Here is a 68407-nt window from a genome sequence, read left to right on the forward strand (position 1 = left end):
AAAAATGTAATTCAAGGGTTTCAAATATTCTAAGAAACCAAGAAATCTTTAGATCTTTAGGTATGTTTACTGTAAAACAAGACAAAATACTGTTTAAGATAATGTTTAAATGGCAAGGGTCAAGGACAGCTGAGTAATATTTTACATCACATTGATCAATAAATAAATCTAATTGATTGATTGATTGATTGATTGATTGATTGATTGGTTAAAGACCTAACTAATTTCTAATTAGACACTTCGAACGCTCAGCATTGGTAAAGTGTTGGTGCATTTAATGCCATGCAACTTCATTAAACAAAGCTAACAACACTAAAATCATTTTTGCTTAGTTAGATAATAATTAAAATGACAACCATACTTACAAGTATAGCATTTTAGGAAATATATACAATTCATACAATCCTAATATAATGTGGGAAATTCACTAGGTGTAGAACAAAATTAAAACGGTGAGTCCAGGACAGTGTTCCAGGTTGTCCACTTTGATGACCAAGTGTCAGATTATAAATAGTTAATCAGCCTCCACTGAACTGGTGCATGCCATTTACTTAAATGATTCAAATTAAAAAATGAAATAAATAAAAGGTACATTTTAAAGAGTCAGTTTCATCATCAGAAACCCTGAAGCTTGAAGTATAATTTTTTTCACAGACTGGGTGAGCACCAGGCAGTGATATATACCAGAATGCCCTTCAAAACAACATCAAAGTGGAGCATGCCATTCCAAAAGCCTTCTTTTTGAAATCTTCACAGATCTATGCGCTTTCTCGGTTTTATATACATCAGACAACACAGTTTATATTTGAAAAAGGGGCAATGTGACAATAAACAGTGAGGCAACACTAGACAAATCTGAAAATTCAAGCCGTCGACCACTGTATATTGAAGAGGTAATTTTTTCAAAACAAAAGGAGCATGTTTGGGTCTAAGCTGCAGGACGCCTGGGGTTGTTGAATTGCTCCCCCTTTGATCTTGCCAGTCTTCTTTATGCTATCTGCTACTGCAAAAGCTACTTAAAATCACTCCCAAATGCTTTTACTTTTAAACAAAGTGCTATTTTCAGAGAGATCTCAGAAAAGTTCCAACTGGCCAGGTGTTTCGAATGATAACATCCGACCAATATCTGCAATCCATGGCTCAGCTCGACCCAACCTACGCCCGGTATAAAGCCCTGTCCCTGATCCAATTCATTGACTGAGAATTGTGTCACAGGTTCCAGTTCAAGTAGGTAAGGTGTTTCTCTAAAAACATGATCCCTATATTTTTCTCAGTTGCCCTGAGTTTTACATGAGGAAATTAAACTTTTCAGAGACAAGAATTGGCTCTCTGAAAGAATGCTAATTTATAATATAACAGGGTTATATGGTCATAACCCTACCTACATTTTCTCCCACCTATGTTCCCCAAAACCAACCCTCTGTGAAAAATGCTCTTCTTTTTATAAATATACAATGTCAGCAACTGACTATAAGCAGCGATGAGGGAGCAGCCAGACAGAATCAGCCATAATTTGACCGCGTGCACGCTCCCTCGATTAAATTTAGTAGAAAGATGTGAATCGGAAACACGTTCCTGTCCTGTGTGGCTTAAGTCGGCATTGTCCCTTCATGGGCATCGAAATCCTTTTAAGAGAGAGGCTCTCGCTAAGAGTACTGTAAAATTAGCATTATGTGGTATGCCAGACAGAACAGTAAGTGCGTAATGCAAGCAGTGTCGAGGTAATCAGGTCTAATTGCCAGATTTAGGCTCTGGCGAGCGCCAGACTGAAAGTGTAGTGCAAAAGAAAGCGCTAGAGTTAAAGAAAAGTTTTGATACAGTAAAGTAAAAAAAAAAATGTTCAACATCACAAACATGCATCCCTGAATGACTAATCTTAAGCTTCATTTTTTAAAAATGGACATGTCTAATTTTTAGTCTTTTTCAATGGTGTGAATATAAAAGGAGGAAACTACAAAGAGTTGAAAGCAATTATTTTACCTGTTAATAGAAAAACGTGCCTAGGATCGATCCCTGGTGTTCCAATTCCACTTGAAATAAATTAGTTTTAAAGATCATGACTTATTTCATAAACCTATCAATCAGAGGAGATAAATTCATTTTTGAAGGGTCAATTTTCCAACCTTGCACATAACCCTTGAAACCCCGCTTCTCATTTCTCAAAATGGCATGCCGTCCAAAACGCATGAGCACTAATGGCGCAGCACGCAAAGTTCAGATGAAGGGGGCAAACAAAGGGTTAATCTGTTCACTTTTTTTTTATAAAATGTCTCTCTGTCGATACTCTCTTATGGCTTTAGTACGCATTTGTTGCTTTATGTTGTAAAAAACTTCAGCAAATGCTTGCAGTGCCAATGCGACCAGTGATAACAGCCAATTTGTTTCCTATCCCCAGTTATCAGGCTTAAATCCTCCCATGAATCCCTGCAGTTGTGCTCACCCAGATACTGCAAGTATAAATTGGCACAATTAAAGCCCCATTCTCAATTCCAAATCATTTTAGTTTTTTTTTTGTGTGTCTGTCAGAATCTAAAACGTTTTCCATTTTATGAGGTGTTCTGTGTAATCTACTCGGCTTTGTCTCCTGTCCCCTGCAAGACATCCACTTGCGTTGCGATGGGTGTGGTGGTGGGCGTCGACATGGATTCAGTTTCGGCAGTGATCCCAGAGTCCTGCCCCTCTGCCCTCATCATCAGTTTAAGCTTTTTCTTTGGTGGGTTCTTCAGGGTGCCCATCCTCTCTTTCACCTTGTACTCCAAGGTACTGTGGGGAATACCGTAGATGTTCTGCGCCTTCGAAACGCTCATCTTCCCACCCATCACCACAGCAATGGCTTCTTCTAGAATCTCAGTGTTGTACTGCCGATACCGCCCCCTTTTCTTTCGGGGTTGCTTGGAGCCAGTCGGGTCTGCCTCTGGATCTGATGTCGGGTACTGAGGTCCCAAAGTTGGCTGTTCAAGGTCTGCACCCCAGTACTCGCCCACGGCTCCCCCATCGAGTAGGCCTCCCAAAGCAGCTCTGCGACTCTGCTTTGGTAAGATGGCCCTCAGCCTCCTACTGAGCGCGTTTTCTGAATGCACATTAGCCAAAGCTATAGAGCTGTAACCGTAGAGATCCGATGCATTCCCATGGGAGTCCCAAGACAGATCCATGCCTCTGACTTGCGGGATCTTCAAGTCCACTGGAGGGGAATGCCCAGGTTCTTTCTTTACCATGATGGAACCGGTGTCATGGGACTTTGTACCCTTGGTAAACACGCCTTGGTTCTCCTGGAAAAGAGGCAGGTCATTTAGGTCACTGCTAACTTGTTTGAGCTTCAGGAGGCCATCTAGATGGGATTTCCCCCATATCCCATCGCGGGAAAGAAGGGACGGGGCTTGGCTATTGAGGAGACCCGTGGACTCTAGGCTAGCCAAAGAAAGAGGTTGGCCAAGGAGGCGATGTTTCTGGTTCAGGAGTTCCTCTTTTATGAGGAGCGAGCGGGCCAAGGGTGGCTTGAGGGGCCCAGAACCAATAAAGTTCTCCCTTATTCCATCATGCAAGCTTCTCGGTGGCAAGCCATCCTCATCATCAACATCTCGATAGTTGTGATCAGCTCTCTGGGAACGCCTAATTTATGGAAAGATAAAATGTTTAGACGTGGTTTGCAATTGGAAGGAAATCTTGCACTTCAGGCTTGTAAAAGAAAGGGACAATTACTTTGTCTGCTAGAAAGTGAATAGGGCACTTTCCATGAAAAAGTTATGCTTTGGTGAAACAAATACCATGTTTTTATGTGTGTAAGAGAACTAATAGATCACTGGATTTTATCCAACTTTATCCAACAATGAATTTTAGAATTTTCACACAAACTGATGAATTTATAAACAACTATAGTAAAAATCATTTACAATGATTAACTTATTTTAATCACCATAAGCTTTTATTCCCTAACAATTTGCGATCAACCCTATTACCATGTGACTTCTCCTAATTACAGAATGGTGACACATAAAGGCCTTTTCACACTGAGCGCAAAAAAGTAAAATGAATATTGGACTTGATGACGGACTGAAATAAAACAACAGATACCAATGGATGCTTCCAAATAGACCTTGAACATTCGTGCACCAAAAATGCAAATCCTTTTTTTTTTTTTACCAGTCCAACAAGGGCCGTACAATAACATTTGAGCATTACAACACATGACCAAAGCAAACGCTGTTACCCAAAAGGTCTATGCGGTGGTGCTAAAATCGATTGTATTGCGCACGAGCATAAAAACACTGACATAGAGGACTTTCAGAGTGAGAGTGAGTTGAAGGGGTCATATACCTTTCTCTTTGGAGTGTTACAAGCTCTTGGTGCATAAAACTCTAGGTGCAACTGTAAAGTAGCAAAGACTAAAGTCTCAAATCCAAAGAGATATTCTTTATAAAAGTTAAGAGTCAACCACGTCTTTCTAAAACGGCTCATTCTAACGATCTAATGATGGAAGATTTGCATAATGCCGCCCAATTATTCAAGCAAAGAAAGAAGACAATTCAAACGCGAGTTTTGAGCAGTGTAGAGTAGTGCTTGTTGTTAGTCATTTCTCCGATCATAAATGCAGACATGGTTTCATGTTTAGAACAATGAGCTTTGTAAAAATCCACACGTTTCAGAAATGCGGGGCATAGAGGAGAAACAATAATGTACATTATGTGGAAAATAATGTGTTTTTTTTAACATAAACTGCATAAACCCATTTCATTACACCAGATACACAAAATAATGTTCTTTTTAACAACGTAATATGACCCCTTTAACTTTCTAGGTCTTCTGTATTAAAAAAAACTTGAGTGAACCATTTTTCTACACATAAAATATCAAAGCAAATAGACATTATTATGACGATATATAATTTCTGTATGTTTTTGTATGCAGCTCATGGTATTTTTATAACAATAAATTATGTTAATGACAGATTTTAAGCAGTGTAGCATTATTAAACATACAAAGAGTGCATGTCTGCCTATTACAGAATCAAAAGTCAACTATAAAAGTTATTACATGCACTCAATGATGGTTTAAAATGAGTTTTAAGCAAATACATTAAATACATTTTCAAGTGTAGCTTAATGCTAACCGTACCTCGATTTATATTTTAGGCTGTACTCTTGTACACATTATAGATAGTTTGTGTTTCTGGTGTAGAACCAAACTTTACTTATCTCAATTTAATATTGTATATTCAGCAGCAGACAAAGTTAAATCCATATACGAGATACATATCTGAGAAAAAAATGCATTTCTGGTCGCGCCAACTAGCGTGCAGGTGTGAGTAAGCAGAAGGCGATCAATGGTTTTGCGCTCAAAGTAAAAGCACCATTCGTCTGTGATCCGCCTCACTTTTACACATCGCGCTCAGTGTGAAATGGCCTTAAGACGTTGACTGATTTGATCAAGCTCAATCATTCAACCATTAACAAAGTTTCAAGTAATCAAGTTTTCTTCAATTTATAGAAAATAACCCTTACGAAAATTAACAATGGTTTTACTACAAATAAAACCAAAAAACCATGGTTACTACAGTTAAACCATGGTAACCACAAATTAACCATGGTTTTGCTATATTAACCATAGTTAACCATGGTATTTGTAGTAAATCTGTGGTTATACAAATGGTAGTCAACACGCCAAAAAACCATGGGTTACTACAGTTTTACTATAATAAAACCATGGTTATTTTTCGTAAGGGAAGTTTTTCAACGTTCCAGTTGATAAACGTTTTGAATGGGTAACAGGTTAGCAAATTTAGATTAGATTAATCTGTCACTGAAGTAGAGGGTTTAACTAGTTTGCGATCAAATATTCAGTGACAGATTAATTGACCAATTCTAGCCCTTTTCATTTAATCCATTTTGTCTTTTAAATTACATATATTTTACATATGTTTCATGTTTATTGCTAGAAGATAAAATTACACAAATAAGGTTTTTAAGGGTATTTATACTTTCACAAATGTTTCAAACAGGGTTAAAGACACTGCAAAGCAAATATAAAATGAACAGAAAATAAAACCTCTCATGCAACATTTAATTTGACCCACCTTAGGCTTAGTGTTAACATTTTACAAAGTTAAACACCTACCATTTGTTTTATTTTTAAAGTTTTGTACCATATTTGTATAAAGTTTAATAGACGGTCATTCACAGTACCATTTTGTATCTTTCGGAGAAAAAAAAAGTATAATTAAAATATATGTACCTCTCCTGAGGAGATGATTGTATGTACCTCAGTTCACTTATCCTAAAGTGTCTTATTACGGAAAAGAAGGACACTGACTATCTAGGCTGGAAATTGGTGGTCCCACAAGGGGTTGTCCTTAAACTCTCTCTGAAACTGTTCTCTGATAACACTTCATGTAGATTACTCTGGCTCACCTGTTCCTTCAAAAATCAGCTAAATTATTCAATTTGGTTCATGGTCATGCTTCAAATAAAGCTTATTACTGTAAAAACCGCGTACACACCATTCTGTACCATATTTATACAAAGTTCAATCTATAGAGGCATTTTTTTTACTTATATATATATATATATATATATATATATATATATATATATATATATATATATATATATATATATCCAACTAACAATTATTTTACCCTAAAAGAGTTGTTATCATTTTAAGGACACCAGTTACCTTTGCATTATATAGTTTAGGTTAAAATCCTTAATGTAAAATTCTTCAAAATTGTTTCTAAATTGTTTCTCCAGGGCCCATTTTGTGAGCTACAATCAACAAAAGTGAAACACAAAATAACATCCAGTAACGGGACTTAAGACTCATTTATAAGGCCACCGATTCACCGTTACAGGCACCGTTACAGAAACTATGTGTTTGAGCACAATCAGACCTAAATGGAAAGCTGTAATATTTTAACACTTGGAGAAAAAAAGAAAAAAAAAACTTCTTACCCCTTAACTGTGGGCATGATTGAAAAACCATGAGAGCTTTTCATTGAGACACTACCATGACTGTGGTTCTTCTTAGTTGAGAGGTCAAGGACTCCATCTGTAAATAAAAACATCATATTCTAAGACCAAACTAAGGAAAATCAATCAACCAAACTGAATCGCACAGTCTAGTTTTCTTTTAGCCGTGTTGATCAAACTTTCTTTTCTTGATATTTTAAACTACTGAACACTTGGCAGTTCTCTCTTTACAAGGTTCTGGTTTGCGTGCTTATATAATCAATATGACTAATAATTACGATGATGATTATTACTAAATAAAAATATTAAACAAAATAAGAAATATTTCATAAAAAATGTAAAAATATAGTATTTAAAAAACATATAGGATAATTCAAAAACGATAATAATACATTGCACAGTGTCCTATTAATATGCTGGTGGCCTATTATGAAAAAAATATGTTAATGTTTTTAATATGAAAACCTAGCCTCCTATACATCTCATTTATGCATTTAGGGGGAAAAAAACTATTGGACTACATTTTGAAAAACACCAGAGAAAAACTTATGGTTTACTTCAAATTCTTTAGAGAGAATTATATATATATATATATATTTAATTTGACCCGAAACAGGGTGGAGTGAGCATTATGGAGCACTATAAACTCGCTATTTATGTTTCATTCATGCTCCTATTCATACTTTTAATAGCTTAGTTTTGGGCAAATCAAAGGTCCAATCTTTTGATTCTTTTCAGCATCTCAGATCTTCTTAAACACTTATTCAACAATTAATTTGCTTCCCTTGAAAATGTCCATGCTTTTTTTAAGAACAAAAAATATTTGATGGTAAATTGCCGTTTATTATTATTTATTGACATTTCTGTGAACACAGATAAAAAATATTTGATGTTTTTCATGTTAATAATGTTAGTGGAAAACATTCTTTGATCATTTCTAACTGAAACTAAAACATAGCTATAAGAAAATGGTAAAAAAAAAAAAATTCAGAGTCTGAATGCACTGTATGTCACTTTAGATAAAAGTGTCTGCTAAAATGCATAAATGTAAATGTAGGTAAAATATGCCTATATGATAACTTGTTTTTAACATATCTTGAATTAAGTTTTCCAGAAAATAAATTTGCTTCTGAAATGTGTTGAGGATGTTTATTTTAGACCCAAATATGGGATTAAAGCCGTATCTGACCTTGTTCTCTGGGTTCGGTCTCTGGTTTCCTGACAGTGAGGTCCAGTGGGGAGTCCTGGTCTGCCATGAGAAGCTTGCTGAGGACGGGGTTCTGTGCGGAGGCAGCGGCGCCGGTGCCAGGGGAGGAGGCGTCCGGCTCCAGCGAGGGCGCTTTCGGCAGGCTTTGGTCCTTGGTGCCGTTGGGCTGGGACTGGGGTTGGGGTACGTCCTGAGTTGAGCTGGTTTTTGAGGTATATTCGGCAGCAAACTGTCGGATCATCCGCTGCATGATCTCACGAGCCACTAGAGGAATGTGGGGCTCTGTAAATCTGGGGAGGTCTGCTGGGGGAACATAAATATACTACTTGATTTTTGAAGACAGAGGGAAATATTAAAAAAGTATATCCTTCAGTGATATTTCCTGCCCACACTTTACACCACTGCTATTTTAATATAACTGAGATATTATTATAGTTTGATCAATTTGTATTCGTTTTTAATATTCGTGATTAATTTCAGTTTTAGCCGTATATTAGCTTTTTTTTCATTTTTTTATGTATATCAATGAATTTTTATTTCCGTTTTCAAGTCACACAAAGTTTTCAAATTGTATTTTAAGTAACAATTTTTCTTTTAGAGGTTTTAGCATTCGTCAACTATATATAATAAGCCTGCTTCACATACTTTTGAACAAATCTCACGTATTTTGCAGTATTGTTATTGACCAGGCAGGTGAACATGTTACGATAAGTTCATATTTGATTAAACGCACCTCTTGTCAATTTTTCACTTATATGAATTTTATATCTTATAAACACCGCATCATCAAACGATTGAAACGTGCCTTTGTTATCAAATCAAAGCCACTGTAATTGGCAGAAAAGCCTTTGAAAACATTTCCTTCAGGTCAGTAAAGTCCTGCAGACTTCCAAAAAGGAAACGCTGTTTCCTAAATTTGTTTAGAGTAAAAAAACATTAATATGCACGGCCAGGAAGAGAAAAAGAAGACTAAAAACACTCGGACATCCATATGCATATGCTGTGTGCATAATCTGTGTGTTAAAAAATGGATTTAAGGTCTAAGGTCTTTTAGTAATTGTCATTTCATAACTATTTTATTTTAAAAAGGATGTCAATTTAATTCACCACTTTAATTGCCTTTGTTTAAAACGAAAAAAGGAAGAAAGATACAAATATGCTGATTCTTCTGCTAAAAAAAGTATCTTCACTTTATCAATGAGTTTGGTTTGGGCTTCTGTAAAGTACAATATAATGCAGCTCTTACCCTTTCTATAGAAGACAACATTGAGGAAATCCTCTGCTTGCTTCTCAAGTTTGTTAATGTTGGACTGCTCCTGTTTGAAGCTGTCCGCTTCTGATAAAACTTGGCTATTCAAACCAACCAAATTTTCCTGGAGAGAAGAAAATAAAATAAAAGACTAAAATTAATTTAAAAAAAATCTAAATCAGACCTATATGAAAATTCATGTACATTTGAGAATCATACTTTACATATTACAAAGTCCGATATTGTACCAATGTACTTATCCGATTATTAGCCTGTAATATTGTGAATACAAAAGCTGTTCAGTGTCAAAGAGAGAATAACAAGGTTTGTTGTAAAGAAAATCCCCAAGGCAGATGACTGACAGTGTTGTAGCTCATCTGAAGATGTGTTGTCAAGTCAGAGCTTAACAAAAACTTAAGTTATAATAATAATTACCTGTCATTTGACTGATAAACACTGAAAGCATTAATGAACATCTCCTATTTTTTTCTTCCAACCCCAATGATCATGATACTACACACATCTTTAAAGTACTGCGTGGTTGAAAACGTTCAATGACTCAGTGTGATATGTGGAATTGCTAATGCATTGTTTGTGGAAACATATAGATAGGAAAATAAGAGTCAGATTAATTACCTTCACTTTTTCACGTCTTAAGCAGCAAAAGAGACAATTTTCATTAAACGACCAATCTGACACACCCTCCGGCTCACAATCTGCAAGAGAAAATAAATCGTATTAGTGCTGTTCTTTTATAAACAAACACTAAATACACTTTGCAACATGTTGGCCAATTACTAACAATAATGCATTTTCAGTAGCATCCCAAATAATATTTTGGGTCACATACTTTTTTTTTTTTTATTAAAATATTACAAAACAATAGAAATATATAGAAAGAAGCTTTCCTCTTTTTGAGAAAGCTTCAGAAATACATCTTCCGCTGGTTGCTTTTGAGTTTGATTTGAGTTTGAAAAACTCTTAATGCAAATTGCAATACAAGTGAACTTCTCATTTCAGTGCATACTTTCAACTTTCGTTATTCAGAATTTAGCAAGTCAGTTGTTTTATTCAGGGCTGACACATATTTTTATGTCAACTGATTAAAAAATATTAATTTAAATAACCCACATTTTAAAATGTGCTGAAAAAAGCCCTTAAAGAAAGACCTAGTCAAATGTATTGGTGACGCCGACAGGAGTCATGTGCATGATCTTCTTGAGCACAAGAAATTTAATTACAAAGGTTTTTTGGTGTTAAGAGACCTTGACTACCATAAGTTGGCCTTGGGGGAAATTTAAAGTGATAAACCTTGACCCCATATACGACCCTTTTAAATGTTTGTCTTTGTTATGATCTTGGACAGACTATATTTCCAACACTGTGTCTGATCATAGCCGCTAGCTAACAATCACATGACAAGGACATTTTGTTTATTTTTAGGAGTTGCTGTCTGTTGACCGATTGACTGCGAAATAACCCGTTCGTGACTGCTCCATGTATTTGACATGTAAAAATGTCTTATATGCATCAATTTGTTATTTTCATAATAAATAAATTAAAATACAGAACAGGCAATTTTAAAAAAGACAAAATACTGACTATAAAAAGAAATGTGACATGTTACAGTACAAGCAATTAGATGATCGCTTATTATCAAAGAAAATTAATACCTACAACTAACCTAACTTGAGCAACTTCTAAAGTTCATTAACACTTCCACCTGAAAAGCCATTCAATTGGTTGTTGTGTGAATTTTAGGTTAATGTTTTTGCAAGTATTTCTCTAACAATAAACAATTACCAACACAACACGTTTTTTTCACTGTGTGAAGGTTTAATTTGCCAATCAAGAGATGCACAAAGAGCAAAGCTATGTTTATATTTAGTTTGATTTATGTGATTTTGATAGTTCAAGCTCACGAATGTTTCTTCTGAGTGAGCAGTTAATTGTATATACCTTCAGAGAAAGGCAATTTAAACATTTTCTGATTGAACTGCTAATGTACAATTAGATCGATTATATTTTATGAATGAATTTACAAAATGACTCAAGGGCTTAGAACAGAGCCCTGCAGTACCCCAGAACAAAAACAGAAACCTGGTGTTTTTCATCTTAAAAAAACAAACAAAAAACAACTCACATATAATGACGCGATAGATTTGAAAATATATATTTTCTAAACTATATTTAAGTTAACAATTATAATTAATATTAGATTGTTGTAAGGATATGCAACAGAACAATGTGGTTAAAAAGCATGAAAGATAATATCTGCAATAAAAGCCGGCTACTTTTTTCTCTCTAAGGCTACTTTTAAAGCTAGCACTGTACATTCCTTAAACACAATAACATTGTTTTTGTTTTTTACTTTTTCATATTTTGGCAAAATTACATATTTAATGGAAATTTTGAAAACGACTATAATTTAAAATATAGTTTTAGATATATGTAGTAAATCATGTTTTTCATGGATTTTCAATATTTAAAATATAAGGTCATAAACCATAACATCTAAACAAGAAATGTTAAAAAATAATATGCATCAAATATATTTAGACTATAATTAAAAGTTAACTGCCAAAAAATTATTCTAATCTAAACGTAATCATCAATATAATCTTCACATCCATCGTATGCAGTGTAACACTGACCTTGAAAGAGGGTAAGATCTTTTACGAGTCCTGGTCCAAGCAGCCCCTCCAAAATGCTTTCGAACCCTGTGAAGCAGACAAAGGTATATTCTCATTAGCTCTGTGCAAGGTCTATAAGTACAAATCACACGTCCACCCACGTCCACCCCCACACGTGCACAAACTGCTTTCAATTTTCTGAACTAAATCAATGCTTTGCTGATTTAATACTGCCACTCAATTTAATTAACTGTAAATACTGGCTCAACTGCATAGTTGCATGAATACACCCAAAATAATCTATTAAAATGGGAAACAAAAAAAAAAAAAGTATTATTCTGTGTAAACATTTTATAGTAGTGATTCAAGGAAATCTTGGAAAGGAATCAAATGCAATTTAGTCATCTTAATGCCAATTTGTAGATTTCTGTAATTTTGGTGCTTTAAAAGGGGAACAAATTAAAGACACAATCTTTTTGAGAGCTTTACCTTGCTATAGCTAATGCAAAACACATTGCAATCTCCTAATTAAATAAAAAGAAGAGCTAAGTAATCCACATAGATTTATAATGGCAGTCATCACAATAAAAAATAATAAGCATGAAAAAAACACAAATTTTGTGCTATCTGTTGTCTAAACCAAATGCTTAAATTTGAATGGATCATAGTTTTCTCAGGTTGTTTCATCCAAATCTTTACAGCTCGTTCAATATCGTCCTTAGTTATGCTGTTGCAATGATTAAGAAGAACATGATCACAAGTTTTGATCCTTCAGGAGATGGCTGTCTTTCTGACAGAATCACAAACCACCAGGCTTGGTTAGTGTGATTCACTATTCATCAGCTGTTCCCGCTGCAGTTTGCTTATAAAGCATGCATTCCAAATTATTGCCGGCTACAAAGGAGGCTTTGAAAACAAAAATGAGCACTTCAAAATGTTCCAACATTCCAGTTCATTAAAATCACTGCATTACTGCTAAAACTGCAGCAGTTTTCAAGCTCTAGTGGATAATTGCATCTGGGTACACAATGACTGAGTAATGTACATAAAATGAAAAGATATTTGTGATAAAGCACAATATTACGTTAGACAATAAAAAATAAGGAAATCATACTCTTCTAAAAATCCATAAAACCCTCATTAAATTCATTTGAATTTATAAGTGATACTGAGTTTTGTATTAAATGCTTGTGTCATTGTGAAATTCAGTGCTTGTTCATATTAACATTATCTTTTATATTGATTCATTTTAATTTTACAAAAATGTTACGAAATTTCTGTTTGGTATTTTTATTTAACATATGTTTTATTTTTATTGGACAAACTAATGAACAATGCAAAATCTTTATTGAAGATAAAGAAAGACTGTAAATGTTATATTATGCTTAAATCTGCTAAAAGGTTTTTTTTTTTGTTTTTTTTTCAACCTTCAGGATTTGTGCCTAAAAGCTAACACACAATGACTTCAAAATTCCAAATTTGATTCCATGGGATGTTTAACATGGTAAAAATTGTTGGTAAATAAATAAATAAATAATAATTGAGGTAAAAAAAAAAAAAAAACTTTACAAATGCCACATAAAATAGAATAAAAATAAAATATAAGCCTCTCCAAGTAGAAAGTTTGGTTTGCGGGTTATTAATTATTCTGTTAATTATCATCTGTAACATGTTTTCATAAGTCGTGGTGTAATATTCAATACGAAATGCACTAGTGCAAGAGGCTTGTTGGAGGAGAACTGTGTGGGATATTGCTACAAAAGAGTGTCTCATTCAACACAAACAAAACTAACATTCATTCACTACAAAACTCCAAATCACCAAGACCAAATAAAGAATGCAGTGAATACATACACATTCAACTGAACAATCATGGTAAGAAAAGGTCCCATGGTGAGTTCCATGAACGTACAGAAACAAGACAATAAATTCAACACCAGGGAGGGTCACGTCAGCAGCTTGTTTTTAACTTCCTAGTGACCATTAATAGTCTATACATAGTGTAGTGTATGTATGAATAATTTACTTTCACTGGGCAACAAGCACCCATGAATCTAACCAGCAGATAAGATCGATATATCGTACAGAGTCTGAGTACTGCAGATGGTTGAAGGACACTATTTCCAAGCAAGCTTCCCACACAAACTGTTCAATATAAAATGTAATTAAATCTAACCTAACAAACTGAATATGTTTAATCTATATTTAGGACAGATTCTTAAGAAGGTTCGGCTACTTTAAAAACATAATCATACTTTTACTTCTAATGCAGAAATTTGCCTAAACATAATTAAATTGGAGTGCTTTGCTTATGTTTCTATTTCCATGAAATACATTAAGTTTTTTTAAACAGTAGCATCATGCTATGTTCTTGTCTTGTTCATATATAAGAAAAATGAAAGAAAATGAGAATGAGAATGCCACAAACTGGATGTGATGTCTCTAAGCAAAGAATGATATTTGGCATTAGCATTTATTTTATAGATGGCGTGTCGATTTAGAGATTTTCACACATTGGACAGAGTACCGAACCCTGAGGCACACCACTTGACATTTGGCCCCTTTAAAATGAATTTGGATATTAACTGCTTCAGAATTATTATGACAATGTTTTTCTAATATTTTTTGATTAATGCATGTTGCTATAGTGTTATACAGTTTTTTTATGTTGTTTTATTTTAAATCAAATTGGTTGCTAATTTAGTCTTAACATTTTTACTTTCCTAAAGGCTTAAACTGTTCATCATGTCTTTCGGACTTCTTCAGTAACATTTTAAGGAACTAAGCACCACCCAAGAGATCAATATCATCTTACATAAAGACTAGAAAAAAAGAGCTTTCTCCCTCTGGGGCGTAAAATGCCTTCATTAAAATGAGCATATTGGAGATGGTGCATGCTTTCTTCCCCATGGTTTATCTTAACCCTAAATTAAGCCAACGCCCTGCCCCCAATCCTTCTTACATGGGAGGCAGAAAGGGGGTTGGGGCTGTTCTGGAGGGGAAATCTGTGTCAAATACAGCCATCTTAATCTGGTAGAGCCAATCCATTAGACGGATGCTACTAAACTGCTTTGCCAAAGGGAGCCTTTGAGAGTTTTCAAGAACAAACCAATGAACAAATTGACCAAAATAATGAATATAATTTACTAAAACACACCTACTTCAATACACACACACACACACACACACACACACACAGTTTCTATAGCAACATTTCTGATCGCCCTTTATCCAGCCCGAAGCAGTTCAAAAGACAAAAAAAAAAAGACACTCCAAAAAATGTTACCAACCCTTCACCCACCCTTACCCTCATTCTTCAGTCCATTGTTGTATTTAAAGAGTAGTTTCTCCACATTTCAACTGCATTTATCCAATTTCACACCGAGCATATTCAAATTGTAGAGGGGTGAAAGAAACTGGGTCATTTCTCTTTGTTTGGTTAAGGAGTTAACTCACAAAAAAAGTATCTGAGAAAGCAATCCTAATCTGTGAAGAATCTGCCATTGTGATCCTGATGGCTATTCTTTAAATATAGAAGAAAAAAAAACAGCAACATTTTTTTCTGATAATTCTCTGTCAGGAAGCTGAAGGCTGAAATTCAATGTGGCGGCATGCAGGAGTCATGCTGTGCAGTTCAACAGTCCTGTTGGGGCCAATGATTTATTCAGTGCACCATGTGCCAAAAGCAGAACGTCTAATTAATTATCCAATTATTTAATTATCCAACTGAAGTGCCACTGAAATGATTAGGAATTCAATTGTTAAGCTCAGGCTTGAAATCTTTTATTATGTTTTTAAATAAAAACATTTGAAATGAGATTTTAATGTGCTGCCTCCAATATTAGCTCAGCAAGAAATATGGCTAGAATAATACGGAGTTTAATAATGTTTAATATGCCTTTCAATACATTTAACAAAATGCATATCTAAATAATGTAAAGTGAAATGCACGCTGAAAATGTCAAAGACGTCAAAGTAGTACATACCTGAAGTACTTTATAAGTAAGCAAATAATAAATCCCTTCCCAAAAAGCTCAAATAGCTTGAAGATTTGAGGTATTACTCATGTCTGTGATATAAAAACACTAAAATATTTATTTAGTGTTGGGATTTTTTCAAACAAGCTCAAGAAAATGTCGCTAGACCAAATCTGATGTGAGAGTAAGGAATTCAAATTATTACATGCTGTCTATAATGTAAGTATGACTAACAAAAGTTTAAATAATATTTTAATTTTATTTAAGCAAGTATTGCATGAGCTATAATTGGTTTGGGGCTGTAACAAATCATAAAAGATTCATTATTCAATCAAATCTGTTCTAAATGTACACTTAAAATCAATTTTAAAAGTAATTTGACATCCATTTTCACATTTTTACTAACATAATTTAAATTCATAGATCATTATCTTCAACTCTAGATGCAGTGCCACTTTGTCTCAATGTATTCAAATGCTTACATGTTTTATTCAGTGTCTAAGATGCTCGTATTGTTAGTGGAGTAGAGAAGATGTTGAGGTTATAGAGATTGCCTTTAAGATTTGACTGCTTTTACTGCAGCCGGAAAGATTCACCCTTGAGAAAGTAGAGAGTAGATGAATGCTCTCTAGGAAGCATTTCTTCTCTTGTCTCAGTCCCCTGCAAGGGACGGCTTACACAGACTCTACAAACGAATGTTGAATGAATAGAGCGGATGTCGCCTGTGACTGCTGTTGGTGACAATGTGATATCTATAGACTGAAGTTCTCTATTCTGTGAACTTCTACTGAAAGTGCTTAATAGGTTTCCTACGCTTCAAGTCACACGTTCTGCCAGATTCAATACAATTCAGTTGCAAATAAACTGTAAACACAGATACAAAAGCGTAGCTCACAGCTGACTGTGTCAAGTGCTTTGAACGTTTCTTAAAGAAAGAAAAAAAGGAAAACAAAATAACAAACACATAGTAGTAGAAATAAAGTGAAGAAAATGTGTCAACGAATTTAAAACATACAAATATCTTTTTTTTAATGTTTGGCATTCTTACAACGAGAAAGTAAAAAAAGAGGCTTTTTTAAAGCACAAATAGCATATCCTTTGCGCTTTTAAACATTGAGAAGTGAAGGGAAGCGATATTTTTAATGCAAAATGTTGCAAGCTGGATTCGAACCTTCAGTGTCCGCATGAGCATCATATCTTTGCTACATCTCCAAGTAAAAGCCTTTTTTCTTCATTCAAGGCTTCTAACTACCAATGGCAGAAGTGTAAATAAAAGAGTGGCACATCACCTGTGTGTGATTAGTGGTATAAATAAGCATACGCTATTGCCATTTTGAATGCCTTTATGATTTAATGCCCTCTATCCGTGCATTCCAAACATAGACATCAAACTAATTAATTTGAAGGACTGCAGAAAAAGCTAATTATGAGGTCGCAAGGTGCACATATTTTATTATTAAAGAGAGAACAGAAAAAGAAAGCTTGTAGCGGCAGACCGGCTTCTCTCAGACGTGTGCTTCCTAACCTCGGGGCGTAAAAAGAAGGTTTGCACGTTGCTTAGTGACACTGGGCGAGATCGCTATACTTCTCTTAATTAACCTTCTCTCCATCCATTTGTCTCCTGCCGCCTGTCAGTCATTTAATGGACTATATATATAACATGTTTGGTGTGCAATTGAAAAGTTGCTTTAAAAAAAACTCAGCTCGTCTGGCTTTTGATTTCTAAAGGACACATGTAGAATAAAAGGAGGGGGGGGGGGGTCCAATCAAGAAAGCGACCCCCATCACCCATTTCATAAGGGTCTTTTTTTGGAGATGAATAACTAATTATGCTCCTCAAATGATGTGGCGTAGCATCTGCTGAAGTTACGAAGGTATTTATAACATGGTGGTCATACCTATCTACTGCAGATGCATTAGATCAAGTGTGGAAGGTTAAACGGGAGAATTACTGCTAAAATGGTTTTATATTTTTTATCCACAGTGTATCACGATTAGAAAATGACTGATGAGTTTTTTTTTATGTAGATATTCAGAGATCTGGATGGCAGATGGCCAATGTAATAATGGTTTTATGAATATAATACAGTTTAAATTATTGCAAATTAGATGTACACTCGTCTAATGCAATTCAGTGAGTTCGACTAATTGATTTAAACTTTTCTTAACTACAAATATAATATATATTTGATACTTTAATTGGTGCTTTAATTAGCTTGCTGGGTTTTCTGTTTTTGAAGACAGCAACAAGAACACATTTGATCACGGTCAAGTGAACCTGAAACTGGACTAATTGTTTTGAGCTTCCAATTAATTAGTCAATTAAAGACCAACTAACTAGCTGGTTTCGAAAATTTGCACATCCCAACTCAGAAATAGCCAAATATCCAAACTATCCATTGGAATACAGTTAACTGGATCTCAAGAATCTCAAAATGGTCAAATAACGGTTAATAACACAGAAGTTAATAAAATTAATAATACTAATAGACAATGCTTAAGTGCAAATGAGCGAAAAATATTATGCCCAATGCTGTACTCTATCTTGGCTCAGTTACATAAATAAAAAACGTAAGCACTGCATTTATTTGCATATAGTGTTAATTAAAGTGACAAAAATAAGATGTTGAGATTTCTATGTTAGACAGCTCTCTGTTTTTGAAGACAACAACTAGAATGAACTAGATCACAGTCAAGTGAACCGTAACTGGACTAATTATTCAGGACTTTGTATCGATTAGTCAACTAGTAACTCAGAAACCCTCACTAACATCCCGACTCAAAATCAGCAAAAAGTCCAAACTATCCATTGGAATCAACTAGTACACTTATCAGGGAAGAATCTCAAAATGGTCCAACAGAGGGCTAGGCATTATGCATTATATATATTAATATTAATTAATTATCGCGAATTCGCGATAAACTTTTTATCGTCATTTCTTTCAAGTTTAAAGGCATATTTCTGCTTCTAAGATTTTAAATACTCTTTATGGTCAGAACGTGACAAACAATTCACATTTTTGAATTCTTTAAAATTTTCCAGTTATTTTTCTTTTACAAAATAAATGACTTGATAAAATGTTATAATGAGTGACATTGCTTCAAATCCAGAAAGAGGTTTGTTTTGCCTAAATTTGATGACTTATCTTCAGTACAGTTGCAGTGCAGGCTGTAACATTAATATTTTAAAAAATAGTCTCTTGGAAATGCACATTTGAGTTAGGATGCAGATGTAAATTAAAGTGTATTATCAAATAAAAAAAATTACAATTGTAACAGACATTTTTTTATGGTGAAATGTAATTATTCGAACAGTTTTATTAATCACAGTTTAAACCACACATATAGCACCTCAATACCATGGTAAACATTTTACTAGCCTATATGGTTTCTATCTATTTGTATGAAAAAACTGTAATATAAATGCAAAAACACTATAGCTTTATCTAAAAAAATCCTGTAATTGCATTCCATTATTCCTTTAATACATTCATATGTCTACATTAATAATATAATAAACTATTAGGCCTACACATTTCAGCCATAATACCATGTTAGTGTTACTACAGTAAAGTCTACGATTTGTAAATTAAAAAGTCTTCTGGCTGTTTCATCTGGCTTTATACTAGTTTAAATCACTTGTGTCACTTGTGTTGTTTGCTGAATTTATGATGGATCTGACTGAGATTAATCAGCAAGTAAACGCATCTGCTTTAGTGAATTGGTGCTGTGCAGCTGTTTGAACTTTCAAATGAGTAGTGCTGTTTTGTTCCACCTTTAGCACATAAACATTATTAACATTTAGCAAAGTCTTATTATTGTTTTATGAAGGAACAATCTTTTGTGATAATATAGTTATCTCTTTATCACCCACACCTATGGTCAAATAATGGCCAACAACAAGAAATTATTATTAATAATAATAATTATAGCTGCAAGCAGCATTTATGAGGGTTCAAGCGTATTAAGACCTTCCTGTCATCTATGGTGTTAGGGTCTAGGCTGACACGAAAGCATTCAAGATTCATAGGCTTTTGAGTACATTTGGAGATGGCTATTTTCTTAATGATCCCATTATGGCTATCCAAATGGTAAAGTTGAACAGTTTTAGATAATTATTGACCTAAAATCTAGATAATTGAGAATAGATAACAGGACCTCAATGCAAAGTTATAGAGAATAAGGAAATACAGTCATCTGGTGACAGATTTCTTTCAGAATTCACACATGAGTGATAGAGGCAAGAGTCAAACAGGCCCACCAAGTTTTGTTTTGATCAGCTTCTGTTAACCTGGTCTAACAGGTTCTTAAATTTCATGGGCCAATGGCACCCATGTTTTTTGAGAGACGTGAAGGTCCTCATAAACATTCATGGCACTTTCGACCAAGACACTGCATGCCAATGTTCCAAGTTGATCGGACTAAAGATTGCGTAGTTATTTTTCTCCCCTGTAATGGAGCCATCAAGTGGACAATTACTTTACCATCATGGCAACTTGAACAAGGACAGTGCATGCCAATTTTAAAGTCAATCAGACTAACTTTTGTGTAGATGTAGTGGTTTTCATGTTTTTTTCATATTACAGTGCCACCAAATGGCCTAAAGCAAATTATTATATTTTTTTCTTACTGTGACTTCGGACTGAGCATCTACACGTGTACCATGTTTGGTGAAAATATCTCATTGCAAGAGATATAACCATTTTAGTAAAAGGCAACTTCTACATCAAACGTTCTTGCGTTCTGTTGCGAACCTTAATCACCAATCAAATTTTTTTTTATATCTTTTTGCCATTAATGTTTCTAGATGATGCATATCAAATTTTGAACAAATTGCACAAATGGCCTATTAGGAGTTGTATGAGAAAAGTATCTATGAGAAAAGTAGATTTTTCAAATAATCGCAAATGTTTAATGAACAATTTGATTGACAGCAGTGGTTGTTGAGGCAAAGTTGTTCAGAATGAGGAGATTCAACATATGATATGAATATTGTGTGTATGAGTGATAGGTTGCGTGATATATAGGGTCTAAAACACGATTGCGCCACCCAGCGGCCATTTTATTTCAAACTTCGCACAGAGCTCTAGGGCCATGAGTCAAATAAGCCCACAGAGTTTCGTCCCCATCGGTCTCCGTAAACCTGGTCTAAGAGGTGCTCAAAATTTATAGGCAGATGTCAGCCATGTTTTTCGAGATACACGAATGACATAATAAATGATTAAGGGAACTTAGACAAAGCCAATTTTGCCAATTTTCAAGTCATTTGGACTAATAGTTGCGCAGTTATAGCTGTTTTTGTGTTTTTTTCGTATTATAGTGCCATCAAGTAGTAAATCTCCGCAATTGTTTTTGCATGACCACAGAATGAACTCATACATAAGTTTGACAAGTTTGGTGAAAATATCTAATTTCGTTTAAGAGTTATAACCATTTAAGTGAAAGTGGCCCTGCCTATTTCAAACGTTTCAAATTCAAAATGGCCAAAAACAATTAATGGCTGAAATAAAATCAGATGTCTTGAACCAAGGATTGCAATGATATAAGACAACTGAGTCTACGACAAACTGTCTAGGTGTTATGAGCAGTTTCACGTTGTTGATCGCTTTATCGCCCCCTATTTGCCAATTGGGGTCATACTTTGTCAGGCTTTCCCAAAATTGAGACCTACCATCTGGCCAGGTTTCCAGTATCTAGGCCTTACGGTTTAGTCTGCATGATCAGTTTTACGGCAGAATAATAGTAATAAAAATAATAATAATATAAATCCTAACAATAACAATAAGGTTTCACGCTACGCACTTAAACCCCTAATAATAATCATCATCATCATAATAAACTATAAAATATAATAAACTAGGTCCAACTGATCCAAAAATATCACACCTATTGCCGTATCCTACCTTTTGCTCAATTTAGTAAATAAATATTGCAAAGACCGAGAAACAGCTAGAACGAACTAGATCTCTGTTGGGTGATCCTGAAATTTGACTGATTAATCAGGCCCTCCTATCGATTAGTCAACTAGTCACTAAGGAGCCCCCAATAACTTGTCTATTTTTTTCTTTTTGAACATCACAACTCAAATTCTGAGAAATATCGAAAGCAATCAATTGGAATCGACCAATCAGGCACGGATCTGAAAACTGTTAAAGTGCAGTCAATAACACATTTATAATAGTCCCAACTGATCCAGAAATATCATGCCCATTGTCCAAAAATATCATAGCCTATCTTGGCTCGATTATGAAATAAAAAAGACTGTTGCATTAGTTTGCATATTTCGATCAACAAAAGTGACAAATGTGAACTAAAAATACTAAACCCAAAGTATGTATCAAAGCAATAGCAGAATTTAGACAACAAATATAATTTGACACTCTAGAGACAAAAAAACTGCAATCTAAATTAAGGATAAAGGTAAATAAATAAATATTATAAAAAAAAAAATTGGCAATCCTTTGTTTGGACCTAGTAAGAAAAACACGAAAAAAATCATAATGATAAAAATTTGGAATGTCTTTAATCTTTAAAGAGGAGATAAAAGCAGACATTGCCTTCATCCAGTTAATTTTGTCCTATTACCTGAAAGACTTTGCTTTTCAAACAACATAAAAACCTAGAAACAATTGTATGAACGTTCTAGCAGCAAGGTACAAGGGCAGTGCGTGAAATACTGAGAAAACCCAATAGACAACACACTCAAGTGCTTCCTGCATCCACTATTTTATTTCCCCTTGTCCGATTCCAGCAAGAACATTGCAAGTGCTATTTGGAGAAGAGGTTAAACAATGTCATTCTTGACCTAGATTGTGTTTGAATCAGAATGTGGGAAAAACTCAAACCTGCAGCCATGCAACGAGGGAAGGGCCAATCACATTTAACCCATCAGGACATCAGCCTTCCACGACAGGACCTTTTAGGTCGCCAAGCCCCAATTGCAGGGAATGTACATCTCGTACATGCACCATTTGTCATGAAAGGAACTGTTGGCCATGAAAGGCCATTTTAAGCTTTTGATGGTGGTGATTAGTGTCAAAAGCAATGTTTACTTGGCCATTAAGGACCAAATGTGCAGCATTAGGTTAAAGTAGACGTCTGGATTTAAGTCTGCTGTAAAGTGTTCCAAAAAAATCTAATGTGATATAGAATAAAGAAACTTTTTTTTTGCCAGTACTTCATTTCAAAAAGCAAATTTTTTTTTTTTTTAAAGCAGAATACACAGTAAATTTTCCATAATGCTTCATCTTTGCTAGCCGCTCTGCATTAGTGTGTCACGACCAATGGTTTATTTTCAGGGCTGGCACATATGAAACTGATGTAGTGATCTTAAAGTAAACCCACAGAACATCTGCAGAGCAATTAAAAATATATTTGTCTTTGAGATAATTATTTTTTTATTAAAAACTACATATATATATTTTTTTTTCATAGCCTAAGGTTAGTCTGAGGATGAAAGCACTCTACAAAAAGGCTTGGCCTTCGTCGTGCTTGTCTGTGTAGTACTGTACATTGCCATTGTTCTGCACCTGAACCTTGGATCAATAATATTTTTCTTTCTGTCTGTTTATCTATTAAGAGTTGAAGGATATAACAAAAGTGCCTATTTTTCTGTTTTTACAACGTATGTAGACAATTATTTAAACTATGCAGTAAATGCTTCCAAGTATATTCAGCAACTGAAATGAAACTAGGTTTCTTTTCCCACAAAGTTATTTCCCAAAAATAATTGCAAGAATTGTACTTAATCATTCTCAATAATATGTACCAATACAGCAATACATATTGTTTTTAAAATATATATATTTTTAGAACCAATCAAATCCCTCTAAAGGTATAGTTTACCAAAAATAATGTTGTTCCAAACTTTTTTTCTTCGGTGAAACACAAAGACATTCAGCAGAAGATGTTCTTTTCCATACAATGAAAGTAAATAGTGATCATTTTGGTTGTACGGTAAGTAAAAGAGCAGCTCAGAGTTGTTGCGCTACGGTCGGCCCAAGTTCGAATCCCGGCTCAAATACATTTCCTTCTCACTCTCCCACTTTACTTCCTGTCAGCTCTGATCTGTCCTATCATAATAAAGGCAAACATGCCAATAATAATAATAATAATAAATCGTTCTAAAAGAGTGGCTTGGACATTCTGTTAAATAACTCCTGAGTTTCAAAAAGCGAGCAACTAATCATCAAATTTTCTTATTTGGGTGAGCCATACCTTTCATAAAGACATCAGAGAACATGCATCAATTGTACGCCACTGTAATAATTCAACAATACACGAGTGAAAGGAAAACTTCATCTCTCCAGACAAAACACAATGCTGGCGATACGATACTCCATTCAAAAGCACTCTTTCCCACAAAACAATCCGTCTGGTGAGTCTTCCAGATCCCTACCCTGACAAATCCAACATCTCAATCAAAAATGAAACGAAAAATATCCTATTTTAACTAATATATCAAACTCTATTGTTTTGTGTTCCTCATATCATTTATGAGTAGAGATTTTATAAGGTTTAAATACAAAACTTCATACCTGCTATATCTGCTCAATTGTTATTCTAAGCTATATGGTTTCTAATGAGATTTAATCTATCTTTGGAATAGGTTCAAACACAGACAAAAAGTAATAACTTGGCTGGAGAGATAACAATTGTTATGCGTTTCCACTAAATGACTTTGATGGCCTAATGCAGAAAAAATGAAACAAACCCTAAGCATTAGAAACTATTTAAATGAACACTTTCTTAATAATTCAGGATTTTCCAAATAATAGTAAATAGTTAATTCTACTTTTGTAACAATAGTCTTACATTGGGACTCACAATTAATCTCATTTAATAGCACAAAGACCCTAAAGACAATAGTCCACGGATCACCAGAGTATAAACGCATCTCTAGACGGGAGGGGGCTGTGTAATTGATATGAGATTTCAGCAGAGTGCTCCTATCATATGATTTCACATGCATTCCTGCTAAACAAAAGAAATCATTCGCACGGTGACTGAGATGTTAGAACGACACCAACATATAGCTGAAGGATGGGCTAACTTGAGCTAATCGGCTTCAGCTGACCCTCAGATGGCTGTGCTTTTTCAGTGGGCTTTTACTGTACAGAAGGTCTAACATCTAAAGTATAGCATGCAAATTAAAGCACTGTTAGTGAATCACACAGATGACAAAAAAATAAAAGAAATAAATCTTAATAATTGGAGTAGTCAACCATTGCAAGGCGCCCCAATCATAAACCAAAAAGATATGGAGATTACACTGAGAAAAGAAAATCAATTAAATGGATTAATCAAAAATATTAACCTCACTGAACCTTTACAAAACTAATTATTACTTAAATACAGGGTTTATTTATGGGGTAACATCTAGATAAAATATTACTAAAACTGTATTCAAAATTAATATTTAAGTCAAATATAAAACCAATCAAATAATTGCAAAAAGAAAGCCTATTGTGAAAAACATGCTACACTTGAACCTATCTTTGTATAGCACATTTAATTTGCTTATCTCCACATTATAAGTGTTTCAGGTGTTTCATTCAGGTGATGCTACAAATGTTTTTTATTTTATTTAGGAATTGTAGCAGCATAAACATTAAAACTTGAAAACTAGGCCAAAGCTTTTAATTCATTTGCCACCAATACTCAAAAAAATCTGCATCAGCATTCCCTAAAACATCTGCTGCATTAGGCAGCAAAAATAATTTAAAAAACCCTTCAAACCCCCACCTCAGGCGGCTTTTTAGGGCATTCGACTTTGAGCGCATAATCTAAACCCATTCTGAACATGGCTTTAATGGAAAACAACCACAGAGTTTCACATGAGAGGCAGACGAATAATGGCGAGGCATATGGCAGATTTTGACACATTTAGATCTGCAGGGATTGGTTTAGGCATACATGAACTACAGCACAGAAAGATTAAGAGTCAAATTTGAGCTTATCTTGTCTTTACAGTTACTGTATATCAAAAAGAAACACTCCCAAAGTTCTTGCGCAACAGCCTGTTAAAGAACGTTTCACTTCATCGAATCAAAGGTCTCACTCACCTGGAATCTTTTGGGAATTTAGGAAGCAAACATAAGTTGAGAGAACGAATATTATACTAAGAAATGTACCCAAAATTCAGTGTTCTCGACAGTAAAACCTTATCCTTACAACCTTACAATCAAACATCCACAATTAGAGCTTGTCATAATTGCGATATAGTACGGATCTGGTACGATTTAATCTAGATGTCCTTCGACAGAATGAGAATCCCTGGGGTTTAAAAGGAAAAAATAATGGAGGCAGACTTCCCAGATGTCAAAATACTTAGGCACAGAAGCCTAGCGTATTTAAGATGTGAAAAATCCAGCGGAAAACCAAAAGTATTATCTCTGTGGGAGTATAATGCTACTATTTTTAAAGTAGTTTAGCATAACCCTGACAGCTTAAACATGAAAGTGGTGGAAAGCAAAGATGTAAGCTTTAGATAAACGCTAAAATCAAGAGAAATTAACATTTTAGTCCCTTAAACAAAAACAAAAAGTTTTTTTTTTTCCAAATGTGCAAACAAAACCTGAGCTTCATTTGGCGGAAATCTGATAAATAAATAATTTAGTTCATTTCAAGTGTAATGCATCCTAACAGCTGCTGTATATCTCAGTGTTTCTTTCGATATTTCACATAAAATATGAAGTAAAATACATGATACGGTAAAAAAAACATTTATTTCATTAACTATTAAATAATTTAATCAAATATTCTATGCAGCATGTCTTCCCCCCCGTACTGTAGACACACGCAGCTGAAAAATATCCATACATAATTCAGATGACAGTATTTTTTTATCAATTTAATATGCTGTTGATTTTCAGTGGTTTTCAAAAAGAATGCAACTCGAATCAATGCCCCTTCTCGCAGCCTACATGCCAATTATAACGGCTGGAAACTGTCGTCAAATAGCTCCAGACGCTTCTTTAACAACCTCTTCACTTGGGGGTGGATGTTCAAGAGCTGCTAGAAGCGCTTTACGGCCAAGATAGAAAACAATAAAGGTAAAGTCGCTTTCGATACGCACCAAAAAGGTTCTCAAACCACCAAAACCAAAATGCATGATTATGAACCATGCATCGTATTTCTGAGAAGAACTACAAGAACTTCTAAAAGCGCTGGGATATCAAATATAGATAAGAAGGTAACCAAACTGGGAGTGATAAATGTCAAAGGAATATCCGAAATAGCCCTGAGATGTTGCAAGAATCATAATTGGTCATGAGATTGTTGCTGATCTTTGATGAAACGAGAGGAAAGGCAAATGCATAGGGGAGCTTTCGAAGAGAGCGAGGGGGAGGTAGATGATGACTAGAGATAAAAATAAAAAGTGACATTTTTCCTGATGGTAATGGTTCTCACAGCAAGCAGCTTTGACCTTCAGTTTTGTCTGAATTTGTGACACTCTCTCATGCATGACACCAAATGTGTGGTGACAAATTCACACAGAAAGAGTCGGAAAAGCCAGGGTTCGGTTGGGTTTTGAATAAATTTGTCTGATTAAAACAGCGACATCTCACCACAATGATTTATGTAACCAACTGAAAGCTCCACACACATTTTCAAACTATGTTTTATGTATTTAGACGTGCCAAGGCTAGATATAAAGACCACTTCAAGAGTTAAACTGAAATTACAGATCACCTAATACATCAAATCCTATTCTCAAATCTCATTCAGCCAAACCTCGAGCCACTGATAAACAGAAATAATTCAATTCAAATACATATACTGTTACTTCTAGTGAATGAAAATAAAATGGCCAATGCTCTTCATCATAAAATTTATTTGAATAAAATCAGTTGATGAGTGTTGGTACTGTTTGTCAATTATTAATTTACATTTATGAATTGTAAATATTAACATGCTGCTCTCGTATCCGTGCAAAGCTAACTAAGAGTTACCTACAGATGAACAAACATGCAAAGCTAGCTGTACTAGCAAACATAATAGTCCATGTAACATTACAGAGGATGATTTAGTAACAGACAACAAAAAATGACAAAATATGATACCATTGATGGCCCAAATTCAGCATCAAACTGACCGGTTTGCAGATGGAAAAATAAATGAAAAATCTTCTTTGCAACTTCTAGCAATGCTGGCTTTCAAGGAGAGTTGGTTAACAACAGTTTAGAATTTGGAACTTTGACCCTTTGAAAGTTTGAGGAAATGATTTATGATGCTCCCTAAAGCGTTATCAGCAGAGCGCCAATGTAAATTCGTCTCATGAAGGTGTGAATCAACTTTTACATACTTCTAGATTTCATAAGTATGGAGGGAGACAGAGACTTCGGTCATTTTTTTTTACGTCAGAAAAAACATGCTAAGCTCTCATTATGGATTCACTGGAGACTTTCAGTAGACTAAACCCAAATTATTTAGCCTGCATTTCCTCGAAGCATGCCTAGAATTAATCTCTTGTGATGGACAGAATATCTGCATGGCATGAGATACAAGCAATAATATAATATTATCACCGTGGGAATCTTGTTAAAGGCTCTCTTTCAAATATCTTTACTATTTCAGCACAAAACAGCAATGAATCCACCCATCATCACATCAGTGCCTTCAAACTTCCTGGAACAGGCCTTTTGGTAAAAAAAATAGGAGCTTTTCCTCATAGTATGAGAAAAACTAAGCCGTTTTCACTGATATACCCCTAATATCTGATAACAATATACATCCTGGTCTTTTTAAATATATCAGTTTGTCATATCTGATATGATATATGGATTCATATTCAATATCTGACATTAATGCAGCATTAGACAGACTCAGTTTTGGTTGATAGAAAGAGTGACCAACATTTACTCAAAAGCTGCAGTTAACAGATGCCAAAAGCCAAGGGTTTTCTTTCTGACATTAAAAGGGGGATTACCACAAATCTAGGGTTTGAAAACGAGGAAACCTCGAGGTTAAGACTCAATAATCTCCCAATAACATCAGATACGGCGATTTAAAGGGATTAAACAAAGCTAATGAAACATTTAACGGGGGAGGGGCGGGAAACCAAAGGTTTCTGTCATATTTTTTGGAAATGAGAACCAAAAATGAATACATAACAAATAGAAACGGGACTCAATGTTTACCCAAACCAAATATTGTTGATATTTACACGACATTTTGGCTACACTGGCACGTCTCGTTCTTGGACTGCCTTTCTGCTTCAAAGCGAGCAATCGATTAACGAAAAAAAAAAGAAAAAAATCTAAACAAACTCAAATACCGGCGCACATATTCTACAGAAACCTTCTGATTAAGATCAAAGGGGTTAAATTAACACGTTCAGTGTAATAATAATCTGGCCTTGACAAGGCCGCGATAACAACTAAGCAATATGCGCAGTGTCATTTTCTTTGTCAACCCCCACCTTCCCCTAAAATACAAAATTATTTTCTGACATTTCCCCATTGCAGCAATGCGCGCTCCCCCAGCACCGATGATTTGAGGGAAGGGAGGGCACGCGCGCGGTGGGGCGGGGACGCGCACAGCCCTCCCCCCCAAATAATACAGTAGCCTACAATAAAGCAGGGAGCGCGCACTCTGGCAAAACGGATACCGGTGATTGGTCAGTGCACAATTCCCTCTGTACACGTAACACGCCCTGCTTACAATAAATAAACATCGCCTAAATTTCCTCAAAAAAATATATGCAACTTAAAGAAAGGGCGTTGGGCCAAAACAACAGCTTTTATGCAGTCAAATAAAAACGCAAATGTACATTATTTATCAAACAACAGCCGCGCAACTAAACTCATAACTGCGATTATTTTTTATAAGGTCCAGCGGCTATTAAAAAAAAAAAGGCAATGGGTTTTCGCCGGTCCCCACACCGAATAAACACACTGAATCAACACGCGAAGCCCAGCTAGACAATTCTGCATGTTAGGTGAAGCGAGCTTACCTACACAGTGAATGAGTTTATGCCTCCACGAGTCAAGCTCCTGCCGAAAGCCGCGCCTCTCGATCGTGCATTGCTGCCTTCTGCACAGACTCGCCATTTTCTACCGGCCCCTCCCGCGGGCGCGCGCCTCACACCGGGAGCTCCCGGGGCCCGCGTCATCGGCCCCCTCTCCTCTCCCTCCGTGTCTCTTCTGTGCTGCAGCACTTTTCTGACATATGCCTCCCGCATCCGAATCATGTTCAGCCTATAACTGAAGCTCCAAAGAATTTAAAACATGTACCTGTGTGTGTTAATAATACAGTAAGTTTTATTTGTGTCCCATAACAGAAAAGCCACGTTCACAACAAGAATGAAAACTATAAAGACAACTAGCCAGGACCACAAAACAGGGTCATAAAGGTTTATGCATCAAATGAAAGCGGAATAAATAAGCTTTCCGTTGATGTATGGTTTATTAGGATCGGACAATATTTAGCCAAGATACAACTATCTGAAAATCTGGAATCTGGGGTTGCAAAATAATAAAATAATAAATAAATAAATAAAAAGATGGAGAAAATCGCATTTAAATCCAAATTAATTAATTAAAAAATATTGATATGTTTTACAAAATATCTTCATGGAACATGATCTTGATTTAATATCCTAATAATTTTTGTCATAAAAGAAAAATAATTTTGATCCATACCGTGTATTGTTAGCTATTGCTACAAATTACCTGTGCTACTTATGACTGCTTTTGTGCTCCAGGCTCACATATAATGACCACAGCATGCCTTAAATAATTTTGTATTTTTTTTAAATGACTTAATTATTATAGCAATAATAATAGTGTTTATGATAATAATACTACATCTATAAAAAATACATTCCAAATATTTTAATAATATACTAGTATTAATAATTTTGTGTCCCATTACAGAAATATTACAAAATGCACTGAACTATAATAAAGATATCGACATTAGCGTCCAAAACCGGCGAACGATATGTTTGTTATAAACGCACGCTCGTCTGCTTGTTACAGCGGATTCTGATTGTCTGTCAATGATTTTATCGTTCGTCACCTGGAATAACGGACAAACGCTTAGCCAATCAGGTGTCACTCGGACAAACGCTCAGCCAATCAGGTATCACTCGGACAAACGCTCAGCCAATCAGGTGGCACTTTGAAAAAACCGCGAGTGGAGATTCTGTGAGGGAATTGCTTACTTTCGGCTTTAGCCGTGCTATAAACCAGCACTTCTGTCCCTCACAATACCGCTGACAATCTAAAAGTTACAGTACGGTTGACGGTAAGCTTTTTGTTAAGTGGAAATGAAGTAACTGACTGCTTTTATTGTACTGGCAGCGGTGCTTTCAATGGGTTACTGTGGTAGCGACTGAGTCAGTTGTTATATAGGATGACAAAGAAAAAGAAAGGCAAATGAATAAAACATAAATGGATTATAAATTCCTCGCTACTTGAGAACAGTGAACTGCATTTTTCCTCTAAACGGTATGTCAGTATAAAAGTTAATGTAATCGTTTGCATGCCTTTTCCTTTGTGTGAGTGTGTGTGAGGGAGAATGTGATGATTAGTTGAATGTCCAAGATGTTCTTTTCCATACAACAGAAGAAGCCAGAATAAGGGATATCAAACTATAAAAGCACAGTAAAAGGAAAAATGTGTGAAACGATACACTTTTAAGATCTAAAGGAAAGCTTCGAAAGTATTCAGATGGGGTAAAAGTGGGGTAAAAGGTGGAAATGTGGTGTAAGTTACATCTGTTTCAGTCCAAAAAGGAAATAATAATAATAATCTAAAAATGCAAGTAGCTTTAACGGGGTCATGAGATGGATTTCTTTTATTATTATTTAAATATGTTCCTTGAGGTTTACTTATAATATTAACCAAGGTTTTGTTTTTTGTTTTTTTGCAAAAAAAGTGGAAAAAGGATTCTTTTCAACCCCTGTGTTTAAAACAACCTGTTTTAAGGGATGTGTCCTTTAAGGCTTGTCTGCAATTGTCCACTGTTATGTTTGACTAAAGTCATTGTACAGAAAACGGTATCAGCGCCCCCTCACTATTACATTTGAGTGTTTTTTACAACATGATCAAAATGAAACGTTCATTTTCAGACAAAGCATTATGAAATCATTTACTTACGGTTTGTGAACTCTCCATGCCACTCTGCCTCGTTTACAAAATAAAACACTCCGATCTTCTGACATGATCCGGGATGCCATTAAATATAATCTACTTCTTCCTTATGCTTGGATCCTTCTGATATCTGGACAAAGATGCGAACGAGCAGTTTAAACTAAATACATCAAAACGAACGTCCTTTCATGCCATGTGTCCTGGTCGCCGTGATTTTGCCAAGTAGGACATGTTCCAGGATCAACAAAAGATGTTGATCCTGCATCAACATTACTGTCCAAAAATATAGAATAAACTCAGTCTCTACCCCTAAACCTAACCCTACCCATATTTTATTCCTAAAATCAGTGGGAAATGATACCTGATTAACAATGGTGTAGAAGCACCAAACCCTGATCATTAGCCTAAAACAGATATTTCCCGATAAGTTATCCCTTCATTCTGATTGGTTGATTCGAATGTTGTTCCAGGATCAACAAAGATGTTGATCCAGGAACATGTTGTACTTGGTGAAATCACAGTCACCATTGACTGTCAACAGACTCAAACCTGTAGACTGAGTCAGAAAGTGAATGCACATCTACTGTATCCAGAGAAGATAGCGGCAGTGATTGTCATTTCTATTTGCTTTCATCTCACTCACGTTCAGCGCGATTAAGTGACTGAGTGCCAGTGGGTGGGGCCTATGGTTTGAAGATGACTGGGCCCATGCCCAGGCTTCATCACTTTGCCTCTCACGTCATGACTTCAATATTTTGATATGTAGTCCTCTCCATACTCTCCAAAAACCTGCGTAACTTCTTTTCTAAGAAACCTGAGTTTATCAAAGTTAAACTCAGAAAAGTACAACCTTAAAGGTCAGGAAAAAAGCTTTGCTTCCAACTTGTTTTGCCATTGCAAAACCTTCTTGGTTACTATTGCTTTTGCAAATTGACTCAAATAAAAATGAATAAATAAACAAGCAGTTTATTGCATTTATACACTGTATCAGCACTTCATCTACAAATACATTTACCTGAAATAAGGATTACTGAACTTTTGTCCCAAGCTCCAGTTCTCCACTTTTTATATAATAAAAAACATTAAATAAAATATCTCAGATTTTGAACTCGAGTAGTCTGCAAATAAGCACCGATATGCAACAAGCAAGAACAAAATAAAACGTATTAACTGAAAATGCTTTGAATGAGCTACACCTCCCTTTTTGGTGTTAACAATAAGATCCTTTACTTTTTCCTGCATAGATGACTATTAAATGGAAATAAGACAATAGACGAAAAAAAGATAGAGAGATTAAATAGTGCTTGAAGTGAATTCAGACTTTACAATTAACTACAGAAATGTGAAAAATGTGCTTTCACAAAGTCAGGGTCAAGATAGTAGTTGGAACAAAAATATATTTGTTTTTGGATTAAATGAAAGTTCTGTTGATACTAAAGATCGTATCACAGAGTCTTCTCGATCTTCAGGGACAGTTAAACGCACACAAACAGAGGCGCTATATGTACCAGGGCACCCTCAAGGTCTTCTTTGCAGTATGGTACGAACAAAAGGCATCAGTCCCAGAGGGAAAGACAAAGCAGTCACTCACAACTGATTACACTATTTTGGTAATGGCACGGTAAACCGTAACAGAAACAGTTTTGTTGCGTTTACTGTATGTATGGAACAATGCAATCTGACCTGTTGATGGTGTGCGTCTTTTTTTCTTTTTTTTTAATGAGTGTCATTGACTTGTATGACCTTTGGTGAGACATTTCTGAACATTTAACATTTAAGTCTCCAAGAAATGCCTGTTAAATAACCCCGCCGCTCAACTTGCACACAAGGCCAGCATGTCTTAACTCTCTCACTGCCTAATTCGTTCCTTAGCCTCGTCTCATGCATACCGCTTTAAAGCGTTTAGGGATAATCTGATGTTCAAATACCAGAGTAGTGGGGGAGGGGCTTCTTTGGAGATTGGGAGCACAGTATGGGTGTTAAAGGGACCAATGCAGAAAGATTAGGCATTGATGTAATGTAAGCCGTGTACGTTTTCAGTAAACCTTGCTAGATTTGTTTAGGCTAAATAGTGTTTCCTGAACTGAATTCAGTTACTGAATTTCCAGCACGATGCCAAAACAAATTATATTTCACTTGCTATGAGGTTGCAGTCTGAATTCAATAAGCTATACTATTTCAGCTTTTCTACTTCAAATTTCCTTTTTCATTCATTGTTTTTAATCTTGACTTTTTTTATTATTATTATTAATTTGCAAAATTTACTAAGTGAAAATGATTTCAAATTCTTTTAAGTATGCACTAAATCTGGGGCTTTCTGTGCTTTTCTGGATCTACTGGACGGTTTTACTGAATTGCTCTGTAAATTACTCAGTTATTTACTCAGATATTTACAAAAGTTTCATGAATGAGGGCTAGTGAATGAGCTGTCTTCACACAAAAACTAACATATATTGTAGATGCAACCAGTTTCACTTTTCAAAAAAAGGGGGGGGGGAAGACTTTTCACTTGTACTTAATGATTTGGTCAAAGACCAATTGTTTGACTCAGTTTTAAGTAAATTAGGCACATATTCAAAACCTTACACTTTTTTTTCACATCTTACATTAATTTGTTATAAATTGCACTTAAAAAAATTATAATTTTGTTAAGTGTATAGTTAATTCAATAAAGTAATAAGGGCTATTTCTGAAGTATATATTATTCACCACAAAAAATAGCTTGGTTGCACCTCAGTAATCATGGCAATGATATTGCAGATGTTTTCTTATTAAATCATCTAACAAAGAATGACACATTTCTCCTGATCACAGACAAAACCTCAGTTTCCAAACTTGAAAAAATACATGTTCAACAATTAATTTAAGTACCTGCAGAACTAATATATTCCAAGAAAAAGTGTGGGTTATAGTAATTAGCTGAACAGCAGGAGACTTATTAACTTAAATTCAATAAAAGAAACAGACCTTGGTCTCTGCGCGGCTAATTGCTGAAATAAAACCTCCTTGGATTTTCTTGATGAAATAATTGTGCCTGCTTTTGTATTTATTACAAAAGTTACACAGAAGCTGTACAGAACAAACAAATAATTAACGACAAATCAAACTAAACATTATTGAATATTGTTGGGGTTTTTGAATGCAACTGGGTAGCAATTTTGCATATGTTAGTTTGTAGAAATTATTATTTGAAACCATCATAACCTCAGAATGAAGTACTTTATAAAAAAAAATAAAAAAAAAAGCAAATTTACATGCCGATGAATACAATGAGACAGATCCTGCGAGTAAAAGCTACACCCGAAAGTGGGTTCTCAAAAATTATTGGGTCACTTGCAAATTCCTGCTCTTCACATCCGAACATCAAAGCTACTGATTGACACAAAATCCACACAATACCAGCTAATTATAAATAAGTCCTAATTATTTGGCAACTGTCACTTGGTATTGGCTTGATGTCGAGCACGGCACAGATTGTGCTCTCTGTAAAAAAACAAAAACAAAAGAAAAATCATAAAATTTGGTAACCAAATTAGTTTTTCAGTGTTTTGTCAATGTGTACAACAACAAAATGTTATTGTTTTAATTATGTAAAGTAATCCACTCTCATTTTCTCTGTTTCTGCCAAACAAAATGTCTGTTATACAAAAAAAAAAGAGCAAACTATATTTTCTACAACTGAAGGCTATGCCCTTTTCCCCACTCCCCTACAAAATCTCCTGGCTCAGAAAGCCTGAGAATAGGTAGCTCTGTAAGAGCCGACAGATGGGGAGCCTAATTTAGTAAACCATTAGCTGGCAAAAAAGCAATAGCTCCCTTCCTCCACACCGAGGCCTGAGGATCCTCAAGCTGTTTGTGAACTTACATATGGAATATCTGGGCACTTTTATGCATTTTCTGAGCTGAATATCAGCAAAATTCTGCTGAATCGATTTAAATAGAAAATTCTGAAGGCATGCGTCAATTTCCAGTGAAAAACCAATGTCATTTAGAGTCTGTGATTTGAGTATAAATGAAAGACGTGACAGCTGAGCAGAATTCAACTTTATGTAAATGTAGGGGCTATCAGTTGGAGAGCAGACAGTGATATAATTGTATACAGTAGTCAAGTAGGAACGCCTACTAAAGACAAACAGTACTTCAACCTTGAATGGCAAAAAAACTAACAAAAAAAATCCCAATATGAAGAGTGAAGTTGCCTGCATTGATAAAAATTTAGCAAATTAGCATATTAGAATGATTTCTGAAGGATCATGTGACACACACTGTAAAAAATGACTGTGATTTTAACGGTAAAAAACTGTGAAAATGCTACAGTACAAACCTGTTTACTGGTTAACGGTAATGTCCTGTAAACTTTACAGGGAAAAACCGTAAACTTACGTTCCCAGAATTCTCTGCGTTGCATTTCAAATTTTGTTTGCATTTGATGTTTTTTCTTTGAAATAACTATGTTTCTCCTTAATTTTTTCTCATCTGTTATGTTTATTAGGTTTGTATGTTACATAAAATGTTGTTAAATTAATGTTTATTGCATATTTCAGTTTAATGAGTCTCACCATGATGGTGTTTAATGCTTGTGTGAATGAGACCATGCAACTTCTATATATCTTATTATTTAAAAGCTGCTTGTGATGGGCTTTGTTTCACCACGTGACTCTCTCATCACCACCTGCTTTTGGTGGTTACCAGTGTAATACGAAGGTACAAAATAGATTTCAGTGCTTCAATAAGTTCGAATATAAATATTATATCAATTAAATTATGGTATTAAACTGTAAATATAAAGTAAAACCGTTAAACCTACAACAGTGTAACTATTTTTTACGGTATAAAACTGTTAAACCAAAAAATTGTTTTTTCCTAAAGTTAATACTTTTTATTTTACAGTAAATCATTGACTCAAGCACCAGATTTAACCGTAGAAACAACAATGACAATGGCTGCCAACCGTAAAAGAAAAAAATGTTTTACCCGTAACTTTACGGTGGAATTCTGGCAACCCCAGCTGCCAGCGTTTTACCGTAGAATCTACGTTTTTTTTTTTACAGTGCAGAATACTGGAGTAATGATGCTGGAAATTCAGTTTTGCATCAGAGCCATTGAGTTTTTGATTAAATAAATGAGGCCAGTGTGAGCATTATTGACTTCTCTCTCTCTCTCTCTCTATTTGTGTATACAGTATATTGATTTTTTTTAATTATTAGGTCTCTAGAAGCCCCCTCCTAAACTGTCTTCCTGTCCCTCTTATCTGACGCACTCTTTCAGTGGTCATGGTAACCCTTGTGCTGGAAAAAACGAGATTCCCCAAGCCCTACCTGTACCATACCTCTGGCAACAGCAAATACACTCTCAAGAAAGCTTCTCCAGTGCATGAGAATGGAGCCTAATGAGCTTATGAGTTCAATCAGGTGTGTTAGATTAGGGAGATATCCAAAATATGCAGTGCTGCAGCCGCTATGAACAGTGCTGGAACCATATTACATACACGTGTGTGAGACACAATTTGTAATATCTGTTTGTAATAATACACTCTTAAAAATAAAAGTTATTCATTGTCATCAACAGTTCCATTAAGAATCTTTATCATCCATGTGGAACCTTTACATTCGACAGAAGGTTCTATTTCACACAAAAAAGTTCTTTCCAGTTTTTCTTTGGGGAACCAAAAATGGTTCTTCTATGGCTTTGAGAATATAAAAATGTATGTATTAAACCAAATGATTTAATCATTTAACTTTTGCTTTCTTTTACCAAAATCTTATACTTTTGATTATTATTATTTTTTAAATTCAAAATAGACACCATTAACAATACTCATTCCAGGAATATACATCCAGCATTTTTTTGTACCATACATCTACAAGAAACAACATCACAATCATCATGACCTGTCGTCTCACCCAGCAGCATGATCACAAATAAAAGCATCTTTAAGAGAACTGACATTTTGTGGCAAAAAAAGAGAGACTCTTAATGTATTTGAGCCCTTTGCCTTCTTTTGGAGAGCGACCTCTGAGAAATAATGGTCCTTGTTTTTTTCTTTAACTGCAGGCTTTTTGTAAGCAATTTATAAAGAAAGGCACAATGGTTTTGAGCTGTAGTAAGTAAATATTGCAAATATTGTAGAAGAATGTTTTTATTATAGCTTCAAAGAGCAGGTGCGCTGGAAATGGTCTACTGAGAAGTTATTTAGAACATCTTTTAGAGAAACACAAGACTTCATAATATTAAACATGCTCTATTCATAATAAACACAGTATTCATATATATATATATATATATATATAATTATTATTCTTTAAAGGTCTATTGTGCAGATTAATTACACTTATTAGAAAGTGAAAGTGAAAGTGACGTGACATTCAGCCAAGTATGGTGACCCATACTCAGAATTTGTGCTCTGCATTTAACCCATCCGAAGTGCACACACACAGAGTAGTGAACACACACACACACACACACTGTGAACACACACCCGGAGCAGTGGGCAGCCATTTATGCTGCGGCGCCTGGGGAGCAGTTGGCAAAATACAATAGTAAGTCATTTAAAGTAATGGTATTTCAATGATATGTTTTGTCTCTTAATGGTGTGGATAAATATACTTCTGCGAGTGAGCACATAATGGGAGTGAATCACATACAGTAGCTCATTTAAGAAGTCGCCTGATGCTCATATGCTTTTCTGAGGCTGGTGCTCTTTTACATCTTCCTATCATCACAAAACTTGCGTTGGGTTGTGTTTAAAATGGACTTTAACCCACTCGCCTGCTCTGTTGACACATGGATGTTGCAGTCGCCATAATTTGCATCACCTTACGATGCTGCAGCATGTGAAGTGCTGCAACTGTATAGCTGTTTCCAAAGCATTGGGTCTGTTGCCATGGCAAAATATTGAAATTTTCAGCACTGTTCTGCCTTTATCTGACATTCAAATAGTTATGAGATATATTCTTTGTTCAGGGACTGAACATGTGTATTGCCTGTTTTTATCTTTATTATTATTTTGTCATTTATTGACATTATTTTAATAGATTAAAACAATGGTGTGTTTTCTTGATTGATACATATTTTATTTTTCCCTTCCGTGTTGAGTTCAAGTTCTCTGGTAGCTGATTTGATCAGAATATGAGTGGAGAGCGGAGCTGGATGATTTTGCCTTGAGCAAGGAGTGTTTCTATGGGTTATTTTTTAAGACTCTCGCTCCAAACTCACTTCAAAAGCACTCCATCACTATAACATTCAAATACCCGAAGTGTCTGCATTAATTCACCATTTGTTAAAATTTGTTTGTTGTTAAAACCATTAGTAGTCTGAAAGTAAGTTGCAATTTGTGAAATACCATTGAAAAGGCATTGGTCAGAAATACTGAATGTGTGCTGAAATTAATGACGTGCAAATAACAAGAGCAGGAGTTTGCACCAGAGGAACATTTTCACAGCTTCCAACTGTTGGTGGGAGTGTGCGCTTTTTGGCGTGTTCACACCTCAAGAATTATTTTAGTTATAGGAACACTTTTTGGTGGGACTAAATTGGCTCCTTCTAACCCAGTACAACAGGAACCACCAGTGACATAAGTGTATGAGTGGCTGAATGTATGACATGTTAAAACACTGGTTCCCACTGATTTCAAAAAGCCGCGTAAACGCAGTTTACATACTCCATGAACCAACTCCACAAACATGGAAAATAGCGAAATATGGACCAACACTGAAGTCCAGGCACTTCTACATCCTCCAGTTGTTGTATGCCATGCTTAAATGATAGCGATGTGAATCCAACTTGAGGACAGATTTAGTTTTGATGGACCACCCTGGTGGCTTGTTACTATATATGCGTGTGCCTATAACTCCCTGTAATATCAAAAAAAGGGCACTATACACCACTGAATTGTAATAATTATACAATCATAATATATATTAGCCTACTATGCTCATTGGGACACAGATTTGTGTTTTAAAATCATGGGTTTGTTCACACTGCAAGCAAATGTGGACCAAATCCATTTTTTCCTGCTCATATGTGACTTGGATCTGTTTTTGTCATGACAGTGTGAACAGCACAAACCACATGGAATCTGATCCTTTCAATTCTGATTTGTGCCCCGTCCAAATCTGTTACTAAATCCTATACAGGTCAGTTTTGCAATGCGAATTCATGCAACTTCTTCGACATTCCTGCGCTCATAGGATACACTTCAAAGATTGTACAAGTCAGTAGCAAAAGCTAGTCGGTGGAAGTGTGAGGTGTCAGAATTCATTACAGTGACAACTCTATATACTGTACAAGCAAAACATAAGGGCTCGCATCATAAAAGTTTCAAAACATTCTTTTGTCACATCCTTGTCTTTATTTTTCATATCGCCTGTGCAGTTGCGTTTGGCTTTTGCAGCAGATCACACTATAAATAAATACATAATCGCTTCATGTCCTCCGTGTTTACTTGCGCATGACGGCACGCTGCTCAGGTGTTGCCAAGTGCACAGTTTTCCCATGAATTGGTCTACCTTTTCACTGTTGCCGTGGTTTGTTTTTCAACTCTGTGTGAAAAGTGTCCCCACTAATGCGATATTTACCCCTGGAACAAGATTGGACTAGTTTTAAGAAGCAAATGGGGCAGATTTTGTTCTGAAAACCTGGCAACTCTGTTGCAACAGAGAATGGATACATTGTAGAGTTTAATTGCTGTCTAAATGTTAGTGGATGTCAGAAGAAAAGAGAGTTTGCCGAGGGCACTAGTTCATCATGTGGGCATCAAGCAACTCCACGCAGTAGAGGAGCACCAAAGGTTTGGGCTGAAAGCACAGGAGACAAACAAGGGTCAAGGGGATGGAAGAATGATATGAATACCTTTAAAACATCTCTTCTTAACCACTGCATTAATGACTGAGAGGGTAAGGGGTTGTCTCACAAAGTAACTACCAGCCGAAGTCAGCGCATTGCCTCGGGTGAGCGCCCGTGCTGTAGAAGTGGTTGTGGAGATGTGAGAAGAAAAAAATAGTTCAGCGAAGGTTTGGCAACAAGGACAGTCAGACGAGAACTTCAGAGAGAAAATGCTGAAATGTCAGAGCAACATCACTCTAAACAGACCGAGATTGAGGTAAAGAGAGAAGATAATGACTGCTCTCTGTCTAGAGTTTCTTGTCATTTTGCTCCCAGCAAGAGACAGAAAATGTAGCAGTGTTGTTGTTTTTTTTCCTCTCGTTTTCTCATTCTGCAACAGTGTGCTCTTTGGAGATGCATGACTCATATACCAATGCTTTTTATCAGTTTTAAAAGAGATCACAGGTTTGCACCTCAGCTAACTATTCAAACACCTCTTGGTGGTGTAAAGCTCCCACTAGTGGACGCACATAAAATTGAACCCACATGCATTATTGAACTTAAAAAAAAGTCCTGAAATATTAAAATACTGACTTGCTTTACTAAAAAGAATGTAATAAATAAAATGTCTGTGTCATTAAAAAATATAAGTATCTTTTTAATTGAAAAAAATATATATACATTAATAGTGTCCTGTAACACTACAGAGCAAAAGCGGGTTGGAAAAGGATACAAATAATAACTGTGATTACAATTGAACAAATTCACTTTCAAAATATCACACGTATCGTTTCCTTTTATTCAAATATTGCTGCTTGAATTAAAGACAACACAGAAAGAATGATTCAACATTCTGTTTTAGAACACAGTACTGTAACACTTAGATTCCGCTGGCCTTCCTGTTTCTACAGCCAGCCATTGGAGGAGAATTTGACTTGAAGCTGCTCTAAATCTGCCTTTGAGAAAGGCTGCAGCGGGGACCGGCACACACCGCCATGATATCCAAACCACTCCATCGCTTGTTTCAAAGCGGGAACGCCATACTGACGAGTTACCTATAAAAAAGTGGGGGAGGGAAAATGCAATTAAATGAAAATAGTCGAAATCAATCATAGATTCTCTTTTACACAAGGTCAAAGGCATCATTTAGACTCCATTCACCCTGATCAAACCTTTTAGGATCAGCCAGTTATGTTTATCTTTTTTCCAAAGCTTATTTACACCATATTGTAAATCTTTCTCATGGCCTTTGAAGCCCAGCTCATGTTCAGCAGCTCTTGGGGGAAGGGTTGCTTCCAATGTTTATCATGCCTATATAGCAGTTAATGTATCTGTGGTATAAATGTGTGGTGTTTCCATGGTGATGTGATGCTCACTGCTGTGTTGGGTTCGATGAGGCGATACTGGAGCTCTCTGGCCTCGTCCCAGCGTCCTGAAACACACAGCTGCGCTAGATCACACACTTGCTGACCCAGGACATTTGCGAGGGCGCACACACCTCCCACGGCCCCTATAACAAACAGAGAGAAAAAACCTGGGGCTTAAAGGAGAAGTTCATCGAAAAAATTGGCTGAAAATATCCTCACCCTTAAGTCATCCAAGTGAAACGCTGCATGTTTGTCAGAAACAAGCCCACCAATAAGACGTTTTTAACTTTAAACGGTCCATAATAATAAAATAAATGATAGATAAAGATTTCTTTTAGAGATTCAGCAAAGAAACTCATCCATATCTGAAATAACATAGGGAAGAAATACGGGTCATTTTGGACCCGTGTTGTGCATTAGAGGGGTAGTGACACAAAAATAATTTTTATTCAAAAAGAAAGAAAGAAAAAATAAACTAAGAATTTGTGATGATCAAAAACAAGTTAATTGAGGAATTCCTGGAATTCTGAATGATGAAATGTTATTTCTTGCGAAGATATAGAAAAAAATAAACGCAGTCGGACCACTTTAGACTCATGATGTGCATCATAGGGTTAAACTGTCCATAATCTATGATAAGGCTTCTTCCGGTGAAAAAGTCCATCTCCGGTAGTCTCTCACACCAATATCCACCCACATATTTGTTTAGAGCTGTTCTGGACTGTTTTCACTTGTTAACGATTTCGCTCCTGATTCTCAGACTAGACCACTGTTTTTCAGCTAAAAGCAACGGTTTGAAGACAAAAGCTGCATATTTGTAAGAAACAAATCCATCATTAAGACTTTTTACCAAAAATGTAAATCCATAATCCATGATTACGACAGCGTTTTAGTGCCACGTTACAAAAGAAAAGAAAAGAAAAGATTATGAGATTAAAGTCTAAATATTTTAAGAAAAACAAGGTAAAACTACAGGAATAAAGTTGAAATATGACTTTAATCTTTGAGAGATTATTTTTTATTGTTATTGTTTATTAACTGATGGTCTGGGGTGGTGTGGATTATTGTGATGTAATGCTACATTTCTCCAAATCTGATGAAGAAACTTAACTCCTCTACATCTTGGATGTCCTGAGGGTAAGCACATTTTCAGCTAATTTTTATTTATGGGTGAACAATTCCATTAAAGGCAGGGTAGGTAAAAAAATGTATAAAAAACTTTTTTTCCAAATTTGTTTAAACTTTATTTATATATCAATACATAATTAAAATGTAAGTACTCTGAAAAAGAAAGTATAAAAATCGAGTGTCTGTAGACCTCTCACGACTGTTTTAGAGACAGCTCATTATTTCCATTCACTCCACCCCCTCCCTTCTGGGCTCCTTCCAAAGCCTCTACTACGGCTCGCTAAGTAATGTTATGTTAGCTATATTACGCAGCTACGTGTGCTAATGACACATGCTTCATGAAAAAAATATGTATGATCAAAATACAAAAAGAAAGATTTACCTGTCCAGCAGAAATAAAGCCATCAAGGAGTCACTTTTCAGCCCCTTGAGTTCCCTCAGTTCTCGCCATCGCTGGAAAGCCACGCCGATATAAACTCGCGTTTTATTTCTTTGTTTATCCAAAGACTTTTTGTTCATTGCCTTTTCTTGTACTGTTACTGTCTTCCTTCCTTCACTAACTGCATAGGCTGGTACTATAAATTTTGCTTGCTGTTTCACTGCCATTGTTTTGGTATTCCTAGGATCCGTGCCTCTTGAATTCCTCAAATCAAACGTGCGCGCGCAAGTGGGCAGGTCATGTGTGGCAAAAGGGTGGTTGCCATGGTTGCGAGAGAGTGACAGTCGCCTAAGCCAATCCTATGTTTCGTCCCGAAATGGAAATAATGAGCTGTGTTTAATACAGATTAAACGGTCTAGTCACTCGATTTTTATACTCTTTTTATCAGAGTACTTACATTTTAATTATGCATTGATATATATAGAAAGTTTAAACAAATTTGGAAGAAAGTTGTTTATACATGTGTTACCTACCCTGCCTTTAATGTCACACCAATATAATATGCATGCAACCAATAGTCCAAAATAAGCATTTAAAAACCTTCAAAAATTCAGTACTGCTAACTTTCATTCACTATGTGATTGACAAGCTGCAGACTCCTCCCACATAAACATCAGTTTGACTGACAGACAGCACCTCTGCTCCTGATAATGGCCTGGCGACCTGCCACCCCCAGTCTTCCTGACAGATATTAAGGCGACTTTGATTGTCTTGATTAATTGACAGGCTTCCTAGACGCTCTCCCACAAGCTGGCATTTGATTAACTGTAGTTTTGTCTCCCGGTGAGTTATCAAACTTCATGCTATGAGAAAAATGAGGTGGATGTTGTATTAGGACTGACATGTTTGTATTAGGGACCATCTTTCTACTCTTATTTCTGTCAATGTACTTTAATAAGTTGCCCTTCAAAGTGAACGGCAACAATTAGAATGATTTGTTTTTTATTATGGTCAAATTGTCTGACATGTTCAACTTGTCACGTTTAAACGATTACTCTTAATGTACCTTCAGTATTTTATGAGGAATGTGAAACGGTTTTTACAGACAAACAGAATAAATCAACTGCAGTGTCTCCAGCGTAGGTCATAATTAACCTTAAGTCAAAAAGAGGCCTATTTTTAGGGCCATTTAAATATTTTTGCATTGTGACATTATCTACATCAAAACAACAACTACAACAACTCTGTCGCCTACTATAAAACCCCAAAAAGAGAAAGAAAAAGTCAAATACATTTTTAAAGTACAACTGTAGCTACTGTATATATTGCTGTAATACTGATTATTCAGTCATTTAAAACAATAAATAAACAAAAGATAAGTAAATATTGTATGGCAGGGTGCATGGATATAATATCTCACCGACAGCGTATGCAGCCATGAGGAAACCGGCAGATCCTGCAAGAACCTGGAAACCCTGCGATCTGGTCTTCTGCACAACCAGAGCTATTCTGCTGATCTGTCAGTTATCAAATATTGAAGTGTTTTAAGATGATAAAAGGGAGGGGGGAAAAGAGACAGAAATATAATGGAGACGGTAAACAGGAAAAAAATCTAATACAATTTTTATGCATTATTTTGACACTTAATTTTGGTAAGTAGGCAGTTTATAATAGCACAAAGCCTTTAACTTTGAATTACAGTGGTTACTTTTTAACAGAAATGAACAATGTCCATAAGAAATAATGAGTCTCCAAGTGACCGCAAAAGAGGATTACATCTATTTTGTTTCCTCTCACTTGTGTGTCTAAAAGCATTTCAAATGGAGAAAAACAAAAGGAGATCAGCAGAATTCAAACTCTCAAAGTTCAGTAGCAGAATAAAGGACAGAAAGACTTAATGCATTCATGAAACAATGAATGATACAAAAAAGAAATACATTAAAAATATATATATATATATATATATATATTGGTCTTATGAAGTATTCTAATTTGTTGAGATGTTGTGAATTGGTGTGTTTTTGTTCAATGTGAAAATCATCACAATTAAAAGAACCAAAGACTTAAACTACTTCAGTCTGTGTGCATTGAATTTATTTAATACATGAGTTTCACAATCTGAGTTGAATTACTGAAATAAATGAACTTTTCCTCAACTTAATGAAAGCACCTGTGTGTATATATAAGTATGTATATATAAATCACTACATTACATATGTATTATGGCAGCTCTTACATCTCCACCGCTGTCTTTGAGGCCGACGATATTTGGATGCTGGGAAAGTTGAATTATTGCATCCACAGGCAGGTCGAGACCCGTGTTTGCTGGCACACTGTACAACACAACTGGCACCGAACTGGAATCTGCCACCTTGGGATTGAAGAAAGAAACGATGCATCTTAATAAGACAAAGTGTGAACCACAATTGAACTAAGTAAAATGCAAATGAGCGCAACGATACACATAATATCCACAGATCTGAACACAGTGGAGAGAATTAAAATGCAACAATACAATTACTCGAGACTACCTTAGTGTAGTGGTTTATAAGAGCTCGGCTATCCATTCGACCGCGGTAAAAGCACGGTGTTACCACTAACAAACAGTCAGCACCGGCGTCTGCCATTCGCTGGCTCATCTGGATCGTGGCTCTGGTAGCTAAAAGAACAAAGAAAGCAAAAGTGATCTAGTGTGTAAAAGTCATCTGGCATATATAAATAAATACCCGAGAGAGACGTACATTCACAGCCAGATCCAGCCATGAGTAACTTGTCTTCAGGCAGCGTCTGCTTGACTCTCTTCACCACCTCGACCCTCTCCTCCGGTGTCAGGTATGGATACTCCCCATTAGAGCCCTGCACTACCAGACCTGCCCGTGCAATAAACAGACACTCCTACTAACACATTTCAGCAGGAGGAAAACTGCCGAGATGGCATTTTCAATACGTCCACTAGGAAAAAAGTGGACTTTAACCTTAACGGTACAAGGTTTATCGTCTCGCTGACATCTGTCAGCATACAGCTGGGTCACACAAAATCTATACTACAATACATAGCACAAATTAAATGTTTACATTTATCATAAAATGTCATTGTGATTTCTGCTGCATGCCCTGATAGCACACGAACATCATAGAGACGTCTGCAAGATGGGACATTTCCTATCAGATGTCTATATAATGTATGTGAAACTGACATCTGTCACAGCAGATGCTTTCCAGATCAAGCGATCTTCAACAGACATCTTGCAGACATGCGTGTGCGCTCTGGGTGATGTATTGTGTGTTTGTCAAAGAATGAAACAGCCCACCTCTGAAAGGTAAGCTGCTGTACTTCTTGAGATTGTCATCCAGTCGTTGGTAATCCACGTCTTCACTCGGAGTGAATGGAGTGGCAATGGGAGGATAAATCCCACTTATATCCAGCCTCTTCGCAGCACTCTGACTTGTGTTTCTTCTCCATGCTAAAACAGCTGATCTCCTGCACAGAAGACTGAAGCTTCGTGTCGCAAACATGCTCGTGATTCGTCTGTAGAGAAGAAAACAGATGTGGTTAAAGGGAAATGTGAACTCTGGTATATTCTGAAGCTACCATGCGGTTAATAATCAACACACTTATCAACTCGAAATACTGACAACCTTTGGGAAAACACTTGGAGAAGCTTCTTCACATACGATTTAGGCAAAATCTCAAGTGACTTGATAAATAAGATATTTTTGTCATATAACGCGTTTAAAATGTATCTGAGACAACTTTGTTTTGCATACCTGTTGTTGTTGCTGCAGATGTTCAAACAGTCTCATAGAAGTCCTTATTTACTCAGTCAGAAAACTTGACCACTAGTGTCTCGACACAATGTAGTTATTAGAGTTTATTGTTATTCTATTGTATCTGAAGAAGAGAAACCTGCTTGTGTAACAGCTCACTTTCTCGAGCATAAGAAATGTGTTTTTGCGTTACTGACTAAAGTCCACATGCAACACCACGATTCCCAAGTTTAGCTTTTAAATATTAATCATATGGTTCTGACGTTGCTTGGACACTTTCTTGAAACGTCCTATCGCTTATTGTAAATAACTTTTTCTAGATATGTCAACAGAGCTCGCCTGACAGCGTGTGCTTCCGGAAGTAAAAATCCCTTTCATTTTCCCCATGAGGGAATTGACTTTGAATGACTGCTTATAAGCTTTAAGTAAAGATGGATGCACCATAAATGTTGAGGTTATTTATGAATGTTTTACAGTTGAGTTGAAGAAGCCACGCGGTATTTTATTTTTTAAAACAATTTTTTAACAGCGCGATTACTTGAGAAGTACTACACTACCCATAATCCCACAGAGAAATATCGACCAATCATAGAATCGGACCTCTGCTGTGCTCCGCCCACTCTTAAAGAATCGGCTCTACTCTCTCTCTGTTGTTTTGTTTTGTTTATATATTTATAATAACCAACTTTAGGTCAATAGTTTAATGTTTTCTGGTGATTTTATTTTACTGTTTATGCAATGTTTATGGGATTGTAGTTCATTCCATCTAAGATATTACTTATTACTTGTATGATTTTAAAATACTTTTTTGCTTCCTATAAAAGTTTGTGATGGTGTGGTTCACTTTCATGCCAGGCTTATAACATGAACCAAGGCTGAAAAAAATAGATCAGCACAGTTGTACTCTACTGACTAATCGTCTCAGTAATTCATAAGCCCTAATATAGTTATATTAAGAAACCTTTCTACCTTGCTGACATTACCCATGCACTTTTGCTTCTGGTTGTATGTGTCCTCATTTATATAATCCTGGGGCCTGATATGAATTCATAAATCAGATTTTGCACACTAACTCCTATATTGTGTCTGTGAGAGTGCAGGAGGTTATACGCCAGGTTTTAAAGCTAGCCAATCATAGATGTCACAGAAATACAGTAGATTCACTTGTTTTATTTTGTATGACACAGCTTTAAAATCGTCTCATGATGACATAAAACATCAACAGAATATCAATCACATTTACAAATAATAACAATAATAATATAACAATTATTTCATCAGGTAAACATGGATACAGTGTCACATGCAAGTGAGGACAGCATAATATTAAACAGACTATAATAGACAAACCTGTGCCTAGATTCAAAACAAAAACATTTACTCATATCCTCTCCGACATCCAAAGCACACACACACATGTTCTTATGAATCTTCAAAGATCACAAGAATATCACTAGAACATTTCTTTGTACATTTTTACAATACTATTCTGTATCCTCTTATTTCCTCATCGTCTCTTCACTATGCTGTATTCTGTTAAGTAACATGTTTGTTTAGACAAAAGTTGAATCATTCTTTTTGTCAATTAAAAAAAATGAATGTAGCATCACGCAGATGTTGTTCTCTTGGAGTCGATCCTAAATCTATTGTGTGGGTATTAGTGATTATAATAGAGACATTTAAAAGAAAAAAGCCTGATGAGATTGAGGATCTACGACACCTGCAGGACATGAGAATGAATCATAAACATCTCAATCATTATTGGATCCTCATAAACCCAGTTTTCATTAAATATCTGATATGAACACCAGTTTACCTCCATCTACTCCCAGAAGTAGCGCAGATACCATATGGTCTCGTTTTTCAGCTGGGGTCCAAACAGAGGATTTACTTGAGCCAGTATCGCTATTAACCAGCTGTGATGGATATGAATACAGCAGTGAATATTCAAAATAAACTGTATACTACATACATTTAAGTAGTTTATAGCACCTAATAATAGCAAATATGCACAGTAAACATTGTAAACAGCGAATTTGTAAAGGTGATATCCTGTATTAGCATGCATTGTTTATTTTTTATACCAGTTACCCAAAACATTAATAACAAAATAGAGTGTTTTTCAACGTAAGTGGCAGTATTTTCCCAAAATGTCTAATTATACTCACAACAGATAGCAGCAAACGGCGGTCAACACCAAACTGGTTATGATCACCCTGTAATAAACAGTTAAATCATAAATCAACGCTAATGCAATACAGAATAACATTGCAATAACATTTAAAAGACGAAGGCTGTGGTGCACAAAGAATGCGTTTAAAGATGGATGAATGGCCTTTAATCCAGCATCAGTCCTCACCCTCGGTTTGGTCCTTTCGGTACCAGAAACGGGGCCACAACCCCGACCAGACCCCACAGCGTGGTGAACCCGATCATCGGTAAAGTCAGCGAGTGCGACACCATCGCGACACTTGTGCGTTATTCTAGACAATATAATAATAAGAAGATATCAGCGTCCAGTTCAGTACAGCGCGATCTGTCACGAATCCTTCGCTCCGCCCACATGCTCCTGATTGGACCGTTGCTGTTCTGAGTCCCTATTCTATTGGTTGAATGGAGTTGTCACTCAAACTGAGCCCATTCTCGTTACATTGACGCAATCATATCTATTATATCTTAAACTACAGCCACTATATAAGTCTGTGTTTTGACTTGGATGTCAATAAATAAATGAAATCAGCTGAACATGAATTCTAAATATCTGTATCAGTCATCAGTTACTATTTAAGAAATGGATTGTTTCTAGTGAAAACCTGTAATTGTTGATAAGATACTTCCACTACCAATTCTGCTGTCATTATGTTAAAGCAGTATGTTTTAAACCGATTTACTGATTCATTTTGTGATTCCAGAAAGCTGATACTCAAAAAAAAAAAAAAAACCGTTAAGAGCATTATTAAGGTTAATATCTTTTTAAGTGTATTTATCCTGTTTTGTTCATTTTACTAATTTATCTTTCTTTTATTATATATTTATTTTAACGTTATTTTATTATAACTTGAACATGTAATTGGTTTTGGGCACTCTGTATGTGATCATCTGGTCTATAGAGCAGCATGTGTGGAGCACAGCAGCCATCTACTGGACAATTCATCAAACCGTTAATTTCCCCCAAAATAACATAACACGTATTTATATAAAATTACAAAAGTGCAAAAGTTGTGCTAATTAGAGATAGATTGAGAGATAGATAATAGAGATGGTGATTTTGGTTAGCATGTTTTGCTTTTGTAACTGTTTTATTTATTTTAATAGTAGTTGTATTATATATTATTGGTATTGTTATTAATGGTATTTTTTTTTTAAATGTGATAAGATCATACAAAGGCAAAATGCATTTGAACAACATCTGCAGAAACAAGGTAAGAGCTTATGATGTTATTATATGATTAATAATCTATGCTATAATATATGCTATAACTGAACTCATAACCAATAAAAATTACTGTTTTCACCTTTTTATTCTTGTTTTGCAGGTTGCATGGTGACATATTTCAAAGACCTGCCAGAAACAAGTATCTATTTGTATTTGTATCTCAGTTTATTGATATTTGAAGCCTATACTTCAAAATGTTTTCTGACTCAATATTCAAATGTAATTGTTGTCACAGAAATGGCATTTACTCTTGGTTTTGTCAAGAAGGTCTACAATATATATGTACCCAACCTGCCTATACATAAAATGTATGACATGTATTAATCAAACTCACATATCCACTCCTGCACTCCCTGTACGCACATGACTGTACAGCCACACACAGCTTCAATGTCATCGTCAAATTCGCTGATAGGCCTAATCACCGACAACTGCAGCTTCAAGTTCCTTGGCATTAACATCAGCGAGGATCTCACCTGGTCTACACACACTGATGCAGTGCTGAAGAAGGCACACAAGCGCCTCTTCTTCCTGAGACGGCTGAGGAAGTTTGGAATGAGCCCCAGCATCCTCAGAACATTCTACACATGCACTATAGAGAGCATCCTGATGGGCTGCATCACTGCCTATTTCGGAAACAGCACCGCTGGTAAACGTAAATCTCTGAAAAGGGTCGTGCAAACTGCCAGCCACATTGTTGGAGGTGAGCTTCCCTCCCTCCAGGACATCTACAGTACACCAGGCGGAGTATAAGGAAAGCCCGGAGGATTATCAGTGTCTCCAGCCACCCGTCCCACAGACTGCTCTCTCTGCTGCCCTCAGGAAGATGTCTCCACAGCATCCGATCCCACACTAGCAGACTGAGGGATAGGCAAGGCAAGTTTATTCATACAGCACATTTCGTACACAATGGTAATTCAAAGTGCTTAGCATAAAAGAAAGTAAAATAGTCATGAAGAAATAATAGAAAATAAAATAAAAACAAGCAATTTTAAAACTTTGGAAATTATTTAAAAATGGACATTTAAAATAAATGTAAAACAGTTAAAAATACATAAAATACAGTGAATACATAAAATACAGTGCAATCAGTTCAGGCATTGTACAGTGCTCATTCAGTAAACGCTCAGCTAAACAGTTTTGAGTCTAGATTTAAATGTGACTAGTGTTTTAGCACATCTGATCTCTTCTGGAAGCTGATTCCAACTGCGGGCGGCATAGTAACTAAAGGCGGACTCCCCTTGTTTTGTGTGAACCCTTGGTATTTCTAACTGACTCAATCCTAATGATCTGAGTGGTCTGTTAGGTTTATATTCAGTGAGCATATCTGAAATATATTTCGGTCCCAGGTCATTTAGTGACTTATAGATGAGTAAAAGTACTTTAAAATAAATCCTAATTGTAACTGGAAGCCAGTGTAAGGACCTGAGGACTGGTGTGATATGCTCAGATTTTCTGGTTCTAGTCAGAATCCTGGCAGCAGCGTTCTGGATGAGCTGCAGCTGTCTAATGGTCTTTTTGGGAAGGCCGGTGAGGAGCCCATTACAATAGTCCACCCTGCTGGTGATAAAGGCATGAACTAGTTTCTCCAAGTCTTGGCTGGAAACAAAACATCTAATTCTTGCAATGTTTTTTAAATGATAGTATGCTGATTTAGTTACTTCTTTGACATGACTACTGAAACTAAGGTCTGTCTCCAGAATCACACCGAGATTCCTGACTTGATTTTTAGTTGTTTGACCCCTAGAGTCAAGGTATGCATTCACCTTGAGAAATTCATCTTTGTTTCCAAATGCAATGACTTCAGTTTTTTACTTGTTTAACTGAAGAAAGTTCTGGCACATCCAACTATTAATTTCATCAATTCATTGGCAGAGGGAGTGTCACTGTGTCTGTTCTGTGTTTCCCTGGGTGTCCACTAGTGGTCTCACTTCCCCATAGGCACCTCACCGCAGGAACTACAATTCCCAAAAAGCCTTGTCAATGTCAATGTCAATGTCACCTTTAATTATATAGCGCTTTAAACAAAATACATTGCGTCAAAGCAACTGAACAACATTCATTAGGAAAACAGTGTCAATAATGCAAAAATGAGAGTTAAAGGCAGTTCATCATTGGATTCAGTTATGTCATCTCTGTTCAGTTAAATAGTGTCTGTGCATTTATTTGCAATCAAGTCAACGATATCGCTGTAGATGAAGTGTCCCCAACTAAGCAAGCCAGAGGCGACAGCGGCAAGGAACCGAAACTCCATCAGTGACAGAATGGAGAAAAAAACCTTGGGAGAAACCAGGCTCAGTTGGGGGGCCAGTTCTCCTCTGACCAGACGAAACCAGTAGTTCAATTCCAGGCTGCAGTAAAGTCAGATTGTGCAGAAGAATCATCTGTTTCCTGTGGTCTTGTCCTGGTGCTCCTCTGAGACAAGGTCTTTACAGGGGATCTGTATCTGGGGCTCTAGTTGTCCTGGTCTCCGCTGTCTTTCAGGGATGTAGAGGTCCTTTCTAGGTGCTGATCCACCATCTGGTCTGGATACGTACTGGATCCGGGTGACTGCAGTGACCCTCTGATCTGGACACAGACTGGATCTGGTGGCCCCGGTGACCTCGGAACAAGAGAGAAACAGACAAATATTAGCGTAGATGCCATTCTTCTAATGAGGTAGCAAGTACATAGGTTGTTATGGGAAGTGTTTCCGGTTCCGGTTTACCTAATTAATGCAGCCTAAAAATCCTTTAACGGATTTGGATAATAAAAGCATATTAGTATGTTATGTGTATGCCAGGTTAAAGAGATGGGTCTTTAATTTAGATTTAAACTGCAAGAGTGTGTCTGCCTCCCGAACAATGTTAGGTAGGTTATTCCAGAGTTTAGGCGCCAAATAGGAAAAGGATCTGCCGCCTGCAGTTGATTTTGATATTCTAGGTATTATCAAATTGCCTGAGTTTTGAGAACGTAGCGGACGTAGAGGATTATAATGTAAAAGGAGCTCATTCAAATACTGAGGTGCTAAACCATTCAGGGCTTTATAAGTAATAAGCAATATTTAAAAATCTATGCGATGCTTGATAGGGAGCCAGTGCAGTGTTGACAGGACCGGGCTAATATGGTCATACTTCCTGGTTCTAGTAAGAACTCTTGCTGCTGCATTTTGGACTAGCTGTAATTTGTTTACTAAGCGTGCAGAACAACCACCCAATAAAGCATTACAATAATCTAACCTTGAGGTCATAAATGCATGGATTAACATTTCTGCATTTGAGAATGTTTATGTCATGTTTATGTCCCAATTTCATGTTACGCCCCGTCTAGGGTAAAGGACTTAACATGAAAAAAAACAACAACAACAGTACGGTTTGTTATAGAAAAGTGTATGAAACAGTATTTATTTGAGTAAATTAACAGATTTATGTTACCTTGGGATTTTACCTCAGGAGCCGACTGTCACAGTGTCTGGGTTGTGTTCCCTGGGTTTCCACTAGGTGTCCTCAGTTCCCACGGTGTTTATCATATTATCACTTCCTGTCTCCTTATTTGGTCACCTTCCTCCTTGTTTAGTTAATTGATTGTTTCCCACCTGTCTCCTGTTTCCCCATTGTCCTTTTGTGTATTTATACCTGGTCTGTCTGAGTCTTAGTCACGGAGTCCTTGTTTAATGTGATGTTAATTCATGTCCGTCATCTAGTCTTGCCCTTGCCTTGTGTTCATGTTTTGGATTTGGATATTCTGGTTTTGACCCTGCCTGGACTGTTTACCCTTTCGGATTACCCTTTAATAAATATCATACCCGCACTTGGATCTCTCCGTGTTTCTTGTATCACCACACGTGACAGAAGGACTCCGTCACCTTGAGATCCAGCGGTATGTCTGCTTATTTCTCCTCCCCAGCCACAGAGCGGGAGAGGAACGGATTTGAGGGAACTTGCCTGGTGGTTTTCCGGGGGACCAGGGGAGGTCGCCGAGGAGGGAGTGGTCGAGAGAAGATTCAGCACCGCTCTCAACCATGGCCTCCCTTCGACCCGGGGCTCGTGTGGGATGGATCAGAGCCACCGTCTCACCATGGCGGACGGAGAGGGGAGAGGAAGCGCCACTGCCCATGATTGCCGCGAGTCCAGCGCCACGGTGCAAAATGGCCGCCAGCTCAGCGCCAACGCCCAAGAAGGCCGCTGACTCATTCTTGGATTATTTCGCTACGCTGTCCAAGATCCTAGAGATTCCCAAGATGGTTAACGTCATGGCTGCTGAGCCAGCGCCTCAGCACAAGATGGCCGCCAGCCCAGAGCCACAGCACAAGATGGCCGCCAGCCCAGAGCCACAGCACAAGATGGCCGCCAGCCCAGAGCCACAGCACAAGATGGCTGCCAGCCCAGAGCCACAGCACAAGATGGCCGCCAGCCCAGAGCCACAGCACAAGATGGCCACCAGCCCAGAGCCACAGCACAAGATGGCCGCCAGCCCAGCGCCACAGCACAAGATGGCCGACTCAACGCCTGAGTCTCCAGACAAGGTGTCACCAACTCGCCATCATAGAGGGCGGAGGAGGAGGAGACAGGCGGCAACCATTCCTCAAAGCCCAGAGGGCGTTCCTGAGGCGGTGCCCGATGCTGTTCCGGAGGCCGAGGCGGTGCCCGATGCTGTTCCGGAGGCCGAGGAGGTGCCCGATGCTGTTCCGGAGGCCGAGGAGGTGCCCGATGCTGTTCCGGAGGCCGAGGAGGTGCCCGATGCTGTTCCGGAGGCCGAGGCGGTGCCCGATGCTGTTCCGGAGGCCGAGGAGGTGCCCGATGCTGTTCCGGAGGCCGAGGAGGTGCCCGATGCTGTTCCGGAGGCCGAGGCGGTGCCCGATGTCGAGGCGGTGCCCGAGGCGGTGCCCGATGTCGAGGCGGTGCCCGAGGCGGTGCCCGATGCTGTTCCGGAGGCCGAGGAGGTGCCCGATGCTGTTCCGGAGGCCGAGGAGGTGCCCGATGCTGTTCCGGAGGCCGAGGCGGTGCCCGATGTCGAGGCGGTGCCCGAGGCGGTGCCCGATGTCGAGGCGGTGCCCGAGGCGGTGCCCGAGGCGGTTCCGGAGGCCGAGGCGGTGCCCGATGTCGAGGCGGTGCCCGATGCTGTTCCGGAGGCCGAGGCGGTGCCCGATGTCGAGGCGGTGCCCGATGCTGTTCCGGAGGCCGAGGCGGTGCCCGATGCCGAGGCGGTGCCCGATGCTGTTCTGGAGGCCGAGGCGGTGCCCGATGCTGTTCTGGAGGCCGAGGCGGTGCCCGATGCTGTTCCGGAGGCCGAGGCGGTGCCCGATGCTGTTCCGGAGGCCGAGGCGGTGCCCGATGCTGTTCCGGAGGCCGAGGCGGTGCCCGATGCTGTTCCGGAGGCCGAGGCGGTGCCCGATGCTGTTCCGGAGGCCGAGGCGGTGCCCGATGCTGTTCCGGAGGCCGAGGCGGTGCCCGATGCTGTTCCGGAGGCCGAGGCGGTGCCCGATGCTGTTCCGGAGGCCGAGGCGGTGCCCGATGCTGTTCCGGAGGCTGAGGCCACTCCCGATGCGGTGCCCGAGACCGGTCTAGAGTCAGGGCTAGTTCCTGTTGACCTTCCAGAGTCGAGTCAGGTTCCAGTTGACCCTCCAGAGTCGAGTCAGATGTTTGTGGACCCTCCAGAGTCAGGGTTAGTTACCTGGACCCTTTAGAGTTAGGGCTAGCTCCTGTTGATCATCCAGAATCGAGTCATGTTCCAGTTGTTCCTCTTGAATCAAGTCGTGTTCCTGTTGACCCTCCAGAGTCGAGTCGTGTTCCTGTTGACCCTCCAGAGTCGAGTCGTGTTCCTGTTGACCCTCCAGAGTCGAGTCGTGTTCCTGTTGACCCTCCAGAGTCGAGTCGTGTTCCTGTTGACCCTCCAGAGTCGAGTCGTGTTCCTGTTGACCCTCCAGAGTCGAGTCAAGTTCCTGTTGACCTTCCAGAGTCGAGTCAAGTGACTGTTGAATTTTCAGAGTTGAGTGAGGTTCCGGTTGACCTTCCAGAGGCTAGTCAGGTGCTTGTGGACCCTCCAGAGGCAGGGCCAGTCACCGATGACCCTCCAGAGTCAGGGCCAGTCACCGATGACCCTCCAGGGCTAGGTACCATGGACTTTCCAGAGACAAGGCTAGTCATCGTGGACCTTTCAGAGTCAGGTCAAGTCACTGGGTGGCCTTCTGCTCCACCCTGTTGGACTCCGGCATCGACCACAGGGGCGTGGTGGTCATCTGCTCCGCCCTGGGGGGCTTCCGCTCTGACCACACGGACGTGGTGGTCTTCTGCTCCGCCCTGGGGGGCGCTTGCCCTGACTACACGGTTGGGGTGGTCTTCCGCTCGGCCCTGGGGGACTCTGGCGTCGACCACGAGGACGTGGTGGTCCTCTGCTCCGCCCTGGGGGGCTTCCGCTCTGACCACGCGGACGTGGTGGTCCTCTGCTCCGCCCTGGGGGGCTTCCGCTCTGACCACGCGGACGTGGTGGTCTTCTGCTCCGCCCTGGGGGGCTTCCGCTCTGACCACGCGGACGTGGTGGTCTTCTGCTCCGCCCTGGGGGGCTTCCGCTCTGACCACGCGGACGTGGTGGTCTTCTGCTCCGCCCTGGGGGGCGCTTGCCCTGACTACACGGTTGTGGTGGTCTTCCGCTCCGCCCTGGAGGACTCTGGCCTTGACCACAAGGGTGTGGTGGTCTTCTGCTCCGCCCTGGGGGGCTTCATGTTGTTTTTTCCTTTTGTTTTTGTGTTAATGTCTGTCCCTGTTCTTTTCTTTTCTGGCCCTCCGTCCCTCCCCCTGAGCCTCCACCTGTCCGCCTCCCTCCTTGTCTCTGTTTTGTGTCTGTCTTGGAGCGTCTGGGAGCCGCTCCGTAGAAGGGGGGTACTGTCACAGTGTCTGGGTTGTGTTCCCTGGGTTTCCACTAGGTGTCCTCAGTTCCCACGGTGTTTATCATATTATCACTTCCTGTCTCCCTTATTTGGTCATCTTCCTCCTTGTTTAGTTAATTGATTGTTCCCCACCTGTCTCCTGTTTCCCCATTGTCCTTTTGTGTATTTATACCTGGTCTGTCTGAGTCTTAGTCACGGAGTCCTTGTTTAATGTGATGTTAATTCATGTCCGTCATCTAGTCTTGCCCTTGCCTTGTGTTCATGTTTTGGATTTGGATATTCTGGTTTTGACCCTGCCTGGACTGTTTACCCTTTCGGATTACCCTTTAATAAATATCATACCCGCACTTGGATCTCTCCGTGTTTCTTGTATCACCACACGTGACACCGACAAGGCCAAAATAACAAACAAAAACAACTAATTTGGAATATACCTCTTCCTGCCCTAATCCAGAAAAGAAAAGAAAAGCACCAATCAGACTGCAGGAACCAATCCGGTCTTCTTCCTGGATAAAAACAAACACCTCTCACAACAGCATAAAAACACAGACAGACCAAAAGGGACGTAACACCCGGAGCCACACCCTCTTCCGGTAAGACCCTTTGTTTTACAAGCTCAATGCGCAACATCTCCTTTATTTCCTTTTTAAGTGCGTGACGAGGTACATAAATATCAAAGAAATCTGCAATCACTAATAAATCGTCTTTGCGGCACTTATCTAATCTTGGGGGGTGGACTCATTTAAAATAATGTAATCATCAGGTTTTAGCCAGGTTTCTGTCAAACAGAGTACATCTATATTATGATCAGTGATCATATTATTTACAAAAAGTGTTTTTGTATAAAGGGATCTGATATTCAATAAGCCAAGCTTTATCATTTGTTTATCCATATTGCTTCTGTTTTTTATTTGTTGAACCTCAATTAAATTGTTAATCTTAACTTGGTTTGGACGTTTTTTGTATTTTCTAGTTCGGGGAACAGACACAGTCTCTATAGTGTGATATCTAGGTGAAAGAGTCTCTATGTGCTGAGAATTAACTGACCTCTGTGACGGGAGGCAGCTAGCAGACGGTCGGTTTAGCCAGTCTGTCTGCTTCCTGACCTGGGCCCCAGTTAGTCAAGTATAAACACTAAGACTATTTGCCATATTTCTAGAGAGAAGAGTGGCGCCACCCCAGGAGGGATGAAGACCATCTCTTTTCAACAGGTCAGGTCTGCCCCAAAAGCTCGTCCAATTGTCTATGAAACCTATGTTATTCTGTCCCTTCATCACAGTAATTGCACTCCTGTTAATTGCACTCAGGTGTCTTCACTTCATAGTCATTACCCTGCCTATTTAAACCGGTCTGTTTCTGTTTGTTTCATGGAGTCCTTACTTTCCGTCACCCAGTTTCCTTGCGTTCCTAGTTTCGAGTTCCTGTTTCCTGTTTGTTTGTTTTGGATTGATTTTTGGTTTTGACCCCCTGCTTGTTGGATTCTGATTTTGAATTACCCATTAAAACTCACACTGCTTTTGGATCTCTCGTCTCCTGTGTCCCTGTGTTCCCGATCGTTACAGGGAGTCAATGGGGCTGTAGTCATTTGGAGATAAGGCTAGGTAAATCTGGGTATCATCAGCATAGCTGTGATAGGCAATTTGGTTCTTTCTATTATTTGACTTAGTGGGAGCATATACATGTTAAACCAGAGCGGTGCAAGAATTGACCCTTGTGGGACTTTACATGTCATGGACGTCCACTTAGACTTATGCTCTCCTAGACTCACATAATAGCCTCTCACTTCTAGGTATGACCTCAACTATTTGAGTACCATCCCAGATAGCCCGGCCCAGTTTTCCAGTCTCTCTAGCAGTATGTTATGATCGACAGTGTCAAACGCAGCACTGAGATCTAGCAATACCAGCACCAATATTTTGCCAGAGTCACAATTTAAGCAAATATAATTTTATTATCTTAATGAGTGCTGTCTCTGTGCTGTGAGTCGGAAACCAGATTGAAAATTGTCCAGGTATCCATTTGAGTTTTAGTATTTGTTCAGCTGACTAAAATCAACCTTTTCTATAATTTTGCCTATAAAAGAAAGATTAGATATTGGTCTAAAATTGCTCAAAATGGTGTTATCAAGATTGCACTTTTTTCAGGAGGGGCTTAACAAATGCAGTTTTTAGGGAGTTTGGAAATGTCCAAGAAAGAAGTGAGGGATTCACCACTTCTAACAGACCTGCTTCTAAACAGTTAAACACACTTTTGAAAAAAAACGTGGAAAGTGTGTCAAGATTTTAGGTGATGCAATATTTCTTACAAAATTTTGCTATCAGTTGCTTCAAAAGTAGACATAGTATCTTTTTGATATTGTGGCCAAATCTGTCTGACCTCTGCATTACTTGAGGATGTGCTAATCGCCTTCCTGATATTGATGATCTTCTCAGAAAAGAAGGATGCAAACTCATTGCATTTGCTGTCTGAGAGCATTTCACTGGGAATCTGACTTGGGGGGTTTGTCAATCTCTCAACAGTGGCAAAAAGAGTACGAGTGTTATTTAAGTTACTGTTTATAAGGTCTGAGAAGAAATTCTGTCTAGCTGTGGCTAGTTTCACATTAAAAGCATGAAGGCTGTCTTTGTAGATGCTATAGTGAATTTCAAGTTTCGTCTTCCGCCACATCCACTCGACTTTTCTGCATTGTCTTTTCATAGTCTGAACTCCTGTTGATCTTCACCAAACTGATTTCTGTCTGTTTGTTTTCTTACTGACTATTATTTGAGCAATATCATCAATAACATTTTTTACTTTTTAGCTAAAGGAATCAAGGAGAGTATCAACAGAGTCTGCAGAAATGCTTAGTGTTAAAGATATAGCCTCCATAAATAGTACACTTGTGTTCTCGTTTATGCATCTCCTGACAGAGACAGATCTAGATTCAGTGGTAGCAGAGATCAATATATCAAAGAAAATACAGAAGTTATCAGATAGTGCTACGTCCTTAATGACAATGGATGAAATGTTTAGACCCCTACTGATGATTAAGTCTAGAGTGTGTCCACCTTTGTGTGTTGGTCCATGCACATGCTGAATCAGGTCAAAAGTGTTTAGAACCGTTATCATTTCTTTTGTAGTTTTGTTTTCTGCATTGTCTATGTGAATATTAAAATCCCCTGCAATAACAAAACAGTAAAACTCTGAGGAAACCATTGATAACATTTCTGTGACCTTTTCAAAAAAGGCTGTAGAGTATTTTGGAGGCCTGTAAATAATAATAAAAAGAATATGTGGAGCACCTTTCAGCACAATCCCTAGATATTCAAAAGACAAGTACTGACCAAATGACACTTGCTAGCATTAATAGACATCATTAAATAGAGCAGCTACACCTGCACCTCTCCTAACAGTCCTGCAGACACTCATGTAAGTGAAGTTAGGAGGGGCTTGACTTGACTTGAAATTCTTACTGTAATTGTTTTTGTAGGCGAGTCACAGAAAACCAATGAAAATGCAGAACGTGCTCCTGTTGGTGAACAGAGATTTTTGTGTTCCATCTGTTCATCCTCTTTTGTTACAGCAGGGAGTCTTCATTGACATGAAAAAGAGTTTCATGATACATCAGATCTAGTTTACTGTATTGACGTACAGCAAGGTGTCTTTGCTACAGCCAAAAACAGTAGAGGCCAAAGAGGGCCAATACATCTACTAAAAAATACCAACTCTGACATAGTAAAATTTCACTGACTTGAACTGTGTACAAAGATTAGAGAAGATTTGCCACCGTGGTTTTAATGGCCTGTTGAATAGTAAATTTTGATTGATTTGGAGTACTGTATGCAAATACCAGAACAAAGGCATTGCTTTAAATTACACATTTGTTGTCTCTTTTGTGTCTGTGCTCGCTGGAAAAAATCTCTACATTTTATAAGCAACCACTGACTTGAACTCATGATTAATCTATAATTAACACAAATACATGTCAAATATAGATATAATTTAAATATTTGGCAAATAGTTCTCATCTATGGCATTAATATTTTTTTTTAAATAATTTTATAGAAACTATGTATTTCTGCTGGAGATGCCTGAATGTTTTGTCAAAGCATTTGACTTTCTAAAGACACGTTAATAAGTACAAACTTTGTTTAATATAGCATAGACTTACATTACAACCAAACTGTCAAATCTATGCAACAACAACAACAACAACAACAACCTCAAAAAACTCATATTTACATATTGGAATGCATTGTACAAAGCAGGTTACTGGAAATAAACTTACCGCAGCAACTGACACATGACGCAGTCCATTGACATGTGTCACAGGTTTTAGTGACACATGCCACTGAAAACCTGAAGTGTCACAAAGCATAGTGGCATGTGCCAATGGCAGAATTTCTGACAGAATTTAAATTTTTGGGTGAACTATTCCTTTGACGTTAAGAAAACAATAAAACAAAGATAAAAATCACTCACTGCTCTTGACCGAAGAAATTTGATACAGAATAGTAGGCTATACAATTTTATCTCAAGATAACCTACTAAAAGCACTACTCCTCTTTGATGACATCTAACGTTATATCAGTTAAAAACTATGAATAAAGGTAGATTCCTTTTCCTCCGTGCCCGTCCGCTGGAAGTTAACCCTTAATGGAACAAAATGACGGGCACGCGCATTTAACGTTGCAGTTCTCAGAAAGTGACGCGCGCTGCTAATTTAAATTGTAATTAATCCCGTACCCTCTTTCAATAAACCTGTCATTTAATCATAACACCATTTGCTAAGCAAACTATTTGTTATTCGTTTTGTCCTTAATTTGATGACAAAATATTTTATATATCTAAAAATATAATAATGCATGCCATCTTTTAAAAAGCTTGACGAATTTAGTATTTTTCCTAAATATAATAATATTTGCTATCCAAATGGTATCTTACCAACAATAATACATGTAGTGCAATAATATGAAAAGTTATCTGGAGACCAGCTGACCACGTAATGGGACTAATAATGCTCTTTTTTGTTGTTTTTGATTGCTTCCACTGTCCTCATTTGTAAGTCGCTTTGGATAAAAGCATCTGCTAAATGAATAAATGTAAATGTAATAACTAGCGACGTCTTTTTGTCTTTTGACTTCCTCACGACGTTGCAGCTGTCAGCTGACCAAATGACGACGTCCTCACAACGTTCTGTGTTTGTCAGGTAGTGGTGGAAATTATGATTCTTTTTAGAGATTCGTTCATTTTCAGTTCGTTCACCAAAATGATTCGTTCAGAATCGTTCACTGATTCGTTCAGTGACCATTTCTTCGTATTACACAAAATAAGCCAGCAGATGGCAAAAAAGAGTGTATTATGTGTTATGTCTTAAGTCAACGAACGTATTCACTGGTTACAAAAACTGATCTGGCTTTATTAAAATGTGTGTATAATCCCATTCAATATATAAAGTCTAATTAAGTTTTTCAGATGAACAAAGCACAAGGTTTTCTTGCCTAATTAGCATTTTAATTGTTTGGTCAGACAGTTTGTATTTTATATAGTCACATTCATAAATCTTAGGACCCCCTTGAAAACGAGATGATGCATCTCAAGGGGTTTATCCTAATAAAATAAATTTAACAAAATCGGGGATTAAACGTGGAGTTGCTTAATATCAAAATAAGCGTATGTGCACAGTACAGTACTTAACTGCGCTTTGCATTTTTGCGAGATTGACATGCTAAATGGCAGACTAACCCGGTTACTCTCATTCATTTCATTCACGAACGACATGTATCAGCTCATTCAACTCATTCACGAACGACATGTGTATCAGTTCAGTCATTTCATTCACGAACGACATGTGTATCAGCTCATTCAACTCATTCACGAACGACATGGATCCGTGTATCATTCGTTCTTTCGTTTTTCTAATTGAAACCAAAAATGGAAAAATAAAAAAACGACTTGTTTTTTAAAAATCTGTTTCCAAAACGAAAATGAAAAAACGGATAAAGATTCGTTTTCCGATTTTCAAATTTGTGCTAATATCAAAAATAAAAAAAACGGATAACAAGATTGACATGGGTACCAGTTCAGTCATTTCGTTCACGAACGATAAGATCTCCAGATCTAGTTCAGACTCATATGAAACTCGTTCATTAAGGGCGTATTCGTTATAATTGACGACGGGCCGTTGAATTTGCGTCGTGACCGCATCACCACCTGGGGTGTGCATTATCTTTCTAATAATTCAACGTTCCGGAGTCAGTTATTCCTTATACCACTGTTACCACACCTCAAGACATCGATCAGATGATATATTTAAAGGGATTCGTCTGGTTTTTGTACTTAAATCGCTATTGTGAGTAGGACTATTTCTTCCGCGTCTCATCCAATGCCTCTTTTGAGTACCAACAGCGCTGTTATTACCTCGCTAGTGACAAATGTCATGTGTAGCCTACACTGTAGTTGCTACACTGTATAGGCTAACTGATAAAATCATCAGGGAAGCGCTGACAAACACCTTTTTGTGAAACTGCGTCAAGTAGGGGTAGCTGCAATAAGGGGTAACTGCAGCCCGGAGCAAATGGCGTGTCAAAAGCTTTCTCATTGGTGAAACGAAAGTAAGGAGGCGTGTCAAAAGGAAAGATGGCTGTTTAAAAAAAAATGCTCTAGTGATGGGCATCTCGGCTCTTTTTCGTGAGCCGGCTCGTTTGACTCAGCTCACTGAAAAGAGCCGGCTATTTTGGCTCACAAACGGCTCTTTAATAAAACAATAATGTTTTGACTATGATAGGTGTGAAAACAATTTTAACTAAATTATTAAATGAAATCATACTCACAATTTCTCACAATTTATTAAACAATGCATTGATTTGTTAAGAAAAAAGAATACTATTAAACATTTGCATTTAAATTACAACTTTTGAATGTATAGAAACAAAAACATTACAAAACAAATACAATCTGAATCTAAACAACATAATAGAACCCATATTAAAGAAAAATAAATAACTGAAAGGATTAAACTGGTCCCTCTTTTTTGGCATGTTATATAGTCAGCATGAACTATCTCAGTAGTTATGTTTTGTGTAACTAGCATGAACACACACACACACACACACAGATCATATTTTTATTTTATGAGAGATTTGCATTCAGAAATGCAAGCTGCCTTACTTTCGATCGAGGGGCTGATGATCATTAAAATGATTTCAAATGCTGCTGTGCTTCCGACTCATTTTCCTGCTTTTGTTTTGTTTTCAAAAGCTGTTGTGTTTTTCCTCTCCTCTCCTTCGAATTTGACACTGTGTGTGTGTGTGTGTTTGTGTGATGGCTCGGCCCCTCCCTCATGCCGTATAATTGGTTGACACCTCGGGTATGATTGACAGGAACAGAATGTGAGGCTGATCAGTCGAAATATAATATTTTTTTGTTCTTTGAATTAGTCAATTATTTTAAATGAAATAAAATGCATCCATTATTTCATTATTACATAATGATTTAATTTCTATAGACTATATATTTTTTTTAAATAGAGTCGGCTCTTCAGATATGCGAGCCAGCTCCCGTCGTTCACCTACAAGAGCCGGCTCTTAGAGTCGGCTCATTCGTGAACGACCCATCACTAATATGCTCTTAATCGCAGAATAAACGGAAGCCATAAATTCAACATAATCCTATAAAACAAAATTTAATTCTTCCAAGGTAAAAACGGCATTAATGAATAATGAATGGTATTACTTTTGAAAGTACCTTCAAAACGTCTGCATGGCGCGGGTTACTGACGTCATCACCACCGCAAGTTCAGGTTTTGATTTATCAATAATCAATCCTATTTTTTTGAGGATACCAACGTCTCTTAACATGGTTAGTCGCACTAGCTGTTCTTAAGTTAGTCAAAAGTTGTATTTGTTAACATTAGTTAATGCACTGTGAAGTGAACTAACAAGAACAAACAACGAACAGCTGTATTTTTATTAACTAACAAAGTTTAATAAAAACTGTATCAATTGTATTGCTCATAGTTAATGTTAGTTAATACATCAGTGTCAACAAACCTTATCAAACTTATTGTAAAGTGTTACCCTAGAAAACTAAGTTTTGCCTGATAGAGAAAAACATATGGTTGAAAAAAAACACACTAAATTATCAAATTAAAACATTAGTCAGAAGAGTTTAGTAACCTTATGTTCGGTGACCTAAGCAAACAGACAAATCATTATTCACTGAAACATTTATTTAGCTTTCAGTTTCAGTTGCCAAATCAAGTAAAATATAGATAGATAGATAGATAGATAGATAGATAAACCACTCATTCATTCATTCATTCATTCTGTATCAGTCCATAGAACAGAATCCAGCAAACTCTTTGTCTGAATAGAAAGCTGTGAAGATCCCTTCTTTCCAAGACCACAGTATCTACAGCCGTCACACATCTGCAGAGCTCCAGCTCCACTCTGTGTCTTCCTCACATCTGGACTGACAGACTTCCAGTCAACCATACCTACACAAGACAAAAAACTACTGTTGACAGAATCAAACAAGAAGTAACCAATAATTAGAATAAAATATCCAATAAAAAAACACTGCAAGTTTTGTCACTAGTGGAAGCGCAAGAGTCCTAGAGTGCAAGTCTACAGCCAGACCCTTCTCCATTATATTATAATACAACTGCTGACTCTTCACTGAGGCAGTCTCAGATGTTTGTTACCAAAAGGACCAAAAATGAAGTTCATATGCTTCTTGTTCATGTTTTCTAAAAGAATGGAATCACAAAAAAGTTGACTGGCACTCATCTATAGCACGGGTTTTACTAATATTTGGTCCATGTGCATGTACCACTCCAACATGTTGGGTTAACTTCCAAAGAGTGAATGTCCTTCAGGTGCACTTTGGGCAATGGTACAGTCAAGGCATGAGGATCTAATACAAGAGGCAAATCATTCAGAGTAAAGTTACTGACAGTGCTTGTCTCCATCTTCTCATGTTGACAATGTGCCTCTGAAGGAAAGTCAGTGTCTTTCTCAGGTGTGGTGGATATGCAATGTTGAAAGCAGAATACATCCAGAAGGCTTCATCAAGACTGGTGCACTGGCACATAGATATTTCATCTTCTGTCACCACATTGAGCCCTCCTCCTATGATTGACATTTTACAGTCAGTATCCATCAGGTGTATGGTGGGAAAGGTGTAGCAGGGTCCCTCTACATAAAAAATAATAATAAAAAAAAAAAAAATGAAAATGCTTTTCAAATTCATCAGATTCTGTTCCTTTCGCTCAGACAGTGAAGCTACATACACTGCAGAACTGCAGAAACAATCAGAAGCTAATGTATAAGGTTCACTATATACGATGCATTTCATGTTCTTGTATACAGTCGTAGCCAAAAGTTTTAAGAATTACATAAATATTAGTTTTCAAAAAGTTTGCTGCTAAACTGCTTTTAGATCTTTGTTTCAGTTGTTTCTGTGATGTACTGAAATATAATTACAAGCACTTTATACGTTTCAAAGGCTTTTATCGACAATTACATGACATTTATGCAAAGAGTCAGTATTTGCAGTGTTGGCCCTTCTTTTTCAGGACCTCTGCAATTCGACTGGGCATGCTCTCAATCAACTTCTGGGCCAAATCCTGACTGATAGCAACCCATTCTGTCATAATCACTTCTTGGAGTTTGTCAGAATTAGTGGGTTTTTGTTTGTCCACCCGCCTCTTGAGGATTGACCACAAGTTCTCAATGGGATTACGATCTGGGGAGTTTCCAGGCCATGGACCCAAAATTTCAACATTGCAAAAATGCATTGGTCTTCATCAAACTGTTGTTGGATCATTGGAAGAAGTTGCTGTTGGAGGGTGTTTTGGTACCTTATTCCTTATTCTTTATTCATGGCTGTGTTTTTGGGCAGAATTGTGAGTGAGCCCACTCCCTTGGATGAGAAGCAACCCCACACATGAATGGTGTCAGGATGCTTTACTGTTGGCATGACACAGGACTGATGGTAGCGCTCACCTTTTCTTCTCCGGACAAGCCTTTTTCCAGATGCCCCAAACAATCGGAAAGGGGCTTCATCGGAGAATATGACTTTGCCCCAGTTCTCAGCAGTCCTATTACTATACTTTCTGCAGAAGAAAGAGAGAAGAAGTGCCTTGGAGAGAAGTGGCTTCTTTGTTGCCCTTCTTGACACCAGGCCATCTTCCAAAAGTCTTTGCCTCACTGTGCGTGCAGATGCGCTCACACCTGCCTGCTGCCATTCCTGAGCAAGCTCTGCACTGGTGGCACTCCGATCCCGCAGCTGAATCCTCTTTAGGAGACGATCCTGGCGCTTGCTGGACTTTCTTGGACGCCCTGAAGCCTTCTTTACAAGAATTGAACCTCTTCCCTTGAAGTTCTTGATGATCCTATAAATTGTTGATTTAGGTGCAATCTTAGTAGCCACAATATCCTTGCCTGTGAAGCCATTTTTATGCAACGCAATGAAGGCTGCACGTGTTTCTTTGCAGGTCACCATGGTTAACAATGAAAGAACAATGATTTCA

General features: G+C 37.5%; 3 protein-coding genes across 4 annotated transcripts; all 3 read right to left on the reverse strand.

Annotated features, from left to right (window-relative positions):
- Positions 1-284: 284 nt before the first annotated feature.
- Positions 285-30109, reverse strand: lcor (ligand dependent nuclear receptor corepressor). Of its 2 annotated transcripts, none has more exons than XM_059569886.1 (7): positions 29986-30109; positions 12073-12138; positions 10055-10134; positions 9416-9542; positions 8152-8469; positions 6945-7041; positions 285-3609 (listed from the first exon to the last, which is right to left on the reverse strand). In XM_059569886.1, the coding sequence occupies exons 1-7, from the start codon at positions 30080-30082 to the stop codon at positions 2568-2570; spliced, it is 1827 nt and encodes a 608-aa protein (XP_059425869.1). In that variant the 5' UTR covers positions 30083-30109; the 3' UTR covers positions 285-2567. The 2 variants fall into 2 exon arrangements, with proteins under 2 accessions (XP_059425869.1, XP_059425868.1); XM_059569885.1 differs by having other exon boundaries at positions 8152-8472.
- An 11622-nt stretch (positions 30110-41731) lies between these two features.
- hoga1 (4-hydroxy-2-oxoglutarate aldolase 1) lies at positions 41732-47761 on the reverse strand. Its single transcript, XM_059568765.1, has 8 exons — positions 47594-47761; positions 47137-47354; positions 46567-46695; positions 46357-46484; positions 46062-46196; positions 45246-45342; positions 42328-42461; positions 41732-42006 (listed from the first exon to the last, which is right to left on the reverse strand). The coding sequence occupies exons 2-8, from the start codon at positions 47339-47341 to the stop codon at positions 41857-41859; spliced, it is 978 nt and encodes a 325-aa protein (XP_059424748.1). The 5' UTR covers positions 47342-47354; positions 47594-47761; the 3' UTR covers positions 41732-41856.
- Positions 47762-49233: 1472 nt separating this feature from the next.
- On the reverse strand, positions 49234-50161 carry atpv0e2 (ATPase H+ transporting V0 subunit e2). The gene is made up of 4 exons (XM_059568766.1): positions 49953-50161; positions 49762-49809; positions 49410-49509; positions 49234-49313 (listed from the first exon to the last, which is right to left on the reverse strand). Exons 1-3 carry the CDS (start codon positions 50054-50056, stop codon positions 49416-49418), a joined length of 246 nt encoding a protein of 81 aa, XP_059424749.1. The 5' UTR covers positions 50057-50161; the 3' UTR covers positions 49234-49313; positions 49410-49415.
- Between the last annotated feature and the right edge of the window lie 18246 nt (positions 50162-68407).

This window comes from Carassius carassius, chromosome 16 (assembly GCF_963082965.1).
Source record: "Carassius carassius chromosome 16, fCarCar2.1, whole genome shotgun sequence".
NCBI lineage: Eukaryota > Metazoa > Chordata > Actinopteri > Cypriniformes > Cyprinidae > Carassius > Carassius carassius.

Bases quoted from the DNA above. Each gene is read 5' to 3' on its own strand.
- atpv0e2 (XM_059568766.1), bottom strand. From the start codon at position 50,056: ATGGTGTCGCACTCGCTGACTTTACCGATGATCGGGTTCACCACGCTG. The intron at 49,810-49,952 runs GTGAGGACTGAT...TGTTTATTACAG, and splicing joins CCGAAAGGACCAAACCGAGG to GGTGATCATAACCAGTTTGG. The intron at 49,510-49,761 runs GTGAGTATAATT...TATCCATCACAG, and splicing joins GCCGTTTGCTGCTATCTGTT to CTGGTTAATAGCGATACTGG.
- hoga1 (XM_059568765.1), bottom strand. From the start codon at position 47,341: ATGTTTGCGACACGAAGCTTCAGTCTTCTGTGCAGGAGATCAGCTGTT. The intron at 45,343-46,061 runs GTAAGAGCTGCC...GATAACTGACAG, and splicing joins TCAAAGACAGCGGTGGAGAT to ATCAGCAGAATAGCTCTGGT. The intron at 42,462-45,245 runs GTGAGATATTAT...TGTTTGTTATAG, and splicing joins CATGGCTGCATACGCTGTCG to GGGCCGTGGGAGGTGTGTGC.
- lcor (XM_059569885.1), bottom strand. From the start codon at position 30,082: ATGGCGAGTCTGTGCAGAAGGCAGCAATGCACGATCGAGAGGCGCGGC. The intron at 12,139-29,985 runs GTAAGCTCGCTT...TCTGCTTCACAG, and splicing joins TAAACTCATTCACTGTGTAG to GGTTCGAAAGCATTTTGGAG. The intron at 9,543-10,054 runs GTAATTAATCTG...TCTTCTCTCCAG, and splicing joins TAAGACGTGAAAAAGTGAAG to GAAAATTTGGTTGGTTTGAA.